Source organism: Heterodontus francisci, chromosome 39 (assembly GCF_036365525.1).
Source record: "Heterodontus francisci isolate sHetFra1 chromosome 39, sHetFra1.hap1, whole genome shotgun sequence".
NCBI classification, from domain to species: Eukaryota; Metazoa; Chordata; class Chondrichthyes; order Heterodontiformes; family Heterodontidae; genus Heterodontus; species Heterodontus francisci.
This window is the reverse complement of record NC_090409.1, coordinates 22,269,127-22,341,215: the sequence shown is the minus strand read 5'-3', so window position 1 is coordinate 22,341,215 and position 72,089 is coordinate 22,269,127.

Sequence of the window (72,089 nt, the reverse complement as noted above, 5' to 3'; positions counted from 1 at the left end):
CCCTTCGGCCCATCGAGTCTGTGCCGACCATCAACCACCCATTTATACTAATCCTACACTATTCCCATATTCCTACTAAACATCCCCACCTGTCCCTATATTTCCCTACCACCTACCTATACTAGGGGCAATTTATAATGGCCAATTTACCAACCAACCTGCAAGTCTTTTGGCTTGTGGGAGGAAACCGGAGCACCCGGAGGAAACCCACGCAGACACAGGGAGAACTTGCAAACTCCACACAGGCAGTACCCAGAATCGAACCCGGTTCCCTGGAGCTGTGAGGCTGCAGTGCGAACTGCGCCACTGTGCCTCCTGTTCGGCATTCCTCAAATCTTACTTCTTTTCTCAAGTTTGTGGCCATCTGACTTTATATCTCTTTTTTTTTGACTCAGTGTCATACTTTGTTTTATAAAGCACCAGTAAAGCGCCTTAGGACGTTTCATTGCATTAAAGTCGCTTTACAAATATACGTTGCAGTTCCTTTCCTTGGTACAGCGAGGATTTGCTAGATTTGTTGTGGTATTTCAATGTTATACAATTGATAAGAGGCTGAGTCAATTGTGACAATAACCACTCGAATTGAGAAGAAAGAGGCACGATTTCCTTGAAACATGCAAGCTTCTAAACGGGCTTGATAGGTCAGATGCTGAGACACTGATTCCTCTCGCTGGGGAAACTTGAACGTGGGACACCGTCTCAAAATAAGTGGCCAATGGACTGAAATTAGGGGAAATTCTTCACTCGGGGTTTGTGATTTGCAGGACTCTCTACCCCTGAGGGTTGAAAATGCTGCATCGTAGAATATATTTAAGGCTGAGGCATGCAGATGTTGCGCTCTCAAGGAATTAAGTATTATAGTGAGCAGGCAGAGATAATGGCATCAAGACCAAGGATCAGCCATGAAAGGCGGATCAGGCTCGTGAGACCATATAGTCTATTCCTGATCCTATTTACTCACGTTTGGAGAATGCTCATTGACGTGGTCACATTAGATTGGACGAGTTGAACCGAATGGTTGTTTCAGTTTTGGAAGTTCCACTTATGACATACAATTCTGTTAATCAGTCTAGTTGTGGCTTGTCCATGAGAAGTTTAATTGAGATATGAAAACAATATATATATATATATATACATATATATATATATATATATATATATATATATATATATATATATATATTTCTGTTATCCAGAAATATCCTCGTGCCAAAACTCGGTAAAAGAATTAGATGAGAAGCTTGATGTGCTCCTGTTTCCAAGTCCAATAGTTACCGAAAGCCAACGTCAACTTATTTTAATTCTACCAGACTTAGAAAAAAAGTTATTAAAGCTCAATTTGTGTGTAAATCTGTATTATTTGATATTCAGAATTTTGTAAACTAAGCGAAACATTAAGAGTAGTTCTATTCCTATAACTGCACAATAAAACAGAAAATATATTGCCATGTGTCAACATATCTGTTGATGTAAATCTTCAGCACATGATTGGATGATTGCTGCCCTACAGGGGAAATTTACCAAAAACATACGTGTTTCTGCATTACCTTGACATTCTTTGGAAATGTGTCTGCTCCATAATAGAAGAAAAGCTGAAAACAAAAGACAAAGGTAAACTGGTTAAGCAACTCATTAGTTTGCATCACGCTACATTGGACATTTATTTACATGCAGTTTGTCAAAGATTTTACAAAGTCGTTTACTTTCTGGCATTCTGGCATGAAAGCTTTGGGCGCTGGCATTTGCAGTTTGTGCTGTGTGTGCAGTGACTTCAGATTTTCTCCATGTTGTAAAAAGGGAACATGATATTCAGTTTTTTTTCTGTTCCCTTGCCTTGCTTTGGGTGAAAATGGACCTGGGAGTGGGTGTTAGAATGTTATCATTGATTTTCTACCTGTTATAGGATATGGTTGATTGTCAGTTCTTAGGTCCATAAGCAGGCAACATGTGCAAGAATGCATATTTGTCATCTCCAGCCATTAAGAAATACAGAATAATTCAGAACCGCACACACATTGTCAGAAATCACATACAAAATTTTGAAACCCACATCTAAATTTGCCGCTCGTATTGTGGGACGGTCGGCAAATTCCATAACGCTCATTTTACACTATCAAAGTTACAGCATTCACAATGATATCTCCAATCCAATAACTAAAGAGGTCTGTCTCAAGGTCAACTTCCCCAGCGCGAATAGCAATGTTTTTGAAAGATACATGGAAATCCTATTTATGCCAAGCACGATCAATGCAAATTAAAATAATGAGCGATCCAGGACTCTCTATCAGTCACTACATGCAACTGAACAATGTCTATGTCTATGTTTACCCTTGCATATTGATTCAGCAGCTTCAGTCGAGCTTTATTGTTTAGTAAAGCCAGCACACTCCAGAAACATAATTCTCAGCCTATTCTCTAGTGTCGATACTAAGGGACAACTACACAGTCAGCACCGCTGTCTGTCAGAGGTGAAATGACATTGAGTATATTGAGTAGAATCTCGCCCTTTCAAAGGAAAGCCTCGTGGTCACGATTTCAAAGACTGTCAAGGGGAGTGCTCCCGGATTTCTGGGAAAGAACAACACAACCTCGTTTTGAAGTTTAAAAGCTGAAATGTGTCCTCGTCTGTATTGCAGAACTCGGTGGAAACCCTGCAGAAGGCATTGATGGTGAAACATTTGTCTCTCTGTTTGATATTTATGCACATTGTTGTCAGAATAGCCTAATTAGTTTGTTCGCTGCAGAATGACCACTCCAATGTTCTTCTCGTAAGCCTTTCATCTTCTTCATTCCTTAACTTTGAGTTAATTTATATGTTTTCTGCAGTATCCCATGACCCACTCGTCCTCCAGCCTTCTGTTCGGTGACTTGCATTGGTTTCTGGTCAGGCTGCTGGATGTTAAAATTTACAACCTTATTTTGAAATCGCCCAAATGGTTATATCCATGCAACATTTTGCCCCTCCTTCCACCTCTGACGTCGCTGCAGTCCTCCGATGTGTGTCTCTTTTGCATTGTTCAACTTTTTCGTCCCACCTTTGTCAGATGCTCCTTTTTCTGTTCGTGCCTTTATCTCTGTACTTTTCTCCAATACCATCTTAGCCTCTCAGTAGTTCATTAAAATACATGTTAAGACCTGCACTCACAGATGAATGGAAAATAATAGTTAGAAATGTCTCTATTTCTTCTCTTCCTTCTCTTAACTGTCTGGAATACATTTCATTCCAGCCAAGGAACTATCAGCATTCAAAGATGTTAACCCACTTAACACTTCCTCTCCCTGCTATCTTAATTTCAGCAAATACTTCATCCCCGTTCTGCCTGATTACAATGTCAGTATCGCCCCCTGTGTTGTGAGAACAGTCGCAGAATGTTAATTTAAAATCATGCACATGTCCTGCACCTCCACACACACCTTACTTTAATGGTTTAATTGATCCTTCTCATTCTTTACTGATCGCCTTTATCTTTGTGTATCTTTAGTAAAACATCGGGTTTTCCTGGATTTTACTGTCATACATTTTATCTTCACGCCCTCTCTTTGCTTTCCCAATTGCCGTTTCGAAAAAATAAAGCACCTAATCTTCTTATACTCCTCCAGGTTTTCTTTGGCATTGCATATTGTCATGAGAATCTTAATAAAAAAAACTTTCCTTTAAGCCACTTGACATCCCAGAAGCTGCGGATTTTTTAGTCCCATCCTTTTGTGATGAGGAGCTTGCTTGCTCTGAAACATCAGGATATATTCCATGAATGACTCCCCAAAGGTCTCGCAATGAATTACCTTCAACGTATAGTTTCCATTCCATTTTAACTAAATCACATTTCGGCTTTGTAAATCGAGATTATTATCAGGGTAATTCAAATTCCTCACTTCCATTGCCCTGTTGTTTTTGCACTTCTTCGGCATTTTCATGCATATTTGTTCTCCCCTCCATCTGACTGTTTGCGGTTCTTTAGTGCAATTCCAGTCATGTATTTGCCCCTTTTTTTGTACATTGGTTCAACTCATGTGGTCTCATTTGGTGATCTCTATACCATACCACCCCTCTTCGCAGCTATAATTCTTTATTTAGTCAATATAGTGATGCCCCTTTTTTGCCCTTCTCCATCTTGGCTGACCACCCTGTGACCTGAAATATTGAGCTACCATTCCTGCAGTCTTCAACGATTTCTCACTAATACTGATAATATCATTTTGCCACGTGTCACTCTGGGTTTTCGACTCATCTGCTCTCTGCCTTAGACTTTGGGCATTGAAGTAGATACCATTCACAATAGCAAACTCCCTTGCTGTCTATTGTTATAGCCAATGTTCCCTCGGCCTTGCAAACACTCTCACGAATTTGTTGCCTTCCATTTCCAACGTCTTTCTCTCCCCTCCGAATCAACCCTTGCATCCCCACTTTCTGACACTCAATGTTTAACCGTCCCTAACAGCACCAGCTAAACCCGTTGTGAGGATATTTTTTATGGCCCTGCTGAAATGCTAAGTGTCCTGCTTGTACAGGTCCTACCTCCCCGAGAATCTGATAACGCTTCAGGAATCCAAAGCCACTCCTTCTGCAGCATCTCTCCAGCCAACTATTCATTTGCTCTATCATTCTGTTTCTGTACTCACTAGCGCATGACACTTGAAGCAGTCCAGACGTTGTTAAATTTAATGTCCTATGCTTCAATCCCTCTCCTAACTGTCTAAATTCTGATCGCAGGGCTTCGTTCTTCTTCCTGCCTGTGTCATTTGTGCGGATAAGGACCACACCCTATGGCTGTTCGAGTCCCCTCGTCAGAATGCCCTGTAGCCCCTCAATGACATCTTTGACCCAGGAACATCTGGAACCAGGGAGTCAACACACCGACCATGAGTGAGGTTGTTGGCGTAGAAGTGTCTGTCTGCTCCCCTGGATATCGACAGCCCCACCTCTATTGCTCCATCAATCGTTTTCCAACCTCCACCCCACCCCCTGCCCCGTTCATGATGCACTCTTTTCGTTGTGCATCTACCTCTGCCCGAGGTCCCCAGAAGGACAAACACTCTCATCAGTTTTCAGAACTGGATATCAGTTGGAGAGCAAAAAACACTCAAGGGATAACTGGCAAACCGCCCTTGCACTGCTAGCTCCTCTGGCGGCCAAGCATTCCCCCTCTTCTTGGTAATTTTAATCTGTTGCTGACCCCCTCCTGGGACAAGCTATCCAAAAAGCTCTCAGCATCTGGCACCTACAGCTGGACCTGTGCAAGCGTGCGGCTCATCTTTCAAATGCAGCCATAGAGGCAACGAGAAGTGTTCAACATTTCACACAGGGCACAGAATGTGCAGTACTTGGACCTGAGGTGCCCTGCTATGGCTTTGTATTCTAGCCCATTAGCTGTAAACGCTTTCAACCAACGCCAATCTGTTCCTTTCCGGTTTGTGGCATCAATTTAGTCGCTTTTTGTTCAGATTTTGCTTTAGAAGGTCGCAAATATCATCCCTCTATTTTGGAATTGAGGAAGACAAACAAACAGGGAATTACAGACCTGTAAGGATGACATCAATCGTTGGGGAAATGCTAGAATCTGCTCCAAAGGATGTGATAAATGGACACTTGGATAACTATGATATGATTGGGCATAGTCAACATGGATTTATGAATGGGTAAACGTGTTTGGCGAACCTGCTGGAGTTTCTTGAGGATGTTACCAAGAGAATTGATAAAGGGAAGTCAGTGGACATGATATACTTAGATCTTCAGAAAGCTTTTGATAAACTCCCCGACAGGAAGTTGGTTAGCAACATTCAAGCACATGGGATAGGAGGTAATATAAAAGCATAGAGTAAGGATTGGCTAATAGGCAGAAAACAGAGAATAGGAATTTTAAGGGCCATTCTCGCGTTGCCAGACAAGTGGGGTACGGCAGTGATCAGTGCTTAGGCCCCAGCAGTTCACAATATGAATCAATAATTTAGATGCTGGGGACAAATGTAGATTTTACAAGTTCCAGGATGACACAAAATTAGGTGTCTTTTGTGAGGAAGATGGAAAGTGGTTTCAAGGGCATTTGAGCAGACTTAGAGACTGGGCAAGAACGTGACAGATGGAATATAATGCGGAAAAATTGGAGCATATCCACTTTGGTCTGAGGAATAGATGTGCAGTGTATTTCTTAAATGGTATGAGATTAGAAAGTACAGATGTACAAAGGTACCTGGGTGTCCTTGCTAATGAGTCACTGAAAGCGAACATGAAGGTGCAGCAAGCAATTATAAAGCCTTTATCAGAAGAGGATTTGCGTTCAGGAGTAGTGAAGTCTTGCATTAATTGTATCGAAGCTTGTTTAGACCGCACTTGGAGTACTGTGTGTAGTTTTGGTCCCTTTATTTAGGATGGATATTATTGCCAAAAAAGGAGTGCAAGGAAGGTTTACCAGACTTGTTCCCGGGATGGAGGGACCGTCCTATGAAGATACATTGGAGAAACTGTGACTGTATCGTTTAGATTTTCAAATATCTCATTGAATCCTACAAAATACGTAAAGGGACAGACAACTGGATGGAGCTAAGATATTTCCCCTGGTTTGGGAGTCTAGAGCCAGGAGACACAATTTCAAAATAAGGTGGAATACACTTAGGACAGAAATGAGGAACAATTTCTTTACTCAGAGGGTTGTGAATCTTTGGAGTTCTCTAGCCAATAGGGCTGTGGAAGCTCGGTCATTGAGTATGTTTAAAGCAGAGATGGACAGATTTCTAAATATAAATGACATAAGGGGATATGGGGATAGTGTGAGAAAAGTCATTGAAGGAGATGATCAACCTTGCTTATATTGAATGGTGGAGCAGTTTGATGGGCTGAATGGCCTACTCCTGCTTCGTGATTTTGCTCGAGGCTCTCCCTCAACTTCAAATCCTTGGTCGATTCACTCAGGCTCCACTGAGGTCAGCAGCCCTTGTTGCAGCCAGAAACTCTCTCAGCTGCCTCTCTCTCATACTTGAGCTCTGCTTTAACTGTTGCCATTCGTCATCCAATTCCACCAGTGCTGCCAGTGAATTCCCTTATTCATGAATTTAAAAAGAAGCGAGATTGGGTCTGGCCCTTCACATGTTAAATATTACCACAAAATTCAAGTTGTCATGATTGACTCTGCTTTCCTCGGAAAACATTACTGTTTATTAACAATTACGCCAACGTTTTCCTTGTCAGAAGAAACTATGAAGGAAAAAGAAAAAGGTACCTGCGAACACAAGAGGGGAGGTGGTGGCGTAGTGGTATTATCACTGGATTAATAACCCAGAGACCCACGTTATTTCTCCGGGGACATGGGTTCGAATCCCACCACAGCAGAAAGTGAAATTTGAATTTAATTAATAAATCTGGAATTAAAAGCTGGTCTAATGATTTCCATTAAACAATTGTCGATTGTTGCAAAAACCCATCTGGTTCACCAATGTCCTTTAGGGAAGACAATCTGCGGTCCTTACTTGGTCTGGCCTACACGTGACTCCAGACCCACAGCAATGTGGTTAGCTCTTACATGCCCTCTGAAATGGCCTTGCAAACCACTCAGTTGTATCTCACCGCCAGCACTATGGGTGTACCTACCCCACATTGACTGCAGAAGTTAAAAGAAGGAAGCTCACCACCACCTTCTGGAGGGCAATTAGGGATGGGCAATATATGCTGGCCTGGCCAGCGACGTCCACATCCAATGAATAATGGCGGCGTGGAAAGTCAGCTTTAGTGTCTGAGCTCAGTTGGTGGAGTTGCATTTGCATCCTGTTACACCCCAAAAGTTCATCTTGATCAGTGAAGTTAATTAGTCTCCTATTGTATACAGCATGGACGTTTAATTCTATTGATGTCTATTGGCTATTTCTTCATTGTCACTCAAACAGCCTTATTGTTGCCATTAATATTTTTGAATAACTGATAAACAGAAGTTTACAAATATAAGTATTAAAATGCATTTTCGTCTACAACTGGTATTTAGCGCCAAGACTGGCGTGCAGCAGTGTCTTCTAGATTAGTCTTGCATTCCTCACAATTTTGGGTCAATCATGTTGCTGTGAGCAACAAAGTTGTTAACGTGCTTGCATACATAGCCATATTTATCTGACGGGACATTTTAACAGTCTCACAATAAGGAATCCTCTTACTTTGTCATTGGCTGCAACAGAAGTGCTGATCTATTCGCTTTGTTTTCACACAGAGTTGGCAGAATGCACCTCTCTGATCAAAGGATTTGGTGAGAACAAAATAAGCTATTTTGTGAAAAATGCATTACCTGTTACTTCTTGCTCTGCTCTCCAAATAGAACTGAGCTGGAGCTAGAAGTGGGTTGGCGGGAGGTATTCATTTTAAACGTCAAGGATTTACATACACATCCACGTAATCTGAGGGCACTGACTTAAGACGATAAACAAACGTACTAAGGGGGCATGAGTAACTATGTTGTTATTCAACAGGGTTTTGGAATGTGGAATGCTCTGCTCTGTTATGTGGTGAAGTCAGATTGAAAAATGCCTTCAATGTGTTTGTGAATAAATACTTGAAGGAAAAATAGCAGGGAAGTGGGCGAACTGGATTGCACTGAGAAGGAACCAGTGCAGTCTCGAGCAGCTGAATGCCCTCCTGAAGCACTACACCCAGTCTTTGAAATTAACAATCAGTTGAGGACTGTATAACTCATGCAATTAAGTTACAGTATAGAACTGTGTAGAACTGGAGAAAGCTGCAACATATTTCCCCAGGCACAGGTATTCGTACCATTGCTATTATTGAAATATTTTAATGGCCCGGACTTCAGTGCATTGCATGCAATTACAAAATTCGTGAATGACAAATCACTGAATGTGGCAGGACAGGTGTATTCGTGGTTAATGATGGCAGGACAGGTGTATGCGTGGTTAATGAAGCGTAAGTTATCCCGTGCTTTATAGAAAGGGGCATAGAGTAGAAAGGCAACGAAGTTATGTTGAACCTGCATAACACACTGGTTTGGCCTCAACTGGAGTATTGATTTTAATGTTGGGTGGCACAGTGGTGCAGTGGTTAGCACCGCAGCCTCATAGCTCGTGCGACCCGGCTTCAATTCTGGGTAGTGCCTGTTCAGAGTTTGCAAGTTTTCTCTTTGACTGCGTCGGTTTTGACCGGGTGCTCCGATTTCCTCCCACAGCCAACGACTTGCAGGTTTATAGGTAAATTGGCCATTATACATTTCCCCTAGTATTGGCAGGTGGTAGGGGAATTGAGGAAAGGTGGGGATGGGGAAGGAATATGGGATTAATATAGTATTAGTATAAATGGGTAGTTGATGGTCAGCACAAACTCGGTGGGCCGAAGGGCCTGTTTCAGTGATGTATCTCTAAATAAAATAAATAAATAACATTCTACGCATCAGACCTTAGGATGCATGTGAAAGCATCAGAGAGTTTGCAGAGAAGATTCACGAGAATTTTTCTAGGGATGGGAAAAAGACATACTTGGAGAAGGTGGGGATTTTTACCTTGGAGAAAAGAAAATTAAGAGGATATTTGATAGAGGTGTTTGAAATAATGTGGTGTTTCCACAAAGGAGGGAGGGAGACTTTGTTATCATTGGCAAAAGGCCGAAGACCAGAGGACACTGATTTAAGGTGTTTGGCCAAAGATGCAACAGTGATATGAGGAAAAACCTTCCTTTTTTTACACAGCGGGTGCAGCGAGTGGTTAGCATCTGGAATGTACTACCTGAGAGTGTGATGGAGGCAGATTCAATCGATGCGTTCCGAGAGAACGGGATAATTAACTGGACCAATCAATTAACTAAAACAATCGGGTTGGAATTTGCCAGTATTTTATACTCAGTATCAATATCCAGCTCCAATCACTTGGATTGAAATGGCATAATAACCTGGCCGATAACGGTTGGCCGATATGGTAACGCATATTGTGCGCTGCTGTCGATGAAATTTCTATCTAACAAGCCAGTGTTGGATTAAATTGTATTGCATCTTTGCATAGACATATTTTCTGACATGTGTTTGGAAACCATACGCTCTTAGTGAAAGGTCACATTCCCTTTGTTTACCTCTTGCAGCCGATACAATACGTGGAGTAAGAAGAGGTATGTAAATGAGTTTGGTGATTTACTGTTTTACTGGTTGAATAATTTAGCTTCTTCATACCCTATTATACAGGCTTTATAATCAATGGCAACAAGTTGAAAAAATACTTGCCTTCATTTGAGACTTAATTGTATGAAAACCTTTCAAAGGGCTACACAGGACTGAAATTATCAAAAGCTTGGTCAAAGAAGTAACTGTTCAGAAGCTTCTGAAAGGCAGCGAGACACAGATTAATTGTAGGAGAGATTTAATTCTGAAATGTCAGTGTTTTGCTGTACGCAGCTGAAGGCACTGCCACCAACGGTGGATGAAAGGCATTGGTAGATGCACAAGACACCAAAAACTGTGAGAATGTGAAGATGTCCGAAAGGCGTAGACTTTGAGCAGCTTAGAGTGATAGATTGGGGCAAGGCCTTGACGAATTAATAACTGATACTTTCAGTGTAACCCAGGCATATTATACACTCTGATAGCCCATTGGAGGTAACATTGGTAATGATAGGAGCTTACCCGAATGCAAACGTCTAATTGAACCCGTTTTGGTTTCAGTGCTGGCATTTTCTATTGCATTTTCACTAAAATTAACAGCGTGTGGAACCTGTTTTAGGTCCCAACGGGCAATGTCGTGTTAATATTGGAATAGTGACGTTTGTCGCACAGACAGCGTCTCAGCCGAATACCTGAGGAACATGATGCTTGAATTTCCAATAGTGTAGGTAGAATTCAGTAATATCGGGGCAAAGTGTTCAAAATTGTTACCTTCTTCAGATCTGAGTTGATGACCTACAAAATGATGGCAAACATGAGCTTGTGACGGGAATTGCATTAGTTAAAAAGACGTTTGTGAAATTGATATTCTAGTTTGCAATACTTTGAGCAGATGTGGAGAGGGAGGAATCATGTAGGACGTCAGCATGAAATACTCACTGTATTGCAGTGCTAGATGAAAGATGGCACCAGCATTATTCTTGCAAATGGAAAGCATGAGGCAGAGTTCAGAGTTAGGCAAAATAAATGGCAGATCTCAATTATCTAAAACAAATCATGAAACATTAGATAGCAGAGACATGCATGGGATACGCACAGGAAAATAACATCAGCTTAATGAAGCCTGTTCATCCAGAACGTTGCGCTGTTTATATGCATTCAGAGGGATGGAAATTAGAAAGAGTAACGTTGCGCTGAACGTAAGGTCATTAATTTGATCACTTTTGCAGTACTGTACAGTGGTTGGACCTCCACATTACAGAACATGATAGAGCGGCATTGGAGAAGGTACAATACAAGGTAACAAGAATTACACGAAAACAAATAGGCCATGTCTATCAGGTAGTGTGCAATAAGGGCGTCGGGGGGATAGATCCTTTAGAAAAGACAAATCTCACGGGTGATCTTTAAAAAGTCATTAAAATTAATGAAATGTTTTAAATGGGAGATGAGGATGTGTTTTTTGCTCTTGTGGGAGGAACTAACTTTGGGACTACTTTGTTTGAGAGACTGTAATGAATCAAATAAGGAACAGAAAGCTAAAAATGTGCAACACGATAGCTGAAAGAGCAGATGAGGAAGAAACTAGAAGATGGATATGTGGATAGGGTGAGATTAAGTGGTTTGGAAAGGTAGGAAATGAGTTACATTAAAAGAGGTAGCACACTTCACATGCCAGAAATAAATATTAAGCAGCCGGACAGTAAGAGTTTGGAGAGAGAAAACAGGGGAAACTGTTTAGTTACCCTGGCATCTCTCGTCCAGGAAATGATGGAATCAATTAGTAAGTATGTCTTTAAAAAAGCAGGAAGAAAATTATAGCTTATTCAGACAATTCAAGCATCGTTTTCCAAAAGGGAATATGTTTTTAACAAACAAATTGGAGTTTATTTTCTTTCTTACGATGCACCTAATAGGGTAGATAAAGGGGAATCATTAAACATTGGGTGCTTGGATTGCCAAAAGGCTTCCGATGAAGTACCAAACAAAAGGTTAAAAGCGAAGAGAAGTGCTCATGGATTTAGTGGTACTATATTCTTCTTGAGGGACTATTTGTTGATGGGCAAGAAGCAGAGAGTGGGGATAAACAATGCATTATCAGGTTGGTAGGTTGCGTGCTGCAAGAATCAGTGCTGCAAGAACCAGTGCAGTGCTGCATGTATCAGTGCTAATGCTGTAGCCATTAACAATCTATATTAATGAATTAGAAGAATAGACTGATGACACTGCATCTAAACTTGCCGATGACTCAAAACTATGTGGGAATGTGAACTGTGAGGAGGACACAAAAAAGTCTGCAAAGCAGATATGGGCAGGCTACGTTGGTGGTTTAAATGGTGGCAGATGGAGTATATTGTGGAGAACTGTAAGGCTACTCACTCTTTTCGTAAGAATACTTTTGTTAGAGGGGTGAAGCTTGCAAATTTTGATGTCCTGGGGGAATTGAGTGGACATGTGCAAAGAACACAGAAAGTTAACATGCTGCAGGTACAGCCAGCAATCAGGAAAGAATATTACCTGTTTCCCTTTATTGAAAGGGGACTAGAGGAAGTCTTGTTACAATTGTCCTGTTCTTTGTGGAGAACATATGTGAAGCACTGAGTGCCGCTTTGGTCTCCATATTTAAAGGATGATTAAATTGCATTAATTATATATTGTGAAGCCATTGTTTTTGATCTCGGCTCCAAGCTCTATTTAGCAGCTACCAACTCCATCCCTCTATCTGGCAACGTTCTGAGATTAAGCCAATCCACCAGAAAACTTGCTGTCACTGATCAGCCCGAGTTCAACTTCAAACCTTTTATTTTTGCCATCACTGAGACTACCTATTTCCACCATTTAAACATCACCTGACTCCCCCCAGCCCCGCCCACCCCCTTCTCAGGCCATGTGTTTCTGAAATCCTCATACCTTCGTTTCTTCTGGACTTGAATGTTGCAATGCACTCCTGGCTGGTATCCTACATTCTGATTTATGTTACCTTTAGATTATACAAACTTCTGCAATCTCCTTCTGCCCCACAACCCTCCAAGATAGCTATGCTGTTCTAATTTTGCCCTCTTGTGCCTTCATAATATTATTCACTCGCCATTGGTGTAAGTGCCTTCCATAGCCTAGGCCCCATGGTCCGAGGTAACATGCCTGCACCACCCCACCTCTTCCTATCAACATAATTCTTTAAGACAATCTTTATCATTGACCGTTTTGATCAAGCTTTTGGTCATCTGACATAATAAATCCTTTTGTGGCTCAGTGTCATGCATTGCTTTATAATCCTCCTGTAAATCAACTTCAGCTGGTTTATTACTTTAGAGGCATTCTATAAATAGATATTGTTGTTGGCCCTACAATTGTTCACTAAACTACTTCCTGGGATGTCAAAATTTTCCTATTGATGTCAAGTTGTGCAAATTCCGTGTGCATTGTCGGGCGTTTAATGGAATGAGAAGTGATCGCATTGAAACATGCAAAATTCTACAGGGACTTAATAGGGTATACACTGAAAGATGGTTACCCAGGTTGCTTCATCTATAACACGGGGAGACAGTCTCATGGCAAGGGACCGATCAGGCTGAGATTAGAAGAAACTTCTTCAATCACAGGGTTCAGGATGCTCGATGGTACTCAAAGTTTAAGGCTGACATTGGCAAATATTTGGTCTCACAGGAAGCAAGGGTTATGGGCAGAGGCCAGGAAAAGGTAGTTGAGGCCTAGGATCAGCCATGATGGTACTGAAAGGTGGCGTAGCCTACAGGGGCCATATCTATTCCTGTTCGTATTTCATACGTTCTTATGGTTGTAGAACTGTCGGTGATTGGTGCACACCAGCACCGATGAGTTGGTGTGAATGGGTTTTTCATTCTTCTGCATTCCATTAAAGTCGTACATTTTTGCAACACACTAGAATTAAGAATTAACACAGTGAATTCAGTTGAAATTTGAAAGGCTACTTTTTTCTGTTATCCAGAATTATACACATGCCAGAAATCGGTCAAGGAATTAGGTGAGCATCCTGATGAACTCCTATTTAAACCTCCAACATTTATGGACTGCTTACGCCCAGTTATATTAATTCCACCAGAACGTAGAAAATGTTAACCATCTCTGTGCATGTTGGGTACTTCGCATACTTGGGAAACTGTTAAGCATATGCCAATTCAAAACTTAGAAAAATCGCAGGTCGCTTGCATTACATCAACATTCTTTCGAAATCTGTCTGCTCCCTAATAGAAATAAAGCTGGAAGAAAAAGACAAAGGTAAACTGATTAAACAATCACGTGATGGCAAGGCTGTCCTATGAAGAGAAAGTGGGTAAACCGGGCCTGCATTCATTAGTTTCAAAGAATGAGAGGTGACCTTATTGAATCCAACAAAATACTTAAACGGATAGGCAGGGTAGATTCAGTTAAGATGTTTCCCCTGGTTCAGGAGCCTAGCACCAGGGGTCACAATTTCAAAATAAGGGGGAATCCACTTAAGACAGAGATGAGGAGAATTTTCTTTACTCAGAAGGTTGTGACTCTCTGGAGATCTCTCCGCAAGAGGTCTGGGTAGCTCCATCACTGAGTCTGTTTGATGCAGAGATAGACAGATTTCTAAATGCAAATAACATATGTGGATCTGAGGGCCGTGTGGGAAAAAGGTATTGAAGTGGAACATCAGCCATTATCATATTGGATGGCGAGGCAAGCTCGATGAGCTGAATGGCCTACTTATGCTCCCATGTTCCTATGTTTTTATAACTGGAGAACAGCGAGCTGATCCAGACTTATACCGAATAGCACATTTGGCTCTGAATGAAGCTGAGGCAACAGGAGTTCCATATGGCTATTATGGTGAAGACGGGGCTTTGAGGAGGAAGTGGATAACGCCTCTTAGACCTGCGGATGAAGACTGGACAGATGTTGAACAGATAATGGTACCACCTAAATATTGCAGCAGTTATTAAGGCACATGACATTATTTTTGCAGGACATAAGGGGATTCAGAAAATCAGATCACTTAAAAGTCAACATTATTACTGGTCAGACCTTACAAATGATATCAGGTAATTTTGTAGGACGTTCCATACATGCCAAATGGTGGGAGAACCGCAAACGACTTTAAAACAGGCACCACTCATTCAGATTCCAGGTATTGAGGAACCATTTACTAGGGTATTGGTAGACTGTGTAGGACCCTTACCAAAAACAAAAGTGTGACATCAATACATACTCGCTATCATGGATATGGCTACTTGATTTCCAGAGAGGATTCTTTTGAGGGCAATTACTGCTCGAATAGTCGTAGAAAAGTTAATGCAATTATTTACGAAATATGGATTGCCACTTGAAGTTTAATCGGATCAAAGTTAATTTTCCATGTCTCAGATAGTTCAAAGTCTCATGGGTAATTTGGGTATCAGAGAGTTGAAATTTTCAGCTTAGCACCCAACGACACAGGGATCTGCAGAGAGGCACCAGCAAACTATGAACACAATGTTTGGAGCAAACTGTCGCGAATATCCATGAGACATGGATAAAGGGTTAGATTTTCTTCCATTTGCCACCAGAGATTCATCGACTTAGTCGACAAGTTTTAGTCCTTTTGAATTGGTTCAGGGACATGAAATAAGAGGTGCTCTAAAGCTCATCAAAACAGATTATTAGAACAAAGAAATTAATCTGCGATGGTAGACTATGTATCTGTGTTCCGGGAAGGCTCACAGAATCTTGCAGTGTGGCTTCAGAACACCTTAAAACATCCAAAGTCAATACGAAAAAAAAGGCAGACAAGAATGCAGAGACCCACAATTTGCAACCAGAGGATGAAGCATTGGTACTGTTACTGTGAACCATTAAATGCACGGTTCAGTGCCTCATATAAATTGATCAAAAGAGGGGGTAAGGTAGAATACTTGATTGACATCCCTGATCGCCAGAAGAAGAATCGGTTGTTTCATATCAATATTTAAGGCAGTATGACTGCAAGGATGAGGACTAGCCAGTACAGGTATGTCAGGTAAGGAGGACTGTTGAGAAGGAACAAGATAGTGAGGATGAGTCAGAAGGAGGGCTAGGCAATTCTCAGATTGAACCTCCAACTATCTGGTTAGCGAATACAGAATTACTGGGAAAATTGGACAGCATGAGATTGTACTTAGATTCAAAAAAAGTGAGGATCCAACAAGGTTACTCATAAGATTCAATAGAGTCTGCACGGATAAGCCAGGGTGTACAATCTTATCCACACATGATGTGGATATAGGATATATATTCCGATAAAATAACATCCTTATCGTTTAAGTCCAAGCAAACAGGCCCAAGTAAAAGCAGGTATCATATACCTGTTGGATAACAATTTAATTGAACCTCGTCAAAGCCTTTGGCGGTCACTGAGAGTCTTAGTGCCTAAATCTGATGGGTCAACCCGACTTTGCATGGACTACAGATAAGTTAATATGGTAATGAAAACAGAATACTACCCAATTTCTCGATTAGATTGTCACGGATTTAACTATGTTAAGTTACATTAATAACTTTGGTACAAGGAATATCTGTTCATTACCAGTCAAGTCAATAGGGACATGAATCCGAAAAATATATTTAGGATGGGATTTTTTTCCATTCCGTTTCTGACTTGCATTGTTTTGAAACGCTTTCAAAGAGCAAAGAACAGTACAGCACAGGAACAGGCCATTCGGCCCTCCAAGCCTGCGCCGATCTTGATACCTGCCTAAACTAAAACCTTCTGCACTTCCAGGGTCCGTAACCCTCTATTCCCATCCTATTCATGGATCCGTCAAGATGCCTCTTAAACGTCTCCATGGTACTTGCTCCACCATCTCCCCCGGCAACAAGTTCCAGGCACTCACCACCCACTGTGGAACGAACATGCCTCGTACATCGTCTTTAAACTTTGCCCCTCTCACCTTAAACCTATGTCCCCTCGTAAATGACTCTTCCACCCTGGGAAAAAGCTTCTGACTATCCACTCTATCCATGCCGTTTATAACTTTGTAAACCTCTATCATGTCGCCCCTCAACCTCCGTTGTTCCAGTGAAAACAATCCGAGTTTATCCAACCTCTCCTCAGAGCCCTTATACCAGGCAACATCCTCGTAAACCTCTTCTGTACCCTCCCCAAAGCCTCCACGTTCCTCTGGTAGTGTGGCGACCAGACGTGCACGCAATATTCTAAATGTGGCCTAACTAAAGTTCTGTACAGCTGCAGCATAACTTGCCTATTATTATACTCGATGCCCCGACCAATGAAGGCAAGCATGCCGTATGCCTTCTTGACTATCTTATCCACCTGCATTGCCACTTTCAGTGACCTGTGGACCTGTACGCCCAGAGCTCTCTGCCTGTCAATACTCCTAAGGGTTCTGCCATTTACTGTAGACTTCCCACCTGCATTATACCTTCCAAAATGCATTACCTCACATTTGTTCGAATTAAACTCCATCTGCCATTTCTCCTCACAAGTCTCCAACCGATCTATATCCTGCTGTATCCTCTGACAATCCTCATCATTATCCGCAACTCATAAACCTTTGTGTCATCCGCAAACTTACTAATCAGACCAGCTACATTTTCCTCCAAATCATTTATATATACTACAAAGAGCAAAGGTCCCAGCACTGACCCCTGCGGAACACCACTAGTCACATCCCTCCATTCGGAAAAGCACCCTTCCACTGCTACCCTCTGTCTTCTATGACTGAGCTAGTTCTGTATCCAACTTGCCAGCTCCCCTCTGATCCCGTGTGACTTCACATTCTGTATCAGTCTGCCATGCGGAAACTTGTCAAAGGCTTTACTGAAGTCCATCTAGATAACATCTACTGCCCTTCCTTCATCAATCATCTTTGTCACTTGCACAAAAAACTCAATCAAATTAGTAAGACACGACCTCCCCTTCACAAAACCATGCTGCATCTCGCTAATAAGTCCATTTGTTTCCAAATGGGAGTAAATCCTGTCCCGAAGAATCCTCTCTAATAATTTCCCTACCACTGACGTAAGGCCCACGGGCCTATAATTTCCTACATTATCCTTGCAACCCGCCTTAAACAAAGAAACAACATTGGCTATTCTCCAGAACTCTGGGACCTCACCTGTAGCCAATGAGGTTGCAAAGATTTCTGTCAAGGCCCCAGCAATTTCTTCCCTTGCCTCCCTCAGTATTCTGGGGTATATCCCATCAGGCCCTGGGGCCTTATTAACCTTAATGCTTTGTAAGACACCCAACACCTCCTCCTTTATGATAATGAGATGACTGAGACGATCTACACTACCTTCCCCTGGTTCATCATCCACCATGTCCTTCTCCTTGGTGAATACTGTTGCAAAGTAATCATTTAGTTCCTCGCCCATTACCTCCGGCTCCACACATAGATTCCCTTCTCTGTCCTTCAGTGGGCCAACCCTTTCCCTGGTTACCCTCTTGCCCTTTATATACGTATAAAAAGCCTTGGGATTTTCCTTAATCCTGTTTTCCAATGACTTTTCATAACCCCTTTTGACTCTCCTGACTCCTTGCTTAAGTTCCTTCCTGCTATCTTTATATTACTCAAGGGATCCGTCTGTTCCTAGCCTTCCAGCCCTTACAAATGCTTCCTTTTTCTTTTTGACGAGTCTCACAATATCCCGCGTTATCCAAGGTTCCCGAAACTTGCCAAACGTATCCTTCTTCCTCACAGGAACATGCTGGTCCTGGATTCTAATCAACTGATGTTTGAAAGACTCGCACATGTCAGATGTTGATTTACCCTCAAACAGCCGTCCCCAATCTAAATTCTTCAGTTCCTGCCTAATATTATTATAATTAGCCTTCCCCAACTTAGCAGCTTCACCCGAGGACAACTCTTATCCTTATCCACTAGTACCTTAAAACTTATGGAATTATGGTCACTGTTCCCGAAATGCTCCCCTACTGAAACTTCGACCACCTGGCTGGGCTCATTCCCCAATACCAGGTCCAGTATGGCCCCATCCCGAGTTGGACTATCTACGTATTGTTTCAAGAAGCCCTCCTGGATGCTCCTTACAAATTCTGCCCTATCCAAGCCCCTAGCACTAAGTCAGTCCCAATCAATATTGGGGAAATTAAAATCACCCACCTCTACAGCCCTGTTACCTTTACATCTATCCAAAATCTGTCTACATATCTGCTCCTCTACCTCCCGCTGGCTGTTGGGTGGCCTGTAGTAAACCCCCAACATCGTGACTGCACCCTTCTTATATTCCTGAGCTTCACCCATATTGCCTCGCTGCATGACCCCTCCGAGGTGTCCTCCAGCAGTACAGCTGTGATATTCTCCTTAACCAGTAATGCAACTCCCCCACCCCTTTTACATCCCCCTCTTTCAGGTATGGCGTTTCATTTCGGCAAGGCCAGGGGTGTCATGGGGGTGTTTTTTTTGTTCAACTAACGGGGTCTGTATGCCTTTAAGATTGACCGGAGGTTTTTTTCTCTCTCTCTCTCTCTGGGAACAGTGAGTGCGAGTTGCAAGCCCGTTTTAGGCAGCTGCAAGGGAGATCAGGTCACATGCTGTAATGCATCAGTTTTACTGTGTGCAAAATGGGCTGGAACCGGCTTGTTCTGATAGTCTAGAAGAGCATCTCTCCTTCAAGGAAGATGTGGCCCTATTATCAGAAAATCTGCATTGGCCTTCAAACTGTGTTTCGCCTAAACCGGTAAAAGACCCCTGGATAGGAATCTTTGCATTGTTGGAGGTCGCATTTGTTGTATTTCCAGTCTCTGTGAAGTTTCTGCCTCAGGAGTGATGTTTTGTTGCCTTTTCTTTTTTTTCGGAGTTCGAGATTTCTCAGGAAAGTTTCCACTGTTAGTCTTCTAATTCAAAGTCAAAGTAGACCTTTTTGCTATATTCTATGTTGAAAGATCTGACCGACCTTTGCTTTAACTGAATTGCCTTGAATGCATACCCATTGCAGACTGTTCATCAAATTCTTCTGGAGATTTCAAGTGGCATCTGACTATACGCCTCTGCAACACCTCACAATCCGGGAAAACAATACACAAAGACTTCCAACCGAGTTATCGTATTATTCTTAAGGCACAGGTCTGATTTAAAACATAATCGTTCGAAAAAAGTTAACCGTTGATTTTGGAATATATGTGTGTGCTAATGAGGGCTAGGAGAAATACGACGTTATAAAGTCTTTTCAGACATAGATTTATGTCAATATTATTTAAGATTTAGTTTATTAATCAGTAGTTAACTTGTAGTTGTTTATTGAACGTGATTTGCTGTGTTTTACTTTGGCGTTAATAAATTAGTGTTTTATTGGCTAATTTCCGGTTGATGGGATACTGTACCAATATGCTATGACCTGTGGCATGCTGGGACTGAATTAATAGAGCATTACTCCCCCTCGTTCGGAATATAACGGTGAGTCTCTGTCTTGTTGTAATTAATAAAGAAATGCGATTGGATATGGCCTCTCACGTGTAAATTATTGCTGCAAATGCTACTTTGCCGTGATTGTTGACAATTTCCTTGGGAAATGTTCCTTTTCATCAACAACAAAGTGATTACCTTTTTCCCTCACAGAAACAAAGTTGAATGCAAAAGACAAAGGTACACGCTGACTCTGGTACATAGCTGACATGTTAGAAAGTCAGCTTCAGTGGTTGAGCTCAATGGCTGATATCGTATTGATGGCCTGTTACACAACAAAAGATCGTTTTGTGTGGTTAGGCCTCATAATATATCAACTGCAGATATTTAATTTTGTTTGAGGTATTTTAGATATTTCTTGACTGCAATTCAAACAACTCTATCGGCACAATCGTCAATATTTTAACAACTGATAAATATGTACAAATATAATCATCAAAATGCACCGTGATACAACACCTGAAATTTATCTCCAAGACTCGCTTTCTGCATTGTCCTGGAGATTAATGTTCTGTTTCTTGAAAGTCCAGTTCAAACATATTTGGCACCCATCGCTTTTAGCACACTTGGATATGTAGCTATATCATCTGAACAGACATTTTAACTCGCCCATCAAACGAAACATAAATTCTAGCTAATAGGAAATTTACCACTGCGCAAGTACTGTCTGTTAACATTATTCACACAGAATTGGAAGACTGCAGCTCTATGCTCAAAGGATTCGGTGAGGTCAACAGTAGCTTTTTTGATTTCCAAATGCATGAAGATTCATTTGTTGTGCTTCAGTCACAACTTTTCTCAGCACACTTCAGGTGGAATAGAACAGAGACAGAGAAAAGTGATTCAGTGGTGGGGGGCGTTTGGGACATTGATTTTAAACGTGAATGAATTATGTGCTTATCCAGGTAATCTGCCAGCAAGGATTTCAGGTGATGGACAAAAGTGCAGAGATCGCATGTTATTCTTCTTTTTTGGCCTCCTTGTCTCGAGAGACAATGGGTAAACGCCTGGAGTTGGTCAGTGGTTTGTGAAGCAGCGCCTGGAGTGCCTATGAAGGCCAATTCTGGAGTGGTAGACACTTCCACAGGTGTTGCAGATAAAATTGATTGACAGGGCTGTTCGGCAGCTGGCTCTGTCCTTGCGCTTCTGACTCTTATCCTGCCAACTGCTAAGTCTCTTCGACTCGCCACGCTTTAGCCCCGCCTTTAAGGTTGCCCGCTAGCATGTTATTATGCAATCTATTTTGTTTGCTTTTTTTGAATGTGGAATGCACTGTTTGATATGGTTTTGAATTCAGTTGAACAGGAGCCTTCAGCAGCTAGTGGATAAATACTTGAAGGAAAATATGCAGGGAGTGGGAAAGAGCAAGAAGTGGATGAACTGGATTGTTCTGAGAAAAAGGTCAGTGCATTCTCGATTGGTCGAAAATCCAGCTGCTGAATTGCACCAGTCTAAGTTTCAGATTTCCGAATTAACAGATAGACGAGAACAGTTTAAACTGGTGCTTTTAATTGGCAGTGTAGTACCGTGTAAAACTAGAGGAAAGCAGAGTTTTTTTTCAGGGGTCCCTGTTATGATACCTACCTCTATTGAGATAACTCAATGAGCTAGTCTTTATTGCACAGGGCACCATTCCAAAATTTGTGAAAGACACAAAATTTGGAAGTATTATGAACTGTGAGGCAGATAGGAGTAAACATAAAGACGACACAGACAAGGTGATGGAATGGGTGGAGAAGAGGCAGCTAATATTTAATGCAGAGACGTGCACATCATTACATTTTGGTAGGGATGACAAGGAGAGGCAATATGAAATAAATGCTATAATTCTAAAGGGTGTGCAGGAGCAGAGGGAATGAGGGTTACAAGTACACAAATCATTGAGGGCAGCCGGGTAAGTTAAGGAAGTGATTAATAAAGCATACGTGATCCTGGGATGTATAAATAGTGCAAAATCATTATTATGATGAATCCGAATGAAACATTGATTTAGCCGCAACTTGGACGTGTCCAATTCAGGGCACCACAGCTTAGCAAGGAGGTGAAGCCATTAGAAATATTGCAGCAGGAATTCATGGGAATGGTTCCAGGGATGACATACTTCAGTTACTTGGATAGATTTGGTGTAGCTAGGCCTGCTCCCATTGGATAAGAGAACATCAAGAGGAGTTTTGATAGAGGTTTTCAAAATCTTGAGGGGCCTGGCAGAGTATCTAGTGATAAACAGCTCTCCGTTATGGAATTCTAGCTCCATTTTAAGGTGATTGGTAATAGAAACAACGGCAGTAGGAAGAAATGCATTTTTTATGCAAGGAGTGGTTAGGATCTGGAATGTTTACTGAATGTCATGTGGAAGTGGATTCAGTCGAAGCTTTCAAAATAGGATTTGATAATTTTCTGTGGAGAAGATAGGACTGGATAATTATCTGGGAATAACATAGGATTGGGTAATTATCTAGGCAGGACAGTGGAACTGGATTAGCTCTGCTTGCCAAGAGCTGGCGCTGACAGAACGGATCAATGGGCCTCCCTCTGCTGCACATCCATTCCATGATTCTGTAACAGAATACAGTAAAAAGATATGACAATCGAGCCCAATGATCGGTTTAGCATGGGCCAGTTATTATACTCCCCACTAAAATTCTGCTCCATTGACTAGCACAGAGCTGTCACATCTAACCTGGCCAATAATGGGCGGCTGATTTGTTACCAGGCATTTAAGCCTACCACTGATGACAACTTCTATCTTGCAAGTTACTGCGTGATTATTTATGCTACATCTTTATATAGACTTACTTTCTGACATTCGTTTGGAAACAATGCGATGTTACTGAATGTTTACATGCTATTTGATTGGCACTTACAGCAGATACAATACGTGGACTAAAAAGAGGTCAGTGAATGCATCCAGAGCTTTACTGTTTAATAGATTTGAATAATGTAGCTTCTTTATTTCTCAATTTACTGGTTTTATAACCAATAATAACAAGCAAAGAGTTTTATATCCATATTGCATCTTGAAACAGTAAAACCTCTCAGGACACTACACAGGAGCGAATCACAGAAATTAATGTTAACATCCACACCTCTTGAATGTCTGAACAAATGACATTTTGAGAACTGATCACAAGCTTTAGCAAAGAAGTGGTTGCGCTGAAGATGCTGAAAGAAGGGAAAAGACAGATTAAGATTTGGAAAGATTTAGCTTAACAATTTCAGTGCATCAGAACTGCACAGAAGCCACTGCCGCCAACGTTGGCTGAAAGCAATTCGAGATGGACAACAGACCAAAACTGTGAGAATGGCAAAATGTCCGAGAGTTTTGGGCTTTGGTTAGGTTACAGTGGTAGGATGGGGCCAGGCATTGAATGATTTATAATTCATACTTAAAATTCAACCCAGGAACATTACCAAATTTAATAATCCCCCCTTCACAACAATGGTAACAGTAGGACTTAAACCGAATGCAATCGACGAAATGGAGGCTGTTTCGGTTTGGGAGTGGGTTTCATGTACCACATTGGGACTGAAATTAAGTGGGATGAGGAACGTAGTTTCGGTCCCACGCCAACTGATTCACACTTCGCATGAGAGCGTAATATGTAGGTGTTAATATTGTCCTAGTGCATTCTTGTCACATCGAGAAAGGCACTGCAGAGCCTTTAGAAGATCACTGAGTCGAATATGTGAAGAATATGACGTTCACCTTTACCAAAATTGAAGACAGAATTCACTGATATTAAGGAAAGGTGTTCAAACTACGTCAGACCTGAGTTGATCACTCACACAATGATGACAAGCAGGAGCTAGAGATAGCAATCTCCATGAATTTGAAGTGCCGGGTGAAATTAATATTCTATCATTAATATCTTGAGAAGATGTGGAGCGGAATGAATGGCGTAAGGTGTCAGCATGCATTGCTTCTTGTATTTTAGTAATTGATCGCAAGAGAACTCCAACTTTATTCTTGCAAACGGAAAGCACATGGCAGCGTTCCGAATTCAGCTGAACGAATGGCAGAGTTCATTAGTGTACAACAAATGAAGAACCATTCGAAAATAGAGATATGCACTGAATAAAGATTAGCAAAGTACAAGAGGTTCATGAAGCCTATCCCTCCAGCACATTGTGCAGATTATATGCATCTATAGGGATAGAATCGAGAACCATTCATTTTACATTGACCTTGTGTAGAGCCGTACGTTTGTAAATGAGGGGAATCCGACTTGACAACACTTTTCTTCATTTTAGACATTGTTGACGTTGTAGCGAGCAGATACAGAGGAACCAGTTGATGTATTACACTTCGATTTCTAAAATACATTCAATAAGCTGCCGGGCAGACATTTAATATGCAGATGAAGTTGGAGTAATATATTCGCATTGATGGAGGATTGGTCAATGCTCAGAAAGCAGAGACTAGGAACAAAGGAGGTAAATTCAAGTTGGCATGCTGTGTCTAGTGAAGGGCCGCAGGTATCACGCTTGGGTCTCAGCTATTTACAATGTCTTTCAATGCATAGCCGAAGATATGGAAAGTGATATACCCAGTTTTGCACAAGAAACAAAGCTAGGAAGAAATGTAATTTGTGAGGAAAACACATATAGTCCGGAAAGGGATGTAGACAGGCTAGGTGAGTGGACAACAATGTGGCAGATGGAGCATAATGTGGGGAGGTGTGAGGTTATTCACGTTAGTACTAAGAATATAAAATGAAATATTGATTAAAAATTGGCCTGATAATTAAGAAATGTTGACGTACTGAGGGATGTGGCACACTCATAAAATGAGCACAGAAACTTAGTATATAGGTAAAGCAAACAAATGGAAAGGCAGCTGACGTTTGCAGAAAAGTAATTCTTGCGACAATTGCACGGCACGTTTGTAACATCACAGCTGTATTACTCTGTGCAATTTTGGTCTGTATTGTTAAGGAATAATATACTTGCATTGTAAGCGGTAAATACTATTACGTTATGGGAAGGCTAAAGCAGTTGCTTTTGTTTCATGATTTCAAATCATTTCCATAGTTACAGGCTCCATCCCTCTCACTAGCAACAATCTGAATGGTTCGGATCTGGATTGCATTGCCTGTGTGAGTGACGGAGACTAATTCGGTCGAGGCCTTCAAAAGAGTACTTCATAATTACGTGAAGAGAGAAGAAATGAACCTATGCAGTGCGACGGGGTAAACAAGCATGGGAGTAGGCTAAATAAGTTGCTCTTGCGGGAAGCTGCATGGGCACGTGTGGCCGGATGTCCTCCTTCTGTGCTTCAACCATTCTATTATTCTATGAATGATGGTGTAGGCTGGAAAGTTTATATGATCTAATCCTGGTCCTATTTCTTATGTTCTTATCATTGGACAGCTTTATTTGACGCCTGCACACCAACATGGTCGAATGGGAGCGAAGGGTTGTTTCAGTCTTGACACTTCTACTTAATTTGTTCAATTTTGTACATTGGCATCATAATAGTTTAAAGATGAGAAGCTGATTTGAAATAAGGTATGCTAACTTTTTCTGTTGTCCAGAATTATCCTCGTGCCAACAATCCGTAAAAGAATCAGGTGAGCAATCTGATGTGCTTCTGTTCAAAACCCGAACAGTTACAGACTGCATAAATCCAATTGTTTTAATTCCACCAGACTTAGATAAGTGTTAAAAAATTTAGCATGTGTGTAATACAGTGTTAAATGATTTTTGGAGTTTTGTATACTTTGCGAATCATGAAGAACATTTCAATCCTATAAATATACAACACATAATAATATTGTGCAGAATAAATGAATAGCTCCAAAAGATAGAATGTTGATGCACATTTCCCAACAAAGTGTTTTGTCGTACCAGATGTCATAACATATTTGTAGAGGTAACAATTCAACACCTGATCCATGTTCGTTTGAACATGAACTATTTAACAAAAAATGGCGATTTGTTTGCATCACCTAACATTCTTCAGTAATGTGTCTGCTCTCGAGTAGAAGAAAAGCTGGAAGTAAACGACAAAGGTAAACCGCATAAGAAATCCTCAATTTGAATAGTGAAATATTGAAAGGTGGCTATGATTTATTTGCACACATTTTAACAGCGGTTTGACAACAAGCTTCAAAGAATGTATCATGGCGTGGGTGGGCGGCCATGTGGGTGCAGCAATTTCAAATTTGTTGTGCGGTGTAAAGAAGAGTATGTGTAATGCATATCTCCTGGTCGTTGCCTTGCTTTGGGTAAAATTGAGAATGGGTGGAGGTGAATGCTGGAGGGTGTGACGTAGTGGCATTGTCAATGGACTAACAACCCCCGGTAGCAAGCTATTGCTCTGGGGACACGTTTGCGAATACCATCACAACAGAAGGTGGAATTTAAACTCAATTAACAAAATATTTGGAATTAAAAGATAGTCTAATGATGGCCATGGAACCATTGTCGGTTGTTACAAAACGCCATCTGTTAGGGAAGTAAATCTGCTGTCCCAACCTGGTCTGGCTTACATGTGACTCCAGGCTCGCAGCAATTTTATTGACCCTGTTCAGTGCTCCATGCCAACATCTAGGGGCATGTGGCAAAGTTGGGAGAGCTGTCTCACACATGAGCCAAATAACAGCCTGACAAAATCATACTCACTGAGTCATATCTTACAGACAATTTTCCAGACACCACTATTCCCAGATACGTCCTGTCTGTTAGGGCAGACCCACCAGAGGTGGCGGCACAGTAGTGTACAGTCGGGAGGGAGCTTCACTGGAAGTCCTCAACATTGACTCTGGACTCCATAAAGTCTCGTGGGATCAGATCAAACATGGGCAAGGAAAGCTTCTGCCGATTACCACCTACCACCCTCCGCCAGCTGAGGAATCAGTACTCCTCCATGTCGAACATCACTTAGAGGAAGCACTGAGGGTGGCAAGGGCGCAGAATGCATTATGGGTGAGGGACTTCAATCTCTGTCACCAAGACTGAGATTCAGGCTACGAGGCTAGATGGGATTGAGGTTCACAAGGAGGAGGTGTTATCAATTTTGGAAAGTGTGAAAATAGATAAGTCCCCTGGGCCAGATGGGATTTACCGTAGGATTCTCTGGGAAGCTAGGGAGGAGATTGCAGAGCCTTTTTCCTTGATCTTTATGTCATCATTCTCGACAGGAATAGTGCCGGAAGACTGGAGGATAGCAAATGTTGTCCCCTTGTTCAAGAAGGGGAGTAGAGACAGCCCTGGTAATTATAGACCTGTGAGCCTTACTTCGGTTGTGGGTAAAATGTTGGAAAAGGTTATAAGAGACAGGATTTATAATCATCTTGAAAAGAATAAGTTCATTAGCGATAGTCAGCACGGTTTTGTGACGGGTAGGTCGTGCCTCACAAACCTTATTGAGTTTTTCGAGAAGGTGACCAAACAGGTGGATGAGGGTAAAGCAGTGGATGTGGTGTATATGGATTTCAGTAAGGCGTTTGATAAGGTTCCCCACGGTAGGCTATTGCAGAAAATACGGAAGTATGGGGTTGAAGGTGATTTAGAGCTTTGGATCAGAAATTGGCTAGCTGAAAGAAGACAGAGGGTGGTGGTTGATGGCAAATGTTCATCCTGGAGTTTAGTTACTAGTGGTGTACCGCAAGGATCTGTTTTGGGGCCACTGCTGCTTGTCATTTTTATAAATGACCTGGAAGAGGGTGTAGAAGGGTGGGTTAGTAAATTTGCAGATGGCACTAAGGTCGGTGGAGTTGTGGATAGTGCCGAAGGATGTTGTATGGTACAGAGGGACATAGATAGGCAGCAGAGCTGGGCTGAGAGATGGCAAATGGAGTTTAATGCGGAAAAGTGCGAGGTGATTCACTTTGGAAGCAGTAACAGGAATGCAGAGTACTGGGCTAATGGGAAGATTCTTGGTAGTGTAGATGAACAGAGAGATCTTGGTGTCCAGGTGCATAAATCCCTGAAGGTTGCTACCCAGATTAATAGGGCTGTTAAGAAGGCATATGGTGTGTTAGCTTTTATTAGTAGGGGGATCGAGTTTCGGAGCCACGAGGTCATGCTGCAGCTGTACGAAACTCTGGTGAGACCGCACCTGGAGTATTGCGTGCAGTTCTGGTCACCGCATTACAGGAAGGATGTGGAAGCTATGGAAAGGGTGCAGAGGAGATTTACTAGGATGTTGCCTGGTATGGAGGGAAGGTCTTACGAGGAAAGGCTGAGGGACTTGGGGTTGTTTTCGTTGGAGAGAAGGAGGAGGAGAGGTGACTTAATAGAGACATATAAGATAATCAGAGGGTTAGATAGGGTGGATAGTGAGCGTCATTTTCCTCGGATGGTGATGGCAAACACGAGGGGACATAGCTTTAAGTTGAGGGGTGATAGATATAGGGCAGATGTGAGAGGTAGTTTCTTTACTCAGAGAGTAGTAAGGTCATGGAACGCCCTGCCTGCAGTAGTAGTAGATTCGCCAACTTTAAGGGCATTTAAGTGGTCATTGGATAGACATATGGATGAAAATGGAATAGTGTAGGTCAGATGGTTTCACAGGTCGGCGCAACATCGAGGGCTGAAGGGCCTGTACTGCGCTGTAATGTTCTGAAAAAAAAAAAGACTGGCTCAATAGCACCACTATTGGCCGAATCCTAAAGGGCATAGCTGCTAGATTGGGTATGTTGCAGGTGGTGAGGGGAAAACATAGTTGACCTCCCCCTTACCAATCTGCGTGTCGCAGATGCATCTGTCCATGACAGTTTTGGTAGGTGTGACCCCCGCACAGTCCTTGTGGGGACAAGGTCCCGCGTTCACATTGAGGAGACCCTCCATCGTGTTGCGTGGCCCTACCAAGGTGCTAAATTGGAGCGATTTCGAACAGAGCTAGCAATGCAAAACTGGGCATCCATGAGGCGCAGTGGTCCGGCAGCAGCAGCATAATTGTGCACAAACACAATCTGTAACATTGCGGCCCGGCATATTCCCCACTCTCCCGTTGCCATCATGCCGGGAGACCAACTGTGGTTCAATAAAGAGTGCAGGAGGCCATGCCAGGAGCAGCGCCAGGCGTACCTCAAAGTGAGGTGTCAGCCTGGTCAAACTGCAACCAGGACTAATTGCATGCCAACCTTCATACTACAATTGAAACAGAAACTAGAAGTGAAACAGAAACGGAAATCAATACAGAACCAAAAGCTGAAAAAGAACTTCACTTTTCCGTGGAAACTAACACTGGGTCAAACTAGATCGAACCAGATAGAAGGAGACCTCCCCAGATCAGGCAGCCGAGGCAGCCGCACAAGATCAGGTAAGAGTGCACTGTTAGCAAACTTAAGATAGTGGAGAGTGAATCCAGGAGTTGTTCATGCTACTAAAAGTAGCTGACGAACCTGACCCGGCCATACAGTGTGTAGGTTGTCACTAAAGGACTAGCATTAAGGGATGACTAGTAAATCCTCGCCGAAAGGAGAGCTGAGAAGGTTCTGGAGAAGTGAATATTGTGGCGAAGACCAGACCAGTGAATTTCAGATTGAGAGGGAACTGCTGTCGGTGGAAGAGCAGTGGCTAAATTCTTGAAGAAAGGAGCTGAAAAAGTACCTGAGGGACGACAGAGTTGCGAAGAACTGTTTGATTGTAATTTTGGCCATATATGCTGCTTGGACTATCCAGTGAAACCATGAGAACCGTCCCTGTCGTCTCAGAAAGTGAAGGTATAATTAGAAATATATATTTACAGTGATCTCTCTCTTGCTTTATGTTTAACTTTTTTTTGTTTGAGTGTTAAAATCAAATTTATGGAAGTGAAATCTTGCTCATTTGGTTTAGTTTTCAAAATTGGTCGTTTCTAAGAGAAATAAAACAAAATTGGGACTCGTCCAGGATTGGATCAGCCACGATTAGGCACAGAAACAGGTTGATTAGAATTTTCCAGTGTTTAAATAGACAAGATTTCACATTTACTTTAACCGTGTTCAATGGAAAATCAACATTAGTATATTCAATGTATGTGAATGTGTTAAAGGGGAAGATTTCACACTCAGTGTATTGCATTAGTTAGAACAAAAAATTTGATTTCTTCATAATATGGGCATGTGTCGGGGTTAGTGTAAGCCCAGAGGCTGGGAAAGCAGAGATAGTCCATGAATTGGTTCCTCGCTCAAGCTGGCAAAATAAAAATATGCTTGAGCTACCATGCAGGTAGATCTAGCCAAAATTGCGTGAGAGAAGATGATTGTAAAAAGAAGAAACGAAAAGACAAAGACAATATGAAGTGAGGAAACTTGAATTCGAACTATCGAGGATAACAATGGCTAGGAAAGAGGAAGAAAAAGGAGAACACGAAATGCTAAAAAAAGACGTGAGATGACAAAGTGAAAATAGAAACGCTCAAAGTCGTTAGAAGTGTATCGGGTTTGAAAATTGCGGATGACCCAGATGAAACTTCCCATAGCTTTTAATTGGAAAAAAAATATATGCTTGGTACTAACTTTAGTGAGCAGCGAGTACAAATTTAATTCATGTCATTTGAGAAAATTGCCATGAATTTGCAGTGGCCTAAATCATCTTGGCCAATGCACCTACCACGTGTTTTCGTAAGGAACGTTTTGGAGGTGGTTTCATCTCGTTGAGATGGACACTTACAAGAAACTGAAAAAGTAAAGGCTGTTGTTGTCAATGTCTATGAGGTGGTGCCAGAGGCCTACAGACAACAGAACTAGAAATAATAAACAATATCAGGCCAGACATATATGGAGTTTGCGAGGGACAAGGAATGATATTTGTTAGCTGGTACAGATCTATGAAGATTGCTCACGATTTTCAAAAGCTTCGGGACGCTATTCTGATGAGAAAATGCAAAAAACAAGAGTGTCACTTGGATTGTGTTGGACACATAGCCACGACTACGTCAGGTCATATGTTTCTCCTGACCATCATGTTTTTGTCCACTTGCTCTCCAGAGGTAATACCTTTGGAAAGGATCACAACCAAAGTAGTAGCTGCGGGGATAGTCCAGTTTTCACTAGGCATGGTTTGCCAAACGAAATTCAGTCTGCTAAGGGGTCAAACATTATGCCAGGTGTATTCCAAGATATCATGTGTAATTTGGCAGTGAAAAAGCTCAAACTTTCTGCTTTTCACCCGCATTCAGTGGGTGCTTTGCAGGGATCTCACCATGCCATTAGGATCATGACTAATGCTTATAGATTTGATTTGCGTATCCCCATCATTGGTATGAACAGATTTTATTTTTGTTATTTGCAACTGGGGACAACTAACAGGAGTCCATTGGATTCAGTCACTTTGTATTGATCTATTGACATGAGGTTAGAGGTCCTCTTCAATTGATTAAGGTGATTTTTATTTTATCGCAGAAGAAGGAAATGCCTTCCTAGATTGTATATTATAGTTTCTATAGAGACTGTGAACGTTTGGGAGATGGTCATAGAACATCTTAAGTATTCTCAGCAGTTGATAATTGCCCAGGCAAATAGAATAGCTAAGGCATGTAGTGTCCAACCCTGACATGGGGTGCTGCAGTTGTTGCCGTTGCCTGGTGAAGCACCGCTAGCCAGGTTTAGTGGACCCTACTTGACGAAAAGCAATATCAGTGAGGTGAACTACGTGATTATTAACCCAGAGAAACGGAAATGTCAAAGGGTGTGTCATGTGAATATGCTAAAGAGCCGCTACGAACGTGAACGTATTGATCCAGTAGGTATGATAGGTGGAAGAGAACGTGGATGGTAATACTGGAAATCATGATAACCCAAATGATGAGTCTGAGATTGTCTGTTCCCAGATTGAGCACCCTGAGGTGAAGCTGATGATTACTGAGGTGTTAGGGATTCTGGATGCTGTGCAACAACATATTCCTGAGCACCAGCATCAGTGCATACCTGAGCTATTGAGGGACTATAAGACAATATGCATAGATTAGACTGCTCGTAATTCTCAGCAGATTCATAAGGTTCATGTAGGGGAAACTAAATCAATTAAGTACATCCCTACCGACTCAATCACATTAAATTCCCTAAGATTAGGCAGGAGGTTCAGTACTTGCTCCGTAATGATATAAGTGAACCCAATCAAAGCAGTTGGAGATTTCCTGTGATTTTATTACTAAAATGAAACATTTCTCAAAGGCTCTGTATGGATTACAGAAATGGACTCCTATCCGATCGCTAGGCTTGTGGATTGTCTTGGTAAATTGGGAAACTCTGCCTTTGTTATCATTTGCTTATGGGATGTTGGCAAGTCCCCTTGACTGACCAAGCTAAATACATATATGCTTTTGTGACATAGGATGGTCTGTTAAAACGTAAAGTCATGCCATTTGGTATGAATAATGCATCAGTTATATTTCAAAGATTAATCAATCAAGTGATTTCCGTGCTGAGTATTTGTGTTGTGTATACTAATGAACTTTTGGTATGCAGCAATACTTGGAGTGATCATGTCAGACAGTGGAGAGCTCTATTAGTCAGGCTGGCCAAAACTAACCTTGTCAGGACCTGTAAAAGAGCTAGTTTGCCAAGTCGAAAGTCACTTGTTTAGAGCATTATGTCGATCAAGGTCAAGTATTACCACACAGAGGTGAAGGTTCAGGCGATACTAGACTTTCCTGTACCCAAGACAAAGAAGTACGTGTTATTAGTTCTGGGTATGTGTGGGTTCTACCGAACGTTTATTATGAATTTCAGCACATAAGTCACCCCATCCTCTTGAAATTTCACAGCTGAAACGTTTCCTCATCTCTATTACAGGCATTGGTGGCAACACCCTAGCAGACATAGGTGGGGAACCTTTTTCAAGTTTTCACATTACTGTTAGAACAGCCTAATTATTTGGTTGCCTGCAGTTTGTCTATTCAAATGCGCCACTACCTAGCCTCCAGTCGTTCTCTTTCTTTATCCTTGAGGTCATCTAAAATATTGCTGCTGAATCCCAAGCCCCTTTTGTCCACGAGCCTTGTGTTTGATGACTGGTATTATTTTCTGGTCCGGCACCACCTCGAATTTAAAATATTTATTCTGCTTTTGAAAGCTCCTCAACGACAATATTTTCTACGTCCATCAAACTTCCAGGTCACTGCACTCCTTCACTGTTGCACACGTTCGCATTTCAAACATTCTTCACCCCGCCTTTGGCAGATGTTCCTTTTTTTCTGGCAATGCAATTATCTTTGGAATTCCCTACCTTGCCATCACAACATCCGTATACTGCTTCACCATACATGTTCGCAACTGAACCCCTTTCTAGGCTTTTGGTCACCTAAACCAAGGGCTCCTGATTTGTTTAGTGTTATTTACTTCCTGATTTACTGTCTTATTCTGAACCTGTCAATTCCATTTGTCCACGTTACAGTTGACACATAGTTGCAATTTGTCATTGTTGCTGTTATGAACTAATGAGTGTGATTGCATAATAACGTTCCCGTTTTGAATACTGCACAAAATATCAAGCTGATGAGAACAATGCCAGGTTCATTGGACTGTATCTCTGGTCATTTCATTCTTCATAGAAGGAAAATTGAAAGACAAGGAGGAAGGTACTTATTGGCACTGTTCTTTTCGTTGCTGTGGTGGAAATTCAACATCGGTGGTCGGGCTAAAGAATTCATACTCAAAAAGGTCACCAATTATGCGCCAACAATATAATCTCGGGCAGGGAAACTAAGCCTATTATAGGTCTCATTTGATATTCGGTTCCATTGATGTCCATTGATTATAAGTACGCATATTGTTGCCATCGCTAATATTTTTTACAAATAATTATAATACGCCCACAAATCAAGTTATGTAAATCACCCTTTTACTGATTCTGTGTTTTATTGCCAGCGTTTGCTAGCAGCAGTGTCATGGATATTCATCTTCAATTCCTGGCAATTCCAGGGCAACAATGCAGTGATTGGAACTGATTACTGTTCATAGGCTTGAAGAGCATAGCAGTAGTCCTCCAACCAGACACCGTAACGTCCCACAATAAGGAATCCATGTAATGTAGCATTGGGTATTATTCAAATGATTATCTATTCACTTTGTTTACTTACAGAGCTGGCACAATGCGTGGCTAAGGGCAAACAGTTCGGTAAGAGAGAAAAAACAAGATGTTATGCTTGAAATGCATGAACAGTTATATTGTTCCCCACAAGTCACAGCACGGCAACCACTGAGTTTTAAACTAAACGAACGTCGACAATGGGGGAATTGTAAATGAGAATCTGTTTTGTGTAAAACCACTAATGTCTGGTGCAATCACAAGCATGTGCACTGCTTCAAGTTTTAGGTTGTACAGCTCAGTCAGAAAATTGGAATCAAAACTGATTCGAAATTACCAGATGCCTACAGGTTTGGTAAATATCTTCAAATTATTGCCATTCTTCCGTGTGCAAAGACAATACTGGCAGGTTTTGAAAGATTTCTTTTCGCTAAACATATTTCCTGATTTATTGTTCAGTGTACACCAATAAAACTAATGGTGCTTGAGTATAGTTCAGCAAATCGTTTTTTAATGATTTTTTAACCAGTTTGCTCTCAGTTGAAGGGCTGGGCATCCTTCTCAAAAAATGGCGATTTTTTCTGATCAAACGAATATGAATACAAATGGGCCATTTTATCACATTTAACTAGATCAAGAGTATTCAATGTATATTATATTGAGCCACCACAGCAGATATCAAGAAGTAGGTTTTAAGTAGCCTCTCATTTCAGAGCAGAGCGTTGAACATGCAAAGTGGTGTAGCGAGCAAAGTGCAAGAGAAACGAGTTGAGGCAGCTCATTGCATGGTCACAATAGTTCAGCGTTTGAAATTAGAGTTTCACAGGGGGGCAAAATAGTGCCAATGATCCGATATCAGTGAGTCAGTGGGCTGATGAAGATTACAGAGATAATGGAGTGACGAAGCCAATGAAGAAATCAAGCATTTTTCTGTTGTTGTTGCTGCACCTGGACCCAATGTAGTTAATCGAGGATAAGAGTGATTGGTGAACGGGAATTTCCATGGCTGCAAGCTCACGCAGGTGCAAGGTGGCATCCAAGCGGTTTCTTAATTTTCATTTGCTGCAGGTTACAGATACATACATGCAATGTATTGCACAGAAACAGGACATTAAGCACAACCGGTGCACTTCAGCCTTCATACTGCACTGAGGATTATTCCTACCCTTGCTTATCCAACTCTATCGGTATAACCGTCCATTCACTCCTCTAAATGTGTTTCTTTCCAGTACTCTTAAATGCATTTAAACAATATGGCTCAACTGTTCCCTGTGGTGGCATGTTCGCGTTTTTCAACGCACTTTCGGTATATAAGTTGTTGCTGATTTTCCTCTCTGATTTAATGGTGATAATTTGCATCGATGATCACTAGTTCTACTCTTCCCCGAGAGAAAACAGCTCGTTTTGTCCAAAAATTCGAACACCTCTGTTAGGTCACAGTTTATCATTTTGCTTTTCAAAAGAAAATTGCCACAAGCTTTTTATCCATCCCTGCTCATTGAAACTTTGCATTTATGATCCCAGTCGTGAAAATCTTTATTCGTAAGTGCCCTTATAAATGTAATACAATATGAGGCACAGATCGACCCACTGTTCACCAAAAGTTTAGTTTAGTTTCGAGATACAGCACTGAAACAGGCCCTTCGGCCCACCGAGTCTGTGCTGACCATCAACCACCCATTTATACTAATCCAACACTAATCCCATATTCCTACCACATCCTCACCTGTCCCTATGTTCCCTTACCACCTACCTATACTAGGGGCAATTTATAATGGCCAATTTACCTATCAACCTGCAAGTGTTTTGGCTGTGGGAGGAAACCGGAGCACCCGGAGGAAACCCACGCAGACACAGGGAGAACTTGCAAACTCCACACAGGCAGTACCCAGAATTGAACCCGAGGCGATGGAGCTGTGAGGCTGCGGTGCTAACCACTGCGCCACTGTGCCACCCTAAACTATGTAACCATGTGACCTAAACCATGTAAAAGCAACACACTGCGGATGCTGGGAATCTGAAATAAGGACATAAATACTAGCAATGCCCACCAGCATTGACAGAATCTGTGGAGAGAGAAATACAGTTAATGCTTCAGGTCGTTGACTTTTCTGAGTAGTCTAACCCATGCTTGATATGAGTTCAGCATACCTATTCAACTTTTCAAAGCATTCTTCCCATAGTCAATCTGCATCCCTGGTTTGCCTCTGCATTGACGTATTAATGTGTGCCTCTACTTTCATTGTTTTGTGTATTTATAATCGCATAGCCCTTTGATTCTCCGCCCAAATAAGATTCTCAATTTTCAAGTTATGTAAAACGCCCTTATTTACCTTAACGAAACGTGCTATCTTATACCTACCTTTCTTGACAGTCATCTGTTTAATACAGGTCCATTTTGAAAGTGTATTAGTGTCTTCTTATAACTTGCTGGACTCATCCTCAGCACTGACTGCTATGCCCTAAACTTAAACTAACCATAAAATCAGAAGTTGCTCGCTTTATTCCAAACTTCCATATTCATTACGAGTACCAGAACGTTGTGAAGGTGAGTAGGCTGGAGCAGCTATTTGCATCTGTGATAACGCTTAATTCTTGAAGCACGTTTGGAAATAATGCATTGCTGGTGACATGTCACTGAAGAATTGTTTCTCTCTAACAGCTGATGCAATAGATGAACTAAGGGGAGGTAGGTGATTACAGTCGACGTATACTGCCTTCTTGATTTGAACAATCAGGCTTACTTGTTTCTCGTTTTATGGCTTTGCAATCTGCAAATACAAGAAAACAATATTGCAAATATATAACGATTTAATGTAGCAGAATATTTGAAAGCGTGTCAAAGAACTAAATTATGAACAAGTATCTGACACTGCACTGGATGAGGCATATATCAGGACACACGATTAGAAGTTTGGCCAAATGCATCGTTATTCAGGTACATCTTAAAGAAGGAGAGAGAAATCTAAAGAGTAGGGGCGATTTGGTAAGGGAATTTCAGACCTTATGAGCTCGGGATCTGAAGGCACTGCCCTAACTGTCGAACGATGAAAACCACGAATTCAGAACAGGTCAAACGTCGTTTGCCAAGATCTTGGAGCTTCAAAATCTAGAGCATAGCAAAGAGTTATGGAGAGGTGAGGCCTTGTAGGCTCAGCAATGTATATTATTTCTCTATCAGCTCAGGAAACTTTCATTGTGTTATTGAATATTTCATACAATTGTAATCTTCCTGAAACTCCTGATATTTAACCAAAACTGCATGATGAAATGGAGGTGCTTAGATATTTGAGTGTTCATTTTATTTCTCATGCTTACACTAAAATCAAGCCATGTGTACCACGTGGCTTAGGGTACACGATAAATCATTTAAGAATGATATATTAGACTAATGTCAAAGTGTTGATATTGGAAGTGGTAACTGAAAAAGTGATGCCTGAGTGTATAGAAAACCACTGGGCATAATATGTCAGGGACACGAATGTCAAAGCCAAAATGAAAGATAGGTTTCAGTAGTATTGAGGCGACAAGTTCAAACACATGCAGTATGCAAAGTTGCACGTGTGCCATGGTAAATAGTTGGATCTGTACACGAGACCAAACAAAGATAAGAGCCAGGACTAGGGACGAGAATTTCATCATATTTGACGAGGCATGGCAATTTTGCTTTGCGGTATGTATTATTTTGGGGCGATATGGGGCGAAACGTATATGTTAAGGTGTCAGCATTAACATGTAATATTTTGTAGCGTGATATACTGCAAAGTATATGGGTACTGACAACATCCAGGCTGCAGTACAGAAGACTTATGCTGCAGACGTAGCTGCACCTCTCGCTAAGCTGTCCCAGTACGGCAACAACACTGGCATCTGCATAACAATGCGGGAAATTACCCATTTATGTCTTATCCACAAAAAACAGGACAAATCCAATCCGAGCAATCATTGCCCTACCAGTCTATTCTCGATCATCAGTAAAGTGAAGGAAGGTGTCGTTAATAGTGCTAACAAGAGCGATTGAAACATCAATAACCTGCTCACTGATGCTCAGACTTGAGCTCCTCCATGGCTACTTGGCTCCTGACAACATTACAGCCTTGGTCGAAACATGGAAAGAAAAAAAAAGAGCTGGCATCAAGAGGTGAGGTGAGAGTCATTGCCTGGATAGCAAGGCAGCATCTGACAGAGTGTGGCATCAATGAATCCTAGCCATACTGAAGTCAATGGAAATCAGGGTAAAACAAACTCTCCAATGGTTGGAATCAAACAGAGCATTAAATATATATAATTGTGGTTGTTGGGGTCACTCATCTCAGCCCCATGACATCACTGCAGGAGGTCCTCAGGAGTGTCCCAGGCACAATCATATTCAGCTGGTTCATCGATGACCTTCCCTCCATCATAAGGTAAGAAGAGGGGATGTTCGATGGGGATTGCATAATGATGTGCACCATTCGTGACTCCTCAGACTCTGAAGCAGCCCATGTCCATTTTCAACAAGAGCTTGACAGCATGCAGGCTTTGGGTGAACAGTGGCGAGAAACATTTGCACCACTCAAGTGCTAGGAAGTCACTCTCTCAAGCAGGAGAGAATCTAACCATCGTCCCTTGACATTCGATAGCAATATCATCGCTAAATGCCCAACTATCAACATCGTGGGCTGATCATTGATCAGAAACTGAAAGGGACCAGCCACATAACTGCTGTGGTTCCAAAATCAGGTCAGTATCTGGGGAGTCTGCAGCGAGTAACCCACCATCAGACTCCACAGAAAATATATTCACCACTTAGAAGGTTCAAGTCAGGAGTGTGATGTAATACTCTGCACTTGCCTAGCTGAGTGCGGCTCCAACAACACTTAGAAAGATTGACACCACCCAGGACGAAGCAGCGCGCTTGATCGGCGCCCCATCCAACATATTAACCATTCACTCCCTCCACCACTGATGCACAGTTGCAGCAGTGTGAACCATCTGTAACATGCACTGCATCAACTCATCGCGACTCTTCTGACTTTACCTTCCAAATCCACAAAATCTTGCACCTGGAAGGACAATGGCAGCAGACGCATGGGAGCACCACTACCTGCAAGGTTCCCTCGAAGTCAGACACCATCCTGACTTGGAAATATATCACAATTCCTTCACTATTCTTGGAACAGAATTCTGGAGTACCCTGCCAGACAGCACTCTGGGTATACCTGTATCAGCTGAACTGCAGCGGATCACAAAGACAGCTGCCCACGACCTTCACAAGGGAAATTACGGATGGGCTGCAAACGCTGCCCTGACCAGTGATGCACACATTCTATGAAAAAATGTAGAACAATTCAACAAAAATTCTACAAACATTTTACTGGATTTCCAGCTGCATCAATTTTTATAACTGAGGCGGGAGGACTGAACTGTTACTTGAGCCCCACTTCTCCATAGGTCACAACATATTTTTCAAAGGGGAGGCGATGACATATTGATATTGTCACTGGACTCGTAACCCAGAGACCCAGGGCATTGCTCTGGGGACATGGGCTCGAATCTCAACACAGCAGAAGGTGAATTTTGCATTAAATTAATAAAGAAACATCTGGAATTTGAAAAGGTAGTCAAATGGCGGCGTTGAAACCATTGTCGATTGTTGGAAAAAAAACATCTGGTTCACTAATGTGCTTTAGCGAAGGAAACATGTAACTCCAGCCGCACAACAGTGAAATTGACTTTTACATGCCCTCTGAAATGGCCTACCAAGCCAGTCAGTTGTATCTAACCACTACGAAGTCAATAAAAAGGAATGAAACCGGACAGACCACCCGGTATCGACCTAGGCACCAGAAACGACAACGTAAAACTCAGCCCTGTCGACCCTGCAAAGTCCTCCTTGCTAAAATTTGGGGGCTTGTGCCAAAGTTGGGAGAGCTGTCCCACAGACTAGTCAAGCAACAGCCTGACATAGTCATAATCACGGAATCACACATTGCACATAATGTCCCAAACACTGCCATCACTATCCCCGGGTATGTCCTGTGTCACCAGTAGCACAGACCCAGCAGAGGTGCCAGCATAGTGATAGACAGTAGAGAGGGACATGCCCTGGGAGTACTCACCATCGAATCCGGACCCCATGAAATCTCATGGCATCAGGTCAAACATGGGCATGGAAACCTCTTGCCGTTTACCACCTGCCACCCTCCCTCAGCTGATAAGTCTTTACTCCTCCCTGTTCAATATCACTTGGAGGAAGCACTGAGGGCGGCAAGGGGGCAGAATATACTCTGGGTGGGGGACTTCAGTGCCCATCACCAAAAGCAGGTCGGTTGCACCATTACTGACCGAGCTGGCCATGTCCTAAAGGACATAGCTGCAAGACTGGGTCTGCGGCAGGTGGTGGGGGAACCAACACGACGGAAAAACATACTTGATCTCGTCCTTACGAATCAGCATGCCACAGATGCATCTGTCCATTACAGCATTTGTAGAAGTGACCACCGCACAGTCCTTGTGCAGACGAGGTCCTGCCTTCACATTGAATATACCGTCCATCATGTTGTGTGTCACTATCACCATGCTAAATGGGATAAATTTCGAAGAGATCTTGCAATGCAAAACTGGGCACCCACGTGGCGCTGTGGGCCATCAGAAGCAGCAGAATTGTATTCAACCACAATCTATAACCGCATGGTCCAGCATATCCCCCACTCTACCATTACCATTAAGGCAAGAGACCAAGTCTGTTTCAATGAAGAGTGAAGGAGCAGCACCGGGCATACCTCAAGATGAGGTGTCACGCTTGTGACGCAACAACAGAGGACTACTTGAGTGCCAAACTGCGTAAGCAGCATGCAAGAGACAGAACTAAGCGATCCAATAACCAATGGATCAGATCTGAGCTCTGCAGTCCTGCCACATCCAGCCGTGAATGTTGGTGGACAATTAAAGAACTAACTTGAGGAGGTGGCTCCACAAGTATCCCCATCCTCAATGAGGGGGGGGAGACCAACACATCAGTGCGAATGATAAGGCAGAAGGATTTGCAACAATGTTCAGCCAGAAGTGCCGAGTTGATGATCCATCTCGGCCTCCTCCTGAAGTCGCCAACATCACAGTTGCCAGACTTCAGCCAATTCGATTCACTCCGCATGATATCAAGGAACGACTAAAGGCACTGGATACTGCAAAAGCTATGGGCCCTGACAATATTCCGGCAATAGTACGGAAGACCTGTGCTCCAGTATTTGACGCGCCCCTAGCCAAGCTGTCCCAATACAGCTACAACACTGGCATCTACCCTGCAACGTGGAAAATTGCCCAGGTATGTCCTGTACACAAAAAACAGGACAAGCCCAACCCGGCCAATTACCGCCTCATCAGCCTGCTCTCAATCATCTGTAAAGTGATGGAAGGTGTCATTAACAGTGCTATAAAGTGGCACTTGCTTCGCAATAATCCGCTCAGTGATGCTCCGTTTGGGTTCCGCCAGGGCCACTCAGCTCCTGACCTCATTACAGCCTTGGTTCAAACATGGACAAAAGAGCTGAACTCAAGATGTGAGGTGAGTGTGACTGCCCTTGAAATCAAGGCAGCATTTGACCGAGTATGGCACCAAGGAGCCCTACCAAAACTGAGGTCAATGGGCATCAGGGACAAAACCCTCCGCTGGCTGGAGTCATACCGAGCGCAAAGGAAGATGGTTGTGGTTGTTGGAAGTCGATCATCTGAGCTCCCGGACATCACTGCAGGACCTCCTCAGGGTAGTGCACTGGGCCCAACCATCTTCAGCTGCTTCATCAATGACCTTCCATAATTCATAAAGTCAGAGTGGGGACGTTCGCTGATGATTGCACAATGTTCTGCACCATGCGTGACTCCTCAGATACTGAAGCAGTCTGTGTAGAAATGCAGCAAGACCTGGACAATATCCAGGCTTGGGCTGATAAGTGGCAAGTAACATTCACGCCACAGAAGTGCCAGGCAATGACCATCTCCAACAAGAGAGAATCTGACCTTCTCCCCTTGATATTCAACAGCATTACCATCGCTGAATCCCCCACTATCAACATCATAGGGGCTACCATTGACCAGAAACTGAACAGGAGTAGCCATATAAATACCGTGGCCACAAGAGCAGGTCAGAGGCTAGGAATCCTGAGGCGAGTAACTAACTTCCTGACTCCCCAAAGCCTGTCCACCATCGACAAGGCGCAAGTCAAGAGTGTGATGGTATACTGTCCACTGGCCTGGATGGATGCAGCTCCAACAACACTCAAAAAGCTCGACACCATCCAGGGATAAGCAGCCTGCTTGATTGACACCCCATCTACAAACATTCACTCCCTCCACCACCGACGGACAGTGGCATCAGTGTGTACCATCTACAAGATGCATTGCAGCAATGCACCAAGGCTCCTCAGACAGCACCTTCCAAACTCGCGACCTCGACCAACTAGATGGACAAGGGCAGCAAATACATGGGAACACCACCACCTGCAAGTTCCCCTCCAAGTCACACTCCATCCTGACTTGGAACTACATCGCCGTTCCTTCACTGTCGCTGGGTCCTGGAACTCCCTTCCTAACAGCACTGTGGGTATACCTACCACAAATGGACTGCAGCCGTTCAAGAAGGCAGCTTACCACCACCTTCTCAAGGGCAATTCGGGATGGGCAATAAATACTGGTCTAGCCAGCGTCGCCCACATCCCATGAATGAATAAAAAAAGATGACATACAACTAGATAGGAATGTGTGTTGTGATGGAGATGCAAAGCGTCTTCAAGGGGATTTGAACAGGCATAATGAGTGGGCAAGAACGTGGCCGATGAACTATAATATTTAAGAATGTGAGCGTAGCCACAGAGGAATAGTGTATTTATTAAATGGTAAGAGATTAGAAAGTCAACATGTACAAAGGGACCTGGGTTTCTTGGTCAATAAGTCACTGAAAGCTGCCATGCAGGTGCAGAAAGCAATTAGGAAGTCTGATGATATATTTGGCCTTTATCACAAGAGGATTTGAGTACAGGAGTAGTGAAGTCTTGCTTCAAATATATAGAACCATGTTTAGACCGCACCTGGAATACTGTGTGCAGTTTTGGTCCCCTTACCTTAGAAAGATATTACTGCCATGGAGGGAGTGCAAGGACGGTTCCGTAGACTTGTTCCTGGGATGGCGGGACTTTCCTATGAAGAGAATTGTCTACCCCAGAGGGCTGTGGAAGCTCATTCATTGTGCATGTTCAAAGCAGTGATTGACCGACTTCTGAATACAAATGACATAAGTGGATATGGGAATAGTGTTGAAAAATGGCATTGAAGTGGATGATCAGTCATGATCATATTGAATGGCGAGGCAGGCTCGATTGGCTGAGTCGCCTAATCCTGCTTCTACTTTCCTATGCTCCTATATTTAGACAACAAAGTAACATTTGATTAAATGTAAAACTAAATCGTATGAAGTGAATTCTGGCATTAACCCCTTCTAGGGACCGAACCAGATCAGGCGCACATCCCTATTAATCTCCTTTAATTGAGTTCAAACCAGACAAAATTATATAGACACTTACTTGGGTCCAAATAATTATCTTAGTCTTCCTCAGGGCAAGAAAACTAAGAGCAAATGTAACCATCTTTCGGATAGCCTAGTATTTTTAATAATTATGGCTAAGTCATAAATATCCCAGATATTGTAACGGTCTGGGAAACTTTCTTCAATACGTATCTCTCCACTTAAAGAGACACATGGGGGGGGGGGGGGGGTTCTTGCAGGTGTATACAGAATGCGAACATGAGACGATTTAGTAACTTTTATATACTTAAGAAAGAATTAAACATGCAATACACTTTTACGTGGATAAGTTTATCATGATATCTAATATTACTAAGAGATGTAACACACAATCTTATTTTCAACATACAATCCTAACGTTTAACCCTACTAATGTTGCAGAAAAATATCTTAGAATATCCATCAGCATTTAAAGTAAACCTTTACCTTAACTTTCATGAGTAAACCCTATTGGCGAGAAATTCAAAACTTCTAATTTTTGCTCCAGCAACCCTCATATTTATACTGTTTCTAAGTCCTCGTCTGACCTTTTAGCATGCAGGTGTTACCTTTCTGTGTGTGGTTTTCCTGCTTGTGAAATCCCTCTGTTCTGGTATCATTAATTAACTTCTCCACTTCAGGTTTTGCTGTAATTTCTCTGTTCGTGAAGTTGCGCACTTTTATCTCTTCAAACTGTTAAATTTTTGTTTACTTGGCTCCTGTTTTTGTAAGTACTATACCAGTTATTATTTCATTGAGTTATTATTATTTTATTTTAAATTATTTTCTATAATTTTTATGGTACCTTGCAGCAACATTTTGTGTCCATCGGTCTACATTTCCCCAACACTATCGATCATGTTAATGCTACCACTTATGAGTGTCACACAGGATGTTTCAATGTGTGTTTATTCTCCATGTCCCTGGCAATAGAAACGCTGAAATGGATTTCCCAACTTAAAAGGTGCTTCTGGTTCACACTTTATTGTAATAGACACCTTGAAAGGCCTTGAAATTTCTAACCCTACTTTCTTAAAGTGGATTTTCAGTGAGTCTTGAAAACTGACCAATTATTCAACCTTTAGTTCTAAAAGGTATAATACATTAACTATATTTAAATTCTACCTAATTAAGCCTCTTGTTCCATCACAGCGAAGCAACATTAAGGTACAGTTATGTCTAAAGATTTTACAGTTACTTATGTATGGTAACTTCCATGCACACCCGCATACATTCAATAATTGACTTCAGCACCTGCCTTCAAATCTAACCCCAATTCGGCTGCCAAATCTTTTACTTTATTCTTAGTTAAAATTGTCAAGTTACTGAGGGGCATATGCTCCTTTCCCAGAAACTCTTCTGCAACTGCTAATGCCATTCCAATGGTGCAGCCTTTAACTTATTATACAAGAAACCTGCTTTCTTTTATTTTCTTTTCCTGTCTTTCAAATTATTATCCCGTTTCATGTCACATAATTGGCGTTCAAATTGGATCACGGCAATCAAGCATCCCAATTAATATAATCCCAGACGTGAGATCAAGTAATATGATCCCAGACACAAAACCCCAATTAATATATTATGACTGAGGCGGGAGCACGGCACTTTCAATTCAGTCCCAATACTCCACAGGTCGCAGAATGGTATTAATGATTCAAAAACCTAATCATAAAACAGCCAAATTTAACAATTTGTTAACACTAGAATAAAAATACTCTAAACCACATATCTTTAGACAATAACAAATTAACTATTTATTAAAAAAAACTAAATCTTTAAACTCTATTAAGATACATTTATATCTAAAGACCTGTTAACTTATTATTAATTATAACACCCATGCACACACATACATGCAGTCAAAAACTAAAGGTTAACCGATTTAAAAAATTGTGTTTGTTAAGAATAAATAAAGTAGCTGGGTTGCAAGTCCTGGTGAGTTGCGTTCCCGGTTAATGCGAAGTTCCAGAGTGGAATAATCAGATGCCACTCGAAGTCTCCCGGCGAATTCGACAAAACCGTCTTTCAAGGTATTTCAACTGCAGCAGACATCAGAAAGTTCCCTGAACGCGAAACACAGCAATAGGTGTACTTAGATTTTAAATGGGCTGTTCTTGGTAGAAGCCTTACTGGGCATTCCAGCAAAAAAGCAAACAGGCAATGTTAGTTCTGTAGCAAACATCTTAGAGTTTCGAAGTTACATGGAAGTTACGGCCTCCAAGAATGAAAATATACTTTTCCAGTGATTTTTCTATTTTTCTCCTTAAGTAAACACAATCTGAGCTCAGAGTAGATTGTATCGGTTGAGATAAAAACAGCTTCTTTTCTCAGTGTACAGCACGTCTCATTTGTCTCCAGTTCAAACCATTCAACGCCAGTCTTTTACACACATTCGGATTGGTACAATTACAGAACGTGGCTTCTCTCTCCTGCTATTGCCTAGGAAACAGGTGTCACTGGCACACAGAATATAAAGGCTTCACTCAGTCTTCAAGGTGCACTATTTTTAGACAGCGTCAGAAAAGCATGCTCTTTTAAACAGAGGAGTACAAGATATTTCCATGACTATAAAGGCTGTCAAATATTAGCATATTAATGAAAATTACCCTTCAACACCATCATGCAGCCCAAATCCATTCAGAGAGATAGAACTGGAAAAAAACAGAGTGTTTATCTTAAACTGCAACAGAACACTGGTTTAATAAAATGGAGGGGTTGAATCTCCATATTGCAAATCAATTGTCATGGTCACATCGGGGAAGGTATAAAAAAACTTTGACATGAACACAGTGATCATTCCGATCAGGTAAGTAAGAACATGTTGATGATTGTTCTTTTTGAGTAAGGAACCCCAAAGGGTGATTTCATTATTTATGATTAAGGATGTGTTTTGCAGGGGAGACGTTGATAATCTATGGGCTACTCAAATAAGACATTTACTAGTTCATGCAATGGAGAATTGAAAAGGAACAGCTTGATCAGAGCATTGTTAAAATGTATAAAATCGCAACCCGAAGTTATAGTGATAAATGACAGAGATGCATATAAGAGCGCTAGATAGGTCCATGAAGTTGATAGGATAAAATTAAAGATTGGAGACTTGTGTGAAGCCTGAACAATGGCATCGGCCAGTTAGAATGAATGGGCAGTTCCTGCGTTATAATTCGGAGTAACTTGTACAATTTAGCATATTTGCATAATTATGACCCAGGCAAGGTATGTTCAGTTGAAATACAAAGAGATCTTTATTTTTGTCATCCAGAAATATCCATGTGCAAAGCCTCGTTAAAGGAATTAGGTGAGCAAAGTGACACTTGCCTGCTTAAAACTCCTATAGTTAAAATCCACAGTAGTCGAGTTATTTTAATCTTAAACAGACTTAGAAAACAGTCACAATTCAATATTCTTTTCAACCTTTGCGGTATCATTTTGAGAGGTTTGTACATAATGCATACCATTTAGTTGATATTTATTTCTGTAACGGCACAATACACCATAATATCATGCAAAAATAACTACTTCTTAAAATGGAACTCTGGCGCATGTTTCCCAGCAATTTTTTCTTCAGTAACAGAATGTCGTAACATACCTGCATATATAATAATTTCGCAACTGATTATATAACTCCTGCAAGAGACAGAAATGTAACAACAAAGGCGAGTTTCTTGCACTAATTCGATATTATTGGAAATGTTTTTCCCCACAATAGAAGTAAAGATGGAGGAAAAACACAAAGGTAACCGGGTTCAACAATTCGCTTGTTTATAAAACAAAACATTGAAGACATGCTTAAGTTATATTTCCAAGCGCTTTTCCAACAATTGTATGAACCAATTTCATACAAATCTAACTTTTGATGAAATGGACATCTCATTGACATATATTTCTGAACGTAATTTCACTGCTGTTCCCTCTAAAACCTTCGCATGATTGCTATGTTATGTTCAAACTGATTGAGTATAGCCTCACTTCCGGGATGCAGGTCATAATTTTAAAAAAAGAAAATGAAGCGTAACGGATCTCGGGGCAGTATTGACGTTACACTGCTTTTCAAAGGTGCTTCATGTTTCTGTAAATCGTTGTGAACATCCTGAGGCCCCGAAAGGAGTCATTTCAATACTTTAAAAGTAAAATCCCGTTTAATGAATGGATAGCGGATTGTGGATTTTTAAGAAACAAATGTATCAGATATTAGTTTAAGTTTGGAACTCAATGCAATGCTTGAGAAAGAAAGAACACGAATTAACGTTCAAATTTAAGAGCTGCAATGTCTGCTCATCTGTATTGCAGAAGCAGGAGGCAAATCTGTAGAAGACTTAGGTATGGAAAGATTTTTGCTATCTCTACGATATTTTTGCACACTGCTGTCTATAATAGCCATCTGGAGTGTTTCGGTCCACGAAGAATATTCTAATTCGTTTCTCACCAGACTCCCATCATCTTCTCTCCTTAAACTTAAGCTCATCAAAGTATTGGCTACCGTATCTTAAGTCTATTTTGCCGTTCTGCCCTGTATTTGCTGCCATTCAGTTCTTCCTGCTGTAGCACCAACACGTTTTTCAAATTTTCATCTTTGTTTCCAAATACCCCCAAATGCTCTATATGGGCAACATTTTGCCCAGTCAGATTCCTCCTAGGTCATTGTGCTCCTTCCAGTTCTGGCTTTATGCGTTCCACAGAAGCTACATCCCACCCGTGATAGTGTGTCTTCACCTGCTTGTGATATTAGTTGTTTCTTTCCTTAGTACCTCAGCATCTCTGTCCTCTTTTACAATGGCGTTTAAAATTGGCACTTCCAATTGCTCACTTGATTGCATGAAGTGCTTTCTTTAGTGTTGTTTACTGTCTGTTTATACCGCATGTGAAGCGCTACATAAATGCAAATTTCTGCTGTGACTGATTCCACATGATCGAAATATATCCCTGCGCATTACGTAAGTGAATTACTTTCTCCTTCACAGAAGCAATGTTGACAGAAAAAGAGAAAGGTACTTCTTGACACCAGTTCATAGTTCCTGGTGTGGGCATTCTACTTCGTCAGACGCACATATTTTGTGAAATCACATCTACTGCCTATGATGCCACCAAAATACAATGTTGGGCAGTTTCACTCATCCGATTGCTGCTGTATACCCCCTTTGATATTTAGTTCTATTGAGGTCAATTGTGTTTTTTTTCTCTTGTCCACTTAGTGTTTACAAGCCTTATTGTCATCATTGCTAATCGTATATTTTTCCAACTTATAAACATACGTCTGCAAATGAAATTACCAAAAATCAACCTTTAGCTGCATGGGTAATTTAGCTGTAGGTTTTCCTTGCAGTAGGATAATTGAGATTAATCTTCAATTTCTGGAAATTCCAGGAGAATCATGGAGGAGATTACAACAATTTGTTTTAACACATCTGGATCGCAAAGCTATAGTCCATGACCACATATCATAAGAATTCCACAACAAGGAATCCAAGCCATACAACAGTGGTTGTTACACACATTCTGACATATTCACTTTGTTACAGAGTTGGAAGACAGCACCTCTTTGGCCAAAGGTTTCGGTAAGAGCAAAGTACTTCTCCTATGATTCAAATGCCTGGAAAGTAACATGTTTCTGCTTGTTTCTGTAACTTCCATCGGTGCAATTCTGGTGGAATTTCACTGGAACTGCGCCAACGATGGAGGCATCTTAAAATTAAGTAAACAAGAAACATTACTGCTGTTGCTCCCATGACCTTTCATACGACATCCACAATCAGTTTGTATGTATCAGGTTCCACCCACCGAACAAAACACGCCTTCCGGTCGAACGTCCAGGGCTACATAGGGTGGGGACGCATCTTCAGATTCTGGTCGTGCTCTCATGCACAAAGCCAATGGCAGGTGTCGCCCGTATTTCTTAGTCGTAAGTTTATCACATGTACTAACATATCGACTAGCGTATACTAATGAGCCTATTATCTGTCGCAGCCCAGTTTAACAAATCATTTTCAATGATTTCCAACCTATTTTCCTTCAGATTGTGCAGTGCACACCTTTCTCAGGAGTGCTTATTTTTGCAAATGAACTCGTTTTCAACTTATTACGAAAACTACCCCAGTTTGCCGAACTGAACTGGATGAAGAGATTTTAATATAGTTAATGCTGAGCCATGAATGCATATTTAACGTGATAGGTTTCATGTCGAGTCGCAATTGATTGGGGAGAAGTAGAGAGGTGGAGAAATTTAGGGAGTGAGGTGGAGTGATAGGAGCTTAGACAGCTGAAGTTCCTGACGCCAATGGTTGAACGATCAAATTTGGAGTTGCACAGGAGACCACGCTTGTAATAAAAACAGAGATATCAGAGGGTCATACATCTGGAGAAGTTTGCAGAGATAGGCATTCTTGAAGGCAATAAGTGATTTCAAATCATGATTTTATTTTAATTGAGCCACTGCTGGACTTGCAATCAAAATAGTCTATCGAGGACAAGGGTCACTGGTTAAATGGAACACACATCTATGCACAGCGCATGATGCCGTCCTCCAAGGTGTTTTGTAATATCTACTGGTACAGATTACAGAGTATCAGGCACAAAATACTTGACAAACCTGATCATTCAATGTAATCAGATCAATCCGGCATTTAAGCCACAGTGGCTTTTCCCCTATCATTGCTCATCATACACTATTAGCATATCCCTCTATTTACTTTTTCACTTATACGCTTAAATGCGACTAAACTATTCGCCACAATAACTGCCTGTGGGAGATTGTTCAAATTTCTCAACACTGTCTTGGTATATATGTATCTCCTCAATTCCATACTTTGTTTCATGGTGACAATTATATATTAGTACAATTTTGTGCAGCTCTTCCCCAAAGTGGGAACATTATTTCTGGGTCTACTCTGCTAAAACATTTCATAATTTTGAATACTACATTTAGGTGACCATTTCTCTAGAGACTGGAGACCAAACATTTTCATCCTTTCTTTTTTTTTATTCATTCATGGGATGTCGGCGTCACTGGCTATGCCAACATTTATTGCCCATCCCTAATTGCCCTTGATAAAGTGGTGGTGAGCTGCCTTCTTGAACTGCTGCAGTCCATGTGAGGTAGGTATACCCACAGTGCTGTAAGGAAGGGAGTTCCAGGATTTTGACCCAGCGACAGTGAAGGAACGTCGATATAGTTCCAAGACAGGATGGTGTGTCACTTGGATGCATATCAAAAGGATGGGAGTAGATCAAGTAAATGTTGGTCCCTCATCAGCAGATAGATGATAAAATACGCTGAAGATGAGGAAATAGCATAGGGATTGTACACATAGTTTGTTTTTGTCTTCACAGTAGAAGATACATGTTTCACACCAAAAATAGACCGTAAACTGCGGGCTAAAACAGCGCAGAAAATAAGGCAATTAATTTCAGCAGTGAAAAAGTATTGGTGAAACTTAATGGAGTAAAATCCACCAAACCCACTTTCTGATGGCCTACGCCTTTGGGTTCCAAAAGAGATAGCTGCAGAGATAGTGAATGCATTTGCCAAGATTTTCCAAAATTCTTTAGGTTCAGGAACGTCTCCATCAGATTGGAAGTTGCCAAACGTTACACTACATTACTGAAAAGAGGGGAGAGATAAATCAGTGAAGCATAGGTCAGTTAGCCTAACATCACTCGTTGGAAAACTGCCTGAAGCTGCTATTAAGGATGCCTGAACTATGCACTTACAAAATACAGTATGAGTAGAATAAGTGAACATGGTTTTATTGAGGTAAATCCTCTTTAACACCTTTATTTGAGGTTTTTTTTGAGAATGTAACCAGTAGGATAAAGGGGAAGAAGTAGCTCTCCTATCCATGGATTTCCAAAAGGCATTTGCTGAGGTGCCACAAAAAATGTTGACAGGCAAATAAGAGTTCATTGATGCAGGATTGATGAATGGACAGGAAGCAAATAGTTGATATTAACGGATCATTTTCAAGTTTCAGGCAGTGAGTGTCTCAAGGATCAGTGCTGGGGCCTCGGCTATTTACAATCTATATCAATAAATAAGATGAAGAGTGAGTAATGTATCTACGTTTACTGATGATATAAAGGTTGGTGGAAAGGCATGTAGTGGGGAGGACACAGATAGGCTGCAAAGAGATATAGAAAGGCTAAATGAGTGGGCAACAAGATTACAGATGGAATATAATGCAGTGAACTGAGACGTTATTCACTTTGAATTAGAATTAGATTGTTTTTAGAATATTACAGCGCAGTACAGGCCCTTCGGCCCTCGATGTTGCGCCGACCTGTGAAACCATCTGACCTACACTATTCCATTTTCATCCGAAGAAGGGTCACTGACCCGAAATGTTAAATCTGCTTCTCTTTCCACAGATGCTGCCAGACCTGCTGAGTGATTCCAGCATTTCTTGTTTTTGTTGCTTCCATTTTCATCCATATGTCTATCCAAAGACCACTTAAATGTCCTTAAAGTTGGCGAGTCTACTACTGTTGCAGGCAGGGCGTTCCACGCCCCTACTACTCTCTGAGTAAAGAAACTACCTCTAACATCTGTCCTATATCTATCACCCCTCAACTTAAAGCTATGTCCCCTCGTGTTTGCCATCACCATCCGAGGAAAAAGACTCTCACTATCCACCCTATCTAACCCTCTGATTATCTTATATGTCTCTATTAAGTCACCTCCCCTCCTCCTTCTCTCCAACGAAAACAACCACAGGTCCCTCAGCCTTTCCTCGTAAGACCTTCCCTCCATACCAGGCAACATCCTAGTAAATCTCCTCTGCACCCTTTCCAAAGCCTCCACATCTTTCCTATAATGCATTGACCAGAACTGCACGCAATACTCCAGGTGCGGTCTCACCAGAGTTTTGTACAGCTGCAGCATGACCTCGTGGCTCCGAAACTCGATCCCCCTACTAATAAAAGCTAACACACCATATGCCTTCTTAACATCCCTATTAACTTGGGGAGCAACCTTCAGGGATTTATGTACCTGGACACCAAGATCTCTCTGTTCATCTACACTACCAAGAATCTTCCCATTAGCCCAGTACTCTGCATTCCTGTTACTCCTTTGGTTGCAAAATTACAAAATCAGAATGGTTTTAAAAGGTGCGAAGCTTGTATGTGTTCATATTCAAAGACACTTGAGAGTGTTTGTACTCGGAACGCTGCACGTTAACAAACAGATGCAGTAAACAATGAGGAAGGCAAATGGCATGTTGGCTTTTCTTTCAACCTAATTGGAGTACAGCAATAAAGAATTCTTACCACAATTGTACAGGGTATTGCTGAGAACACATCTCGAGTAATATGTGCAGGTTTGGTCTTCACATTTCAGGAATGGTACACTGCCATTGTGACGGTACAGCAAAGGTTCACTACATTGTCCTTGGGATGACGGTCTTGTCTTTTGATGTGAGGGTGAGTAAATTGGACCTATAATCTCTGGCGTTTAGAAGAATGAGTGGTGAGACAATTGAAACATGTCAGACTCTAAAGGGGCCCGATAGGGTAGAAGTTGAGAGATTGCTTTAACCTGCCGAACAATCTAAATCAAGGGACCATAATCTCGCAGTAAGGGACCGATCATTTAGGACCAAGGTGAGGAACAATTACCGAACTCAAAGGGTTGTTAATCTTTGGAATTCTATATCCCAGAGGGTTTTGCATGTTCCTTCGTTGAATACTTTTAAGGCTGGTGTAGCCAGATTGTTGGCCTCTCAGGTAATCTAAGCATATGGCGAGTGGGTGGCAATCTGGAGTTGAAGCCTAAGATCAGCAGTGATCGTATTGAACTCAGGAGCAGCCTAGATGGGTCATCTGGTCTATAACAGCTGCCAGTTGTTGTCTTCTTGTGTTCTTGATAGGAATAGCCCCACATCTCTGGTGTCATCCTTGCAATTGCTGTACCCTCACCAGTGCTTCTATATCTTTTCTATTGGAAAGGCACCACATCTGTTTACTGTCTGCTTAGTGTGCTCTAATCAAGGACTGATATATGAGTACCATACATTTGTCCTTTTCAATGTTGTCAGTCATTAGAAATCAATCCTCATGCGTCCTTTTATTCTTTTATGTCGTTAAATGTATAGCACTACGTTCAATCATTTGTGCACCTCTGGTCCCCTTTCCATTTTCTCGTTTACCCACTTATATTTGAATAACCAAATAATATATGGCCTCGCTAATTTTCTTGCCGAAATGTGATACATAATTCTTAGCTGTGTTGAAATGCGTTTGTGAATTAATGCCTATTCTGCAAATACATTGAGGTCTTTATATAATTCTGCTTTTTCTTCCACATTGCACTATTCAGTATTACTACTGGAATAATTCCAGGGATGTGTTGCTATCTTTAGGTGGCAACTTACAGAGTCATTCAGTCATTTACGGCACAGAATGAGACCATTCGGCCTATTAGTCCATGCCGGCTCTCCACCAAGCTGTGCCATCAGTCTGACTTCTCGTCCCAATCCCCGTAGCCCTTCAAGTCCTTCCAATCTGCATGGAACCAGAATCATTTGTGGACGTTCTCGTTAGAACCGTGAAAGCTAAGAGGCGATTTGAAATATATGTTTAAGATCATCAAGAGTGCATAGAGAGTGAACCAAAACATGTTTCCAGTGGTTGAAATGTTCATAACAAGAAGGCAGAGAAATCAGCCTTTTGGTAAAAGAAACAATCGTAACATATGCAGGCTGTATTGACAGTTTAAATGACAGTCTTCAAACGATTAATGGAAGACAACAGATTGGAGGGTTATGAAACAGCAGAGGAGTAGAACAAACAGGTCTGCTCTGAGAAAGATTTGAGGCAGACTCGAAGGGTCTGAACGGTCATCCTCTGTGTTGCACCATCCCAAGATTGAGACTTTGGATAAAGCAATAAGTACGGACTCTATAAAATAATGCTGCATTTTTACAGTGTCGAACAGAACATATGGACGTTCTTGTGGAAAACATTGTCTGGAAACTATTCATGAAAAATATCAAAAAACGGCTGGTTTGTCGTGGGCCACATACTAAGCTCCCCGTTGATATTCAGCTCCATTGAGCAGCACAACACTGAACCCTGGCCTACAACAGACGCCCATTTAGTGATACCACTGAGGACGAATTACCAAACCGAAGAGTTAGTACTGTTTTGATTATATTGCATCTGTGTAAACACATAATTATCATTCGTTTGGTTTGGAAATGATGGGCTCTTGGTGAAAAGCTCCACGCTATTTGTTTGCCTTTTACAGCTACTACAATACGTGGACTACGAGGAGGTAGGTGGATACATTTTCTGTTTTACTCGATTTAGATAGACAGGCTTGTTCTTTCCTACAATAGATGATTTGAAGAAGAGTCTTAAGAAAATAATATCCAATTATGTGATATTTTGAGGAGGAGTGGAGTGGGAAGAATGTGAAAAGATGCAACATTAATGATGTATTATATTGCTTTGTTAGATCCTAAGCAATTTACAAGGTTTTCGACTAAATAAAAAAGCATAGGGCAGAGTTCAGCATTAGGCAGGAAAATGACACACTTCACTTTTTTTTTCGTTGAAGGGATGTGGGTGCCGCTGCCCAGGCCAGCATTTACTGCCCATGCTGGGGGACTTGCTCAGACATTGCTGAGTGAGTGGAGTCACATATAAACCAGACCAGAAAGAATGGCAGATTACCTCCCCTGAAAAACATTAGCAAACCATATGGTTTTTAGAACAATCAACAATCTTTTATTTCATGTTTACTACTGGACTGGCTTTGCAATTCCATTTTTTCTGCTACTATTTGAGCTCAATTTTTTTTAATGTGCTGTGGTGGGATTTGAACCCACGTTCCCAAATTCCGAGTTTTGGCCCCTTCATTGCTCGCCCAACGCTATCATCACCACCTCCCCACTTGCGCGATAGTAATGAGTAAAAAGCGGGTGATAGAGACGTCCATTGAATAAGGACAGGGAAACATGATTACATTAATGAAGTCTATCTTTTCCTGATGACATGCCGCTTCTTTGGATCTCGAGGGAGAGAATTTGAGAGGTTATCTTCAACTTGTTTAAGATGTTGATACGATCAGACTTCGAATACTGTGCATAGGTCTGTTCTACATATTATGGCAAAAAAAAGATACAGAGTCTCCACAGAATGTTGACAAATGATTGACAAGAATGATACTATGACTGTGAGGTTAGAGCTATCAGCTAAGATGGACCAGCCCACATTGCATTCTTCTATGAATGAGATGGCTTGCAGGTAACCAGATAGCAGTATTAAGGACTGGGAAATGGTTTGAGAGCGGAGACTAAATGGGAAGACAAAATATTGGTCAGTAAATATAGTACAGTACATCGCAAATGATTGCAAAGAATCATTTTCCCCACTTTTCTATGATACAGAATTATCTGCGTGCCAAAAATCGTTAATAGAATTTGGTAAGTATGGTGCTACGTGCCTCATTAAAATCTGAGTTACAGTGTGCAAATGCCGAGATATTTCAATTGTATGTGGTCTTCGAACAAAAAAAAAATAGTTCAATGCGCTGATAAACCTGGGTATTCTGATTTTCTGATTTTTGCATGCATGGTGAATCATTAAGATGATATTTATTCTTGTACACTACAACGGAATATGATGCAAAATAATAAATGTTAAGGATGGAACATCAATGCACAACTCTTGACAATTTACTATTTAGCACCAGATGCCATAATATATTTGTAAATCTGACAATTTAGCATTTTAGTGTCCTATTCTTGCCCGAAATATACCAAAGGTCGCGATTTGCTCGCATTAATTCGACATTTTTGGAAATATATTTGCTTTCTGATAGAAAAGAAATTGGAAGCAAAAGGCAACGATGACCTGGGTAAATAAAATATTACTTTGAAGAAGGAAACAGTGTATGCTGTGTTGTGAATAAATTACTTGCTTTGCCACAGCATGGCACTAAACTTGTCAAAAATAAGTGGCATTCCGCAATAGATGGCCTACTCTGCCAGGCCACCTGTTATTTTGGTTTATTGCATGACTCTTCTGTTTAAAACTTGCAGCTACATTTATAGCATGTGAAAAGTTATTGACTATAGTTGCAGTCCAAGATTTTGGGCTTAGGCCAATCTTTAGTGAATATTGCATATCGAAAGGACTTAATTTTTTGTGAGGCACTTTGGGCATACTGAAGTCATATAAAATCCTCATATCAATGCAAACCTTTATTTTGTTCATATATTTTCTTCTGGGTCAATACAGTGAAGGATTTTTTGAAAAATCCCTACCAGGGTATAACACATAGTTTTGCATGCCTCTAAATGTGTATGATTCCGAGAAAAGAAGGGAGAGGGATAACTGTTGAAATTTAAGAGGTGAATGCATTGTTCTTCTGTATTACAGAAGGAGGGGATACAAACCTAGGTAGGGGAAGATTTTGCTGACTCCTTATCATTTATGGAATTTGCTGTCCTCAATGGCTTGCCATTCCAATATTCTGCTTACCATCATTCACCTTCTTCCATCCTTAGATTTGAGATCATTCAAAACTCTGATGCTGTCTTCCTTTTCTCCATTGTACTTCAAGCCTTTGCTCGTTGACTTTCTTTGGCCCCTTGTCCGGTAACACCCAGATTTTAAAATGGTTATCCTTAGTTTCATTCTTTCTGTGCTCCATTAAATTGCAGGTTAAAACCTATTGCTATTACTGGCATTTGGTCACTTGTAATTATAGACATATTTTTTGCTTGCTGCTGTTTATACTCATGTAAATGTATTTGGATGCTTTTTCACACGTTAAATGCACCATACAAAAACAGTTTTCCTTTTGTTTGCCATAATTTGGAGATGATCCAGATATGTTCTTTCAAGTGAAAATATGACAACATAATCGATATTCTCGATGATTTCACATGCTTTGAAACACATTGCACAACATTATTAAAGGGAATAAATTTATTTCTCATAGAAGCAAAGTTGAAGGAAAAAGAAAAAGGTATTTGCTGGCAGGGGATCATATTCAGTAGAGTGCAACTCAACTTCGGACGTTGCTCCAAATTGGCGCTATCACAGCGGCCATCTATCATACCAAATATATTTCAACTTTGACAATGTCGGCAATTAGCTTCATTTTTTTAGTTACTGTTTGATATTTTGTTCAATTGGGGACTATTAGATACGTCTCAGTTGTCATTTTCTTGTTGCTTATAAGTTTGCAACTGGTAAACGTAAGTCTGCAAACGAAATTATGATAATGCATGCTTATGGCACCAGATATTCATCTTCAGGTTTTGCAAACAATAGTATCCTGCAGATCTAACTTCAATTCTTGCCATTTCCAGCGCAATCGTGGAGGGCTTGGGAATACGTGTTTTCATTTTCCTATGTATCACAGCTTTGGTACACATAAATGAATGGGATATTGGAGGGTTGTAGAGCTGGAGGTTTATAATAATGATAATAACAATAATAATAATAATAATAATTATTATTATTATTATTTATTCATGAGACGTGGGTGTCGCTGCCTAGGCCAGCATTTCTTATCCATTCCTAATTGCCCTTGAAAAGGTGGGGGTCAGCTGCCTTCTTTAACCGCTGCAGTCCATATGAGGTACACCCACAGTGTTGTTAGGAAGGGGTTTCCAGGATTGTGACCCAGCGATAGTGAAGGAATGGTGATATCGTTCCAAGTTAGGATAGTATGTGGCTTTCAGTTGACAGTGATGGGAGCCAGAACACCAGTTTCTGAACATCGGACAAATTCAGAGTTTTCCGATGGATTCCAATTATTTTAGAAGCCCATTGAGAAACCCTGAAACTCTCCAAGATTTGCAAATCACTGGCCAACTCGCAGCAGCTTTCAGCTGTGAAACTATCATTGTGACTTTTTTAAAAAGCTGACCAACTGCAAATCTGCTCTGCTGAGGGTTACCACGCTCTGCAAAACGTATCTGCTTCACTCGGGTTCTGCAGGGAACGAAATCGTCTGTCCTTACATGGTCTGGCCTACAGGTGACCCCGATCCACTGCAATGTGGCTAACTCTAAAATGCGCACTGAAAAAGCTTAGCAAGCTACTTAGTTACAAATCGCTACAAGGTTAATAAGGAATGAAACCGGGTGGACTGCTCGGCATCTACCTCGGCACTGGAAATGACAACGGCAGACCCAGGCCTATCCCTTCTGCAAAGTCATCCTTACTAACATCTGGGAACTTGTGCCAAAATTGGGAGAGCTATCCCACAGATGAGGCAAGCAGCAACCTAGCATTGTCATACTCACGGAATCATAACTTGCAGACAATTTCCCCGCCGTCACTGTGTCACTGGCAGGGCAGACCCACCAGAGGCGACGGCATAGTTGTCTACGGTCGGGAGGGAGTTCCCCTGGGAGTCCTCAACATCAACTGCGGGCGCAATGGATTCTCATGGCGTCAGGTGAAACATGGGGAATTAGATATTTTGATTACCACCCACCACCCAGCCCCACCTCCCCACCCCCGCCTCAGCACATGGATCAGGACTACTCCATGTTGAACAGCACTTGGAGAAAAGACTCAGGGTAGCAAGGCAGCAGACTGTAATCTGGCTGGGGGATTTCGATGCCCAAAACATAGAGCGGCTCGGTAGCACCATTACTGAACGAGCCGGCTGAGTCCTAAATGACATAGCTGCTAGTCTGTGTGTGGCAGAATGTGCTCGAACCAACAAGAGGAAGTATATATACTTGACCTCGTCCTCACCAATCCGCCTTTCGTTGATGCATCTGTCCATGGCAGTATTGGTTGAAGTGCGCATTGCGCAGTCCTTTTGGAGACAACGTTCTGTTTTCACATTGAGGATACCTTCCATCGTATTGTGTCACACTGCCACCTTGCTAATGGGAACAGATGTCACAACCCAAAACTCGGCAACCATGAGGCGCTGTGGGCCATCAACAGCAGCAGAAATGTACTCAACCACAATCTGTAACCTCATGGCCTGGCATACCACTTCCCCCCTTCCCAACTCTACCATTGCCTTTAACCCAGAGAACAACCCTGGTTCAGTGAAGAGTGCAGGAGGGTGTGCCAGGAGCAGCACCAGGAATACCTCAAAATGTGGTGGCAGCGTGGTGAAACTATAACCCAGGAATACATGCATGCCAAACAGCTTCGGCAGCATGTGATAGACAGAGATATGCTATCCCATAACCAATAGATCAGACCCAAGCAGTCCTGATACATCCTGTCGTGAACAACTAGCTGGAGGAGGTAGCTCTACAAATATCCCCATCTTCAATGATGCTGGAGCAGAACACATCAGTGCAAAAGATAAGGCTGAAGCATTTGCACCATTCTTCAGTCAGAAGTACTGAGCGGAAAATCCATTTCGGCCTCATTCTGAAGTCCCCACCATCACAGACGCCAGTCTTTAGCCAATTCGAGTTACTCCACGTGATATCAAGAAACGACAGAAGGCACTGGGTACTGCAAAGGCTATGGGCCCTGACAACATTATGGCATTATCACTGTAAACCTGTGCTGCAGACCTTGCTGCGCACTTAGCCAAACTTCTGCAGTACAGCTGGAAGAATGGCATCTGCAGGCCATTGAGGAAAATTGACCAGCTGTGTCCAGTACACGAAACGCAGGACAAATCCAACTCGCGAATTACCACCCAATTAGTCTGCTCTCGATTATCAGTGAAGAGATAGAAGGGGTCGTCGACAGTGCTATCAAATGGAACTTGCTTAGCAATAACCTGCTCAGTGACATTCGAAGATAGGCGAAACAAAAGCGAGCATCATCTCGGGTTAGAATGCAGAAAAATGTCAAGAAGACAAGGTTAAGGGCAAATAAAAGCAAAATGCTGCGGATGCTAGAAATCTGAAATAAAAACAAGAAATGCTGGAACCACTCAGCAGGTCTGGCAGCATCTGTGGAAAGAGAAGCAGAGTTAACATTTCGGGTCAGTGACCCTTCATCGGAAAGTTTCGGGTCAGTGACCCTTCATCGGAAGGTTAAGGGCAATCTACCTGAATGCATGAAAAATTCCCAACACGGTTGATGATTTAAACGATCAAATAGAGGCAAATGGGTATGCTCTAATTGCCATAACGGAAACGTGGCTATCGGGTGACCAAGACTGGGACTGAACATCCAAGGATTTTTGACATTTAGGAAGGACAGGCAAAACGGAAAAGGAGGTAATGTTGCGTTGATAATAAGAAGTGGGATCAGTACATTAGTAAGGGAGGATCTCAGATCGGAAGAATAAAATGTGTTATCTGTTTGGGTGGAGCTAAGAAACAGCAAGGACAGCAAACATTGGTAGGAATTGTTTATAGGCCACTGAACAGTAGTAGTATAGTGGGGCATGGTATTAATCATGAGATTAGGGAAGCAGTTGGCATGGATAATGCAATAATCATTGGTAACTTCAATCAGCAAATGGACTGGATAAACCTAATGAGCACTAGTGCTCTGGAGGTCGAGTTTCAGCAATGTGTTAGGGATGGTTTTCTAGAGCAGCATGTTGAGGAACCGACGAGATAACAGGTTATTTTCGATCTACGTTTATTTAATGAGAAAGGGCAATTCATAATCTTGTTGTAAAAGAGCATTTACGGATGATAGACGGTATTATAATGTATTTTACATTATGTTTGAAAGTGAGGTAGTTCAGTCTGATGCTAGTGTGTTAAATTTGAAGAAAAAAAATTATGAAGCAAATTGGCTGAGGTGGATTTGAGAAAATACAAGAAAAGGTATTACAATACATAGGCAATGGGTAGTATTTAAAGAAATATGACTTATTTTACAGCAATTATACATTCCTTCAAGGCACAGAAACCCTAAAATTAAATTAATGTCATCTGTGGATACAAGAGAAGTAATGGATTGTATAAGACTAAATGAAAAGGCCTATAAACGTGTCAGAAATAGTCGTAAACCTGAGGGTAGAGAGGATTTCAGAATACATCAAAGCAGGAAGAGAAAACTAATAAAGGAAGGGAGAATATAATATGACTGTAAGCTGGCAAAAATATAAAAATGGACTTGGAAAGATTTTACAGGTACGTAAAAAGGAAACGTTGGGAAAATTAATGTGGGTCCATTACAGGCAGAGTCAGGAGAATTCAAAGTGGGGAATAGGGAAACGGCAGAGAAGTTAAATGAATACTTTGTGTCTGTCTACACTGTCTGTCTGTACAAGCAATCTCACAGAATTAGAGACGCAAGGGATTATGTGGAATGTGGAATTTAAATAAATTAGTGTTAGTAAGAAGGTTGTATTGGAGAAAGTAATGGGGCTGAAGGTTGATAAGGCCCCAGAACCTGATATTCTACATCTCAGAGAATTGAAAAAAGTAGCTACGGAGATATTGGCTGCATGGGTGATCATCTGCCAAAATTCTACGTATTCTGGAGCGGTCACTGCACTTTGGAAGATTGCAAACGTTAGCTCACTATTTTATAGAGGAGGAAGACAGAAAACCGGGAATTGCAGAACTATTAGCATTGCATTAGTCTTTGGGGAAAAGATAAAAATCTATTTTAAAGGATGTGATAAATGGAAACATGGATAATATTGATCTAATTGGGCAGGTCGACATGGATATATGAATGGGAATTCATGCTTGATGAACCTGTTGGAGTTTTTTTTTATGTCACAAACTGAATTTATAAACGGGTGTCGGTGGATTTGCAGAGGCTTTTGGCAAAGTTTCCAGCAGCAGCTCCGATAGGGAAATTAAAATACATGGGATAGGAGGTAATACCCTGGCATGGATTAAGGATTCTGTAACAGGCAGAAAGCAGAGAGTAGGGATAAATGGATCATTCTTGCGTTGTCAGGCTGTGACCAGTGGGGTACCGCAGGGATCAGTGATTGGGCCTCAACATTTCACAACGTATATTAAAGATTTGGATGTGGGGACCAAATATATTCCTTTAAAGTTCATGGATGACAAAAAAAACTAGGTGGGAATGTGTGTTGTGAGGAAGATACAAAGCGGCTTCAAGGGCATTTGCAAAACTTAGTAAGTGGGTAAGAACGTGGCAGATGGAATATAATGTCGATTAATGTGAGGTTATCCACTTTGGTACGACGAACAGATCTGAAAGGTATTTGTTAAATGGATAGCGATTAGAAAGTGTAGACGTACAAAGGGATCTGGTGTCCTTGCCAATAAGTCACTGAAAGCTAACATGCAGGTGCAGCATGCAATTTGGAAGGCGAATGGTATGTTAGCTTTTATTGCAGGAGTATTTGAGCACATGAGTAGTGAATTCTTCCTTCAATTGTATAGAACCTTGGTTACACTGCAACAGGAGTACGGTGTGCAATTTTGATATTCTTACCTTAGGAAGGATATTATTGCCATAGATGGAGTGCAAGGAAGGCTCACCAGGCTCATTCCCGGGATGGTGGGACTGTCCTATGGAGAAAGACTGGGAAAACGGGGTTTGTATTGTCTCGGGTTTCAAAGAGTGAGAGATGATCTAATTGAAACCTACAAAATACTTAAGGGGATGGACAGGGCAGATGTTAAGAGGTTTCCGCTGGACCTTGTTGAGTCTAAAACCAAGGGACACAATTTCAAAATGAGGGGGCAGCCAATTAGGACTGAGATGAGGAGAAATATATTCACTCAGACGGTTGTGAATTTTTGGAATAGGCCAGAGGCTGTGCAGGCTCAATCACTGAATACGTTTATTGTAGAGACCGAAAGATTTCTAAAACAAATGACATAAGGGGATATGGGGATAATGTGCGAAAAAGGCATTGACATGGTTAATGAGCCATGATGATACTGAGTGGCGGGACAGGCTAAATGGGCTGAATGACCTACTCCTGCTCCTGTGTTCCTGTGTTCCTATTTTTCATAGAACAGCCGAAGCACTGAGAGTGGCAAGGGCACAACATGTACTCTGTGTGGGGGACTTCAATGTCCATCACCAAGAGTGGCTCGGTAGCGCCACTACTGGCCGAGCAGGCCGAATCCTAAAGGACATAGCTGCTAGATTGGGTCTGCGGCAGGTGGTGAGGGAACCAACAAGAGGGAAAAACATACTTGACCTCGTCCTCACCAATTTAGCTGCTGCAGTTGCTTCTGTCCATGACTGTACTGGTATGAGTGACCACCGCACTGTCCTTGTGGAGACAAAGTCCCGCATTCACATTGGGGAATGCATCCATCATGTTGTGTGGCAATACCACATGGGATAGATTTTGAACAGATCTAGCAATGCAAAACTTGGCATCCATGAGACGCTGTGGTCCATCAGCAGCAGCAGAATTGTACTCAACCACAATCTGTAACCTCATGGCCCGGCATGTTCCCCCACTCTACCATTACCATCAAGACAGGAGACCAAATCTGGTTCAATGAAGAGTGCAGGAGGGCATGCCAATAGCAGCAACAGGCATACCTCAAAATGAGGTGTCAAACTTCTGAAGCTACAACACAGGACTATCTGTGCGCCAAAATGCGTAAGCAGCATGTGGTATACAGAGCTAAGCGATCCCATAACTAACGGATCAGATCGAAGCTCTGCAGTCCTGCTAAATCCAGCCATGAATGGTGGTGGACAATTAGACAACTAACTGGAGGAGGTGGCTTACAAATATCGCCATGCTCAATGATTGGGATCCCATCAAATCAGTGCGAAAGATAAGGCAGAAGCATTTGCAACAATCTTCAGCCAGAAGTTTCGAGTTGATGATCCATCTCGGCCTCCTCCTGAAGTCCCCAGCATCACAGATGCCAGACTTCAGCCAATTCGATTTACTCCGCGTGATATCAGGAAACGACTGAAGGCATTTGATCCAGCAAAAGCTATGGGCCCTGACAATATTCCGGCAATAGTACTGAAGACCTGTGCTCCAGAACTTGCCGCACCTATAGCCAAGCTGTTCCAGTACAGCTACAACACTGTAATCTACCCTGCAATGTGGGAAATTGCCCAGGTATGTCCTGCACGAAAAAAGCAGGACAAGTTCAACCTGGCCAAGTACCGCCCCATCAGCCGACTCTCAATCATCAGTAAACTGATGGAAGGTGTCATCAACAGTGCCATCAAGCGACACATGCTTAGAAATAACCAGCTCAGTGATGCTCTGTTTGGGTTCCCCTAGGGCCACTCAGCTCCTGACCTCATTACAGCCTTGGTTCAAACATGGATAAAAGAGCTGAACTCAGGAGGTGAGGTGAGAGTGACTGCCCTAGACATCAAAGCAACATTTGACCGAGTATGACATAAAAGAGTCCTAGGAAAAAAGAGGTCAATGGGAATCAGGGGGACAACCGTACGCTGGTCGGAGTCACACCCAGTGCAATGGAAGATGGTTGTGGTTTTTGGAGGTCAATCATCTGAGCTCCAGAACATCACTGCTGGAGTTCCTCAGGGTAGTGTCCTCGACCCAACCATCTTCAGCTGCTTCATCAGTGACCTGCCTTCAATCATAAGGTCAGAAGTGGGAATGTTTGCTGATGATTGCACAATGTTTAGCACCATTCGTCACCCCTCAGATACTGATGCAGTCCGTGTAGAAATGCAGCAAGACCTGGACAATATCCGGGCTTGGACTGATAAGTGGCAAGTAACATACGCACCACACAAGTGCCAGGCAATGACCATCTCCAACAAGAGAGAATCTAACCATCTCCCCTTGACATTCAACGGCATTACCATCGCTGAATCCCCCACTATCAACATCCTAGGGGCTACCATTGACCAGAAACAGAACTGGAGTAGCCATATAAATACGTGGCTACAAGAGCAGTTCAGAGGCTAGGAATCCTAAGGCGAGTAACTCACCTCCTGACTCCCCAAAGCCTGTCTACCATCTACAAGGCACAAGTCAGGAGTGTGATGGAATACTCTCCACTTGCCTGGATGGGTGCAGCTCCAACAACAGTCAAGAAGCTCGACATCATCCAGGACAAAGCAGCCCACTTGATTGGCACCCCATCTAGAAACATTGACTCCCTTCATCACCGACACACAATGGCGGTACCATCTACAAGATGCACTGCAGCAAGGCACCAAAGTTCCTTAGACAGCACCTTCCAAACCCGCGACCTCAACCATCTGGAAGGACAAGGGCAGCAAATGCATGGGAAGACCACGACCTGCAAGTTCCCGTCCAAGTTACACACCATCCTGACTTGGAAGTATATCGCCGTTCCTTCACTGTCGCTGGGTCAAAAGATGTCATATTTGCAATCTTCAGGCCCTTCGTACTATACCTCAACTAAGGAGAATTGGATGACATTGAGGAGCAGCATCTGCACAATTTGTAACCTTACTTTTCCTAACAGCATGTGATGTAACCCATTTCGGCCAGTCGACATATGCAATGCAAATAAGATGTGATGTACTTATTTAGTACAACAGTAATCATAAGAACTAGGAGCAGGAGTAGGCCGTTCGGCCCCTCGAGCCTGCTCCACCATTTAATAAGATCATGGCTGATCTTTTCGTGGACTCAGATCCACCGACCCGCGCTCTCACCGTATCCCTTAATTCCTTTATTGTTCAAAAAGATATCTACCTTATCTTTAAAAACGTTTACTGAAGAAGCGTCAACTACTTCACTGGGCAAGGAATTCCATAGATTAACAACCCTCTGGGTGAAGAAGTTCCTTCTTAATTCAGTCCTAAATCTGCTCCCTCTAATCTTGAGGCTATGCCCTCTTGTTGTAGCTTCACCTGCCAGTGGAAACATCCTCTCTACTTGTATCTTATCTATTCCCTTCATGATTTTATATGTTTCTATATGATCCCCCCTCATTCTTCTGAACTCCAATGAATATAATCCCAATCTACTCAGTCACTCCTCATAAACCAATCCCCTCAACTCCAGAATTAACCTAGTGAACCTCCTCTGCACCCTCTCCAGTCCCAGTATATCCTTTCTCAAGTGAGGAGACCAAAACTGCACACAGTACTCCAGGTGCGGCCTCACCAGTACCTTGTACAGCTGCAACATAACCTCTCTGCTTTTAAACTCAATCCCTTTAGCAATGAAGGACACAATGCCATTTGCCTTCCTAATTACTTGCTGTACCTGCAGACCAACCTTCTGCGATTCATGCACAAGGAGACCCAGGTCCCTCTGCATAGCAGCATGCTGAAACCTTTTACCATTCAAGTAATAATCCTTTTTACTGTTACTCCTACCGAAATGAATGACTTCACATTTATTAACATTGTATTCCATCTGCCAGACCTTTGCCCAATCACTGATGCCTTCTGTTGGTCTCCGATATATTCATCCATCAGTTTCTTCACTACTCTCTCATCCTGCTTCCTCTTCATACCGACCTTTTTTTTCACTGTTAATACATTCCCACAGATAAATTTGAAAAGGCATTGCCTATATCAAAATGTACTGGGTATCTCTGTATGGGAAGTATATGGAGCCAAGGGATAATTCAATGCAGTGTACTGTTGTCATGCCAGTTCTGCATATAATTAAGGAATACCTCATGTAACAGTGCAATTCATGTTGTTGGCATTTACTCCATTCTGTTGATGCCTGGAGCAGAGTTCGTCATATGGGAAAATTGAACTGAACACTAGATTTACACTTCACAAGAAACGACCATTGTTTGCCCAAAGGAATTTATTTATAGTTTTGTTCAGGTAGCATAAACGTACTCAAGAAGCACCAATCATTATATCACTCTTCCATTATTGCCTTTCTATTGATATCCATGGCAGGTTAAGTCTATCATGTTTGGCTAATCGGCATAACTCATTTGCGACATCATTAAGTGCGAGATAAAAGAAAGATAGGCTATGGTTGAACTTCGATTATAAATATTGATTTCTCTATATCAAAAGTGTTTTCTGTATGTCGTCATCGATTTGGGGTAATTTTTTTAACTCTGCTACATGACACAAAATGCGCGGCTTGGGATTAGATTTTCATTATAGACCATTTTGATTTTGCTTTGCTTTGACAGCAATCGAACCAGAAGTTCTGGAACTGTGTATAATGTGTGTTACCTTCGAGATTGCTCATTTTATTCACTGCCAATAGGTTAACATGACATGCAAGAAGGTTTCAGTGTCCCAAAGCAAGTAAGGTTGAGAGCTAAAAGCCGTTTGGTCACAAGTTACTTACGTTTTGTCGTGTAGCGTGAACAATCTGCGTAGCACACGGTCAATATGCCAATCTGTTCAACATCATCGTGACCTTCAGCTTGGGAAGTGTATCTCATGGGTCATTACCACGCATGCCTTTACTGACTGTAGGTGTCGATGATTTGCACTTGTGTATAGGGAGAAGAATACGGACACTGTTCTAAGATATGATATATGTCAAAACTCGTCTTGAATTCAAAGTGATGAACATTAGAATGTACGAACATAAGTAAAAAGAGCAGGAGTAGGCCCTTTAGTCCCTCAAACCTGCCCCGTCATTCAATAAGATTATGGCTGACCTGCCCCAGACCTCAACTTTGAAGGATCTGGCCTCAACAGCTCTCTGGGGTACAGCATTTCGGCCATTCACTATCCTCTGAGAGAAGAAATTCCATTGCATCTCAGTTTGAAATGAGTGTCCCCCTATTCTTTAACTATGTCCCCTAGTCGAGACTCCCCTACTACTGCAAACATCTTCTCAACAGCTATCCAAAGAGCTCCCTTAGAATCCTGTACGTTTCAATAAGATCACTCCTCATTCTTCTAAACGCTAATGAATAAAGGCCTAACCTGTTTAGCCGTTTATGATATGTCAGCCCCTACATACCAGGAATTAGCCTAGCGAATCTCTTCTAGACTGTCTCTAATGACAATATATCCTTTCATATATACGGGGACCAAAACTGTGCACAGTACTCCAGGTGCGGCCTCAACAACACCCTGTACAGTTGTAACAAGACTTCCCTATTTTTGAACTCCAACTCCCTAGCAATAAAGGCCAAAATTCCATTTGTTTTCTTAATTATTTGCTGTACGTGCATGCTAACTTTGTGTGTTTCATGCACAAGAACACCCAGATAACTCTGTGCTGCACTTGTTGAAGTCTCCCTCCATTAAAATTTCAGCCTGGCTTTGATTCTTCCTAACAAAGTGCATGACCTCACACTTCCCTCCATTAAACTCCATCAGCCAAGTTTTTGCCCACTCATTCAGCCTATCTATATGCTCTTGCAGATTCCTTGTGTCCTCATCACATCAAGCCCTCCCACCTATTTCTGCATTGTCAGCAAATTTGGATACATTACACTCTGCCCGGACCTCCAAGTCATTAATATAGATATTAAATAATATAGGCCCTAGGACCTATCCTTCTGGCACTGCACTAGTTACATCTTTCCAACCTGAGAAGGCCCATTAATCCCGATAAGCTGCCTTCTGGGACTGAACCAATCCTCAATCCATGATAATAGATTACCCCCAATACCGTGAGCTCCCATCTTGTGCAGTAATCTTTTATGTCGCATCTTATCGAATGTCTTCCTGAAATACAAATACACCACACCTACTGGTCTCGCTTTATAAACTTTGATTGTTCTCTCCTCAAAGAATTCTCGCAAAATTTTCAAAAATGATTTCAATTTCGCAAAACGATGTTGTCTCTGTTTAATTGCGTTAAGATATTCTAAATGACCTGCTATTTCTTCCTTACGAGAAATCTCTAGCATGTTCCCAGTGACCAATGTTAAGCTGGCTGGCCGAAAGTTTCCTGCTTTCTGTCTCCCTTCTTTCTTGAACAGGGGCATTACATCAGCGGTTTTCCAATCCGTTGGGAACCTCCCGGATTTCAGTGAGTTCTGGAATATTTGGAACAATGGCTCCACTATCTCTGAACAAAGAACAAAGAACAAAGAAAATTACAGCACAGGAGCAGGCCCTTCTGCCCCCCAGGCCTGCGCCGATCCATATCCTCTATCTAAACCTGTCGCCTATTTTCTAAGGACCTGTATCTCTTTGCTTCCTGCCCATTCATGTATCTGTCTAGATACATCTTAAAAGACGCTATCGTGCCCGCGTCAACCACCTCCACTGGCAACACGTTCCAGGTACCTATCACCCTCTGCGAAAAGAACTTTCCACGCATAGCCCCCCTAAACTTTTCCCCTCTCACTTTGAACTCGTGACCCCTAGTAATTGAATCCCCTACTCTGGGAAAAAGCTTCTTGCTATCCACCTCTCATGATTTTGTACACCTCAATCAGGTCCTTCCCTCAACCTCCGTCTTTCTAATGAAAATAATCCTAATCTACTCAACCTCTCTTCACAGATAGCGCCCTCCATACCAGGCACTTCCTTTAAAACTCTTGGATGTGGACATCGCATCCTCGTGACTTGTCTATCTTTAGTACCATCAGTTTGTCAAACACTTTGTCCCTCGTGATAGAGACTGTTAGAAGATCTTTATCCCATTAGCTTCTTGCTTATCTGATATCTATGGGATGTTTAAAGTGTCCTCCACTGTGAAGGCCGGTGCAAAATATTGGTTCAAATTATCTGCTATTTCCCTATTCCCCATTATCAATTATCCAGTTGCATCCTCCAAGGGTCCACGCTCACTTCAGCTACTCTCTTTCTTATTATATACCCATATAAGCTCTTGCTGTTTGTTTTTATATTTCCTGCCAATTTATCTTCATTATCAATTTTATCCCACTTTATGAGCTTTTTAGTCATATGCTTCTGGTTCCGAAAAAATCGCAATCCTCTGGCCTACCACTAGCTTTAGCCACTTTGTATGCCTTAATTATGATTGGATACTCTCCTTGTCCGTCTTTGTTAACTGTGCGTCCTTCCTTTTTACCGGGATCGTTTTTTGCTGAGCGTTATGAAATATTTGCCAGATGTCTGCCACTGCTCATCCAGTGACCTTCCCCTTCGTCTATTTTTCCCGGCCCGCTTTAGACAACTCTTTCTATGCCTCTGTAATTGCCCTTGATTAAGTTGAGGACACTGGTTTGAGACCCGAGTCGATCACCCTCAAACTGAATTTGAAATCCTAACATGTTGTGATCGCTCACCAGGAGAAGATCCTTGAATACAATATCGCTTATTAATCCGACCTCATTACTCATAACTGCATCTAAAATAGATGTGCCCAGGTAGGTTCTGCAAGATATTGCTCCAAATAACCATCCATGATGCACTTCTCAAATCTGTTTTCCATTTTACCCCTGCCAATCTGATTTGTCCAGTCAAAATGCAGATTGAAATCACCCAAGACAATGTCTTACACGCCTCCATTATTTCCCAATTTATACATTGTCCTACAATGACTTAACTCTTCGGGAGTGTATAGACCACTCCAAACCGTAACTTCTTCCCCTTTCTGTTCCTTTTTTCCACCCAAACGGATTCCACATCGCGAGCTATTGCACCTACATCACTACTCCCCACTGCACTGGCACCTTCCTTTATTTAAAAAAAATGCTAGGAAACCTCCTTTTCCCTTTTGCCTATTTTTTTCTGGAACGACAAATACTCTTGAATATTGAGTTCCCAATCTTGGTCACGTTGCAACAACGTCCCTGTATTAGCTATCAAGATGTACTCATTAATTTATATTTGTGCGATCAACTCATCTATCTTGTTACAAAGGCTGTGTGCATTCAGATGAAGAGCCTGAAGCTTTGACTTGTTACCATCATTCTTTCTCTTTCTTCTTTGGCCTCCTTATCTCGAGACACAATGGGTAAGCGCCTGGAGGTGGTCAGTGGTGTGTGGAGCAGCGCATGGAGTGGGTATAAAGGCCAATTCGAGAGTGACAGACTCTTCCACAGGTGCTGCAGAAAGATTTGCTGGTCGGGGCTGTTACACAGTTGGCTCTCCCCTTCCACTTTGCCTTTTTTCCAGCCAACTGCGAATTCAGTTCGACTCGCCACACTTTAGCCCCGCCTTTATGGGTGCCCGCCAGCTCTGGCGAACGCTGGCAACTGACTCCCACGACTTGTGATCAATGTCACAGGACATCATGTCGCGTTTGCCGACGTCTTTAAAGCGGAAACATGGACGGCAGGTGGATCTGATACCAGTGGCGAGCTCGCTGTACAATGTGTCCTTGGGGATCCTGCCATCTTCCATGCGGCTCACATCACCAAGCCATCCCAAGTGCCGCTAACTCAGTAGTGTGTATAAGTTGGGATGTTGGCAGCCTCGAGGACTTCT